This window comes from Eucalyptus grandis, chromosome 8, assembly GCF_016545825.1.
Source record: "Eucalyptus grandis isolate ANBG69807.140 chromosome 8, ASM1654582v1, whole genome shotgun sequence".
Classification (NCBI taxonomy): domain Eukaryota; kingdom Viridiplantae; phylum Streptophyta; class Magnoliopsida; order Myrtales; family Myrtaceae; genus Eucalyptus; species Eucalyptus grandis.
The window spans coordinates 45,120,340-45,192,428 of NC_052619.1; the positions used below are offsets into that span (position 1 = coordinate 45,120,340).

At 38.2% G+C, this 72,089-nt stretch overlaps 4 protein-coding genes across 6 annotated transcripts; all 4 read left to right on the forward strand.

Moving 5' to 3' along the window:
- Window positions 1-6,423: 6,423 nt before the first annotated feature.
- On the forward strand, window positions 6,424-17,197 carry LOC104414571. Of its 2 annotated transcripts, none has more exons than XM_039300597.1 (6): window positions 6,424-6,946; window positions 14,291-14,444; window positions 14,970-15,146; window positions 15,262-15,345; window positions 16,421-16,502; window positions 16,606-17,197. In XM_039300597.1, the coding sequence occupies exons 1-6, from the start codon at window positions 6,576-6,578 to the stop codon at window positions 17,037-17,039; spliced, it is 1,302 nt and encodes a 433-aa protein (XP_039156531.1). In that variant the 5' UTR covers window positions 6,424-6,575; the 3' UTR covers window positions 17,040-17,197. The 2 variants fall into 2 exon arrangements, with proteins under 2 accessions (XP_039156531.1, XP_018717218.2); XM_018861673.2 differs by having other exon boundaries at window positions 6,426-6,946; window positions 14,279-14,444.
- LOC120287613 (PE-PGRS family protein PE_PGRS30-like) lies at window positions 6,955-14,270 on the forward strand. The gene is made up of 2 exons (XM_039300596.1): window positions 6,955-10,345; window positions 10,454-14,270. The coding sequence occupies exons 1-2, from the start codon at window positions 9,976-9,978 to the stop codon at window positions 11,596-11,598; spliced, it is 1,515 nt and encodes a 504-aa protein (XP_039156530.1). The 5' UTR covers window positions 6,955-9,975; the 3' UTR covers window positions 11,599-14,270.
- Window positions 17,198-29,262: 12,065 nt separating the features above from the next.
- On the forward strand, window positions 29,263-33,433 carry LOC104414572. 2 transcript variants are annotated; one of them, XM_010025721.3, is made up of 4 exons: window positions 29,263-29,494; window positions 30,960-31,368; window positions 31,490-31,660; window positions 31,932-33,433. In XM_010025721.3, exons 2-4 carry the CDS (start codon window positions 31,098-31,100, stop codon window positions 33,395-33,397), a joined length of 1,908 nt encoding a protein of 635 aa, XP_010024023.2. In that variant the 5' UTR covers window positions 29,263-29,494; window positions 30,960-31,097; the 3' UTR covers window positions 33,398-33,433. The 2 variants fall into 2 exon arrangements, with proteins under 2 accessions (XP_010024023.2, XP_039156580.1); XM_039300646.1 differs by having other exon boundaries at window positions 29,264-29,494; window positions 31,204-31,368; window positions 31,495-31,660.
- On the forward strand, window positions 33,367-37,921 carry LOC120285972. The gene is made up of 4 exons (XM_039300647.1): window positions 33,367-34,175; window positions 34,988-35,103; window positions 36,018-36,124; window positions 37,423-37,921. The coding sequence occupies exons 1-4, from the start codon at window positions 33,517-33,519 to the stop codon at window positions 37,528-37,530; spliced, it is 990 nt and encodes a 329-aa protein (XP_039156581.1). The 5' UTR covers window positions 33,367-33,516; the 3' UTR covers window positions 37,531-37,921.
- Window positions 37,922-72,089: the final 34,168 nt, after the last annotated feature.

The window sequence follows — 72,089 nt, forward strand, 5'->3', positions numbered from 1 at the left end:
TGGTGATCTCGACGATGAGATTTATATGGAACAACCTGAAGGGTTCAAGGTCAAAGGACAAGAACACAAAGTGTGTAGACTTGTCAAATCATTGTATGGACTTAAACAAGCTCCTAAGCAATGGCATGAGAAATTTGACCGGGTAATGATTCAAAATGGGTATAGAATCAATGAGTGTGACAAATGTGTGTACACTAAATCCACTACGGTTGGATATGTACTTATTTGTCTATATGTTGATGACTTATTAATTCTTGGAGATAACATTGAGGTCATCAAAATCACCAAGAACATTCTCAAGAAGAACTTTGAGATGAAAGATTTAGGTGTCGCGGATGTTATACTCGGCATCAAAATTCTAAAGAATTCCGATGGCTTAGGTTTAACACAATCTCATTACATTGAAAAGGTATTTGACATATTTAAAGGATTCGGCATTAAAGATGCAAACAATCATTTTCTTCCACACTTAACTTTAAGAAAGAACACTGGAAATAGTGTTAGACAGCTAGAATACTCTCAAGTAATCGGCAGCATCATGTATATCATGAATTGCACTAGACCTAATATTGTGTACTCGTAAGCAAAGGCGAGTAGATATACCAATAACCAGTCACGAGCACTTTGGAATGCTTTGATGAGAGTATTAGGATATTTGAAAAGGACAAAAGACTATGTTCTACAATATGGCAAATATCCATTTGTTTTGGAAGGTTATTGTGATGCCAACTGGATTTCAAATTCGATGAATCGAAATCGACTAGTGGATATGTGTTCACACTAGGAGGTCTTTGCGAGTGTCATGGAAATCCTCTAAACAAACTCTAATAACACGCTCTACAATGGAATCGAGTTTGTTGCTTTGGATAAAGTCTTTGAAGAAGGAGAATGGCTTTGACATTTTTTTGAAGATGTTCCAATGTGGCCAAAACCTATGCCTGCAATTTGCATACACTGTGACAATCAAGAGGCAATTGCAAGGGAGCATAATGTGATTTATAACGGTAAGTGTAGATATATTCGTCGTAGACATAACACCATAAGGCAGTTGCTCTCAAATAGAATAATTTCTTTAGACTTTGTAAAGTCAAAGGAAAATATTGCGGATTCGCTGACAAAAGGTTTATCAAAAGAGCAGATAAACTGCGCATCGAGGGGAATGGGTTTAAGAGCCTTAACCCAATAAAGAGATTCCAGGGTGGAAACCTAACCTATGCGATTGGAGATCCCATGGTCTAGGTTCAATAGGACAACGCAAATTTTGGAAACTCTAGTGTAAGCACTGTCTCCCATTCCTATGATGCAACAGTGCTTTCCAACAACGTTATTAAGGGTACGCTATGCATTTAATGATTCCTATAACTTGAAATATAACATCCAAGTAAGATAAGGTAGGATATCTTTAATAGAAATGCACCTACAAGGTAGGGTACACCTGGAACGTCTCGGGATTCATGCGTGCTTTAGAAAATCTAGCCTTTAAAGATTTTCATAGAGTCGGCCAGCTCCACGCATATAGATACATTCCTATTAAAGATATCCTACCATATATTACTTGGATGTTATATTCCAAGTTATAGGAATCATTAAACACATAATGTATCCTTAATAATGATGTAGGAAAGCACTGTTGCATCATAGGAATGGGAGACAGTGCTTACACTAGAGTTTGATTATTAAGATGGCTGAAAATAATCAAGTGCCATTCAATGTCTCGAATGTTTCAGGAGATGATCCTATGGTTGATTTGACCATTCTACGGAAGATGTTCAACCCTTAGGATTTGAATTTGTAGTAGCCAATGCTACGAGTCCTTGGGCTAACACCAACTTTGGTGGTGTGGGTACAAGTCATACGACTGGTATGCCTGGGACTGTTTTTCAGAACAGTGTAGGGCAAATGGCTTTTGGCTTCGTTTCTGGAGGGATAGTTCAACGAACCTTGCCTACTGTGATGGCAACACCTCCAGTTACAGCTAATGAGAGATTGTCTGCTGTGGTGATGTCCGAAGCATCTCTAGTGTCGAACACTAGTGGCTGGTGGCTAGATGTAGGTGCCATGAATCACATCTGTGTAGATAAACACCTGTTCTCATCTTATGAGAAGGCTGAAGAAAATGAGAAGCTTTATATGGCTAACTCTGCATCGGCAAAGATTGTCGGAAGTAGAAAAGTGTATAAGAGCCTTTTTGGAATCGAGTCGGAAAAACCAAAAAACCATAATGAAGCTCTATGCTCCCATCTATTTATAGAGATTTTTTGGTTTATGTACTACAAAGATACATGAATTAAATAGACTCGTGTATCCACGAGATTCATGAATAAAGAGATACATGAATCCAAGAGATTCATGTATCCAAAGATACATGAATTCAAGAGATTCATGAACTCAATAAATACATGAACTAAAAGATACATGAATCTAGGAAATTTATGAATTCAATAGATACATGAATAGAAAAATTTAGGAATTCATGAATCCAAAAGAGATATGTGAATAGAAAAAACGTATCTTAATTTATTGGCTTTCGTTGATCCATTAATCATAATTATAACCATAATTACAACAATCTCCCACATTAATGGATCAACAAAACATTAATTGTGCTGGTTCAATTGAACGGTTCGACTGAGTCCTGTTTGCATAGTGCTAATCCAAACAGGTTCGAGGTGTTGTATCTTGGGAGGCATAGTTCGTGAATCTGCGGAGCACAATTAGCAGGAACTAATTGTTTTAAGGAGATTCAGATATCCGTACCTTACCTCTAATTTCATGTTCTGATTGCAACAAACAGTTTGTGTTTTCTTTTTTGATTATTTTCCAACAGTGCAAGCACGAGTTTGATACAACACGAACATGTTGAATCTTGATATTTAAATTATTGTGATATGGTTCTTGAAGATAAAGCACACGACAAAAAATTGTAAGGATTGTTAATTGTACTTAATAAATAGGAGGCTTACGATAGTTACCGACAGCTTTTGACTGCTCTTGAGAAGCTCTTCTCTCGCTTCTCCATCTGTAAGTTATTTTAATGCAATAATCGAGAAGTAAATTGATATAATTTAATTACTGTATATATACATGAGTTCTTATGGGGTTCTTGGGAAACTGTTGCAAGCAAATGGTGTTAAATATCTGCCTGCTTATGAGGCAAAGATGGTGAGACTGGATGCTGGCTGAAGATGTGCCTGGAAAGTGAGTTTCCAGTCATTTTCTGGGTTTTTTTTTTTTTTACTTCTCATATTTTAGATATTTTATGTTGAGTAGTCATTTTCGTTTTTCCTCTATATCAGAATATTTGTCGATTCTTGCAAGCGACTGCGGTTCATGAAGAGCTCCGAGCCGCCGGTTTAGGTAATCCATGCTTCTTCATTTTTGACCTAACCGACCGCTAAACAAAAATACTGAGAAAAAAAATATGCATGGAGTTATCTTACTCATATATCTTAAAATCAATTGTGCTTTGTGTTAATTGCAGGTCCAAGGACACAATCTGTACGCGCGAGTTCAAGTTGAAAACGCAAGCTTCTCAAGAGAGAGCATCTTGGGATTATATGATGTACAAAGCGTTTTAGATCTGAGCTCCAAGGTTAAGGATTATGCCACAATTTTTGCATTTCAAGAGTTTTGATAACACGAAAATGTATATAAAATAAGAAAGTTTTGATCTCTCTATCAATTCTCATATATGTTTAGTTACTTTTTCACTACTGGCAGACATATAGCCTCTTTCATTTAATAGTTTAGGATTTTGAGTTAGAGTTTTTAACATGTGAATATATCATGCTATCATGTCGCCTTTAACATATATTTAGAGATATGATATAAGTGTAAATACTAAGTCTCTTTGATTTATATGGGCAAATTTGTCATTTCTCGCCTTTCTTGAGGAATCAAGCAATAATCTATGGCTTAGTGTTTATTGACATGTACGTAACAGTGATTAGCATGAGAACATTGACCTTGGAGTAATGCTGGAGTATCCTCATTTAAACTCGAAGCAAAAGTCACGTGCAGCACGGTCTTCAATGTCTTTCATACTTCACCATTCCTTCAATCACAAGACAGTCTACATATTGTAAAGCCCCCATGAGATGACTTGGGGGTAGGCACCTTTATTTTAGCTGTACAATAATTCACAACGAGAGGTGCGAAAGATCATTATAAGATGACAATGACAGAACATCTTTAGGATGGTTCTCATCAAAGTACCTCCAAATCAAAGTACATCCAGTATTTGCATCATTTAAGATCTAAAGCAAGTTATGATGTCTCCATGATTGCGAAATCCTAGACATGCTCTTTGATTACTAACGTTAGTGTTAAATTCCTCTTGACGAGGAATTGTCACTGGCAATTAGCTGCTTGGACCATTTGATGTGGCATTTAAGGACCCATCTTTGGCTAGAACAAGCTTTGCCAGATTGGGGTGTCAGCACTAAGTTAAGAGAGACTCAATTTTGGGGCTTTGCTCTATCACCAGTGACAACCCTAATCAAGCCAACAGAGATCCATGTTTATCCAGTATCATCTTGGTTCGATTTAAGGGAACTTGCGTCTGTCTACGATTCCAATTATTCCATGGGAGCAACTCGGGTCGTCTAGCTGTCAATGGCAAGTTTTTATAAGTAGAATTGGTAGAGGTGGAAGTGACTTTTAAAAAGAAGATGGCTCTCACTTCTTTTAAGTGTTAAGTCCTGTTCAAAAAAAAAAAAAGTGTTAAGTCATACTTCAATGCTTAGCACTATTCATCGTACATGTAAAAAATCTCCAAATCGGCCCAATTTGGAGAGATGACCAAACATCGGGAAAAGCAGGAGAGATGGTTCCCATCCACCGCTGTCCTTCTCGCGCGAGACAAGGATTGCTACATGAGCGCGCGTCCTTTTTTCGTCACTAAAGGATTTTGATAATTAGTTAGGTCTGACAACCTGTGCTGTCCATTTGACAAATGCGAATCTTCCACTCCTTACAACGTTATCCAATCATAGATGTCTCAACATATTTTAATCGTAAATGTTTTGTCCCAAGGTGAATAGATTCCATAATTGAAACCTAAAATTTTCTTATTAGACCGATTCTCAGTTTTTGAACCTAGAACTTATATTGGAACTTATCCTATATGTTCGGTCTGAATGTAGAGTCTATCCGGAAGCTGGTGTCCTTTTTCTTTCTTTGTTTACGAAAAAAAAAGTCAAGACATAACAATTGCAGCAAAATAGTAAGAACAATAAAATGGCTTAAAATAAAATATTGGTATAGAACAAATAGAAATATAAAGTAATAGAAGTGAAGCTCATCTAATAACAATAAATCATCTCCTTCCAACTTCATAAAATAGGTTTTATTTGCTTTTTGGGTGGATTGGTATGGTCAACATCCAAAGAACCCGAAAACCCACCTACATAATATCGGTTGCAAAAATTTGAAACTAAGAATCTAACCAATTCTATTGAAATTGGGAATCGGACTTTTTTCCATGGATGGTTCAATCTAATTCTTGGTAGAACTAGACTGGTTACATGGCCTAACTTCATTTACATCCATTAATGGTTGAAAAGTGTATGGGATACTACGATGAGAAGTATTGTGCAAAGTAGGAAATTTCATCCCATATGAGGGTATTAGACTTTAAGGAAAAAATGACTATGAGAAAGATGACAAGTGAGACTAAAAGCGACCAATCAAATTGGTTTAACCTAAGAATTAGATCAAATTGATCTTACTAGTCATTTCCAAGCCAATTTTGGAAAGAACCGGTCTAGTTATCGTTTTTGAAATCCTAAAACTGGCCTTTAACCCGTTTAATTCCCATTACTTACGTCTCTCGATTGACTATTTTGATTCTTAGTTCTTATGTTCCTAATCAAATCTTTTTAACATCGGCATTGTATACCGAAGAAAAAAGGAACCCATGATCTCCATCCAAAATAGATGCACAAGACCACTCGACTAACAAGACTTTACTAATCACAAGTTATAAAATAGATATACTTTATCGATTATTTGATTTGGGAACCGAGAATGGAACCGTCCTATTCGATTTCAGTTCAACTTTAGGAATGTTTCAAATATAATCGGTTAGATTCTGAATCTTCGAAATCAGCACACATGAATTAGCTCGAGATCACGATCTCGAAATCCGACCAATCCCGAAACCAATTAGTCTAGGCAGGACCACGTTTTTCCACCTACCGAACTACCATGTGCCCAAACCGGTCCGATCTTTTCTCCCTGTCTCACCTGACGAGAATATCTCAATGGAACAAGAATCTCTCTCTCTAGACTTATCCAGTCAAACCGTCACATGCCCCGTACCATCCGATCGCATTTCTTAAACGTGCTCGCGACCGGGATCCGACGGCCCCGATCGCTTCCACGTCATCCCGACCGTCCCTAATCTCTCTCTCTCCTTGCCATTTCCATTTTCTCTCCATCACCGTGATTTCCATCTCTTTCTCTCTCTATCTCTGTCTCTCCCGATCGTCTACGTGGGAGACCGCATCGATCGCCGCCGGCAGCATCGCCGCCGCCGCCGCCGCCGCCGCCTCGTCGCCCGCGACGACGGGACCATGGAGGACGCCTCCTTCTTCGATCTCGCCGATTTCCTGAGGAAGCCGTCGGTGACCGAGACGCTCGTCGACGTCCTGCTGTGCGCGGTCCCGATTTGGCTCGCCGTCATGATCGGCCTCCTCATCGGCTGGTCCTGGCGCCCCCGCTGGACCGGCCTCGTCTACCTCGGCCTCCGCAGCAAGTTCCGGTTCCTCTGGACCGCTCCGCCCGGCTTCGGCGCCCGGCGGCTCTGGCTCGCGTTCACCGCCCTCTCCGCGTTCTCGGCCCTCCGCGCCATCTGGTTCAACTTCCGGAACAAGGGGAAATCCGCCGGGGAGGCGGCCTCGCCGAAGGGGCCCGGCTCCGTGGAGAGGAGCGGCGACCCTGTCAGGTGAGTTCCGAAATCCGATTCCTCCAATGATTGTGTTTTTTTTTCCCTGCCGGTATTAATTTCTAAATGGCTGTCGAGGACTCGAGGTCGATCTTTTGCTTGCTTTTCCTTGCTGGTTGATGACTTGATTTTGGTGCTTTACTGCTGGGCCGATGTATGTTTGTGTAGAAGAGTTGGATTTCATGCCTGCATTTGAGTGCTTGGACTAGTTATGGCGACAAGAAGGCTATAGCCATTCTAGTCGAGCTGCGACTTGTCTTTTAATGGTGTCTATATTAGTTTTGGGGGAGTCGAGATGGATCTGTTATTCCCGGCGAACCGAATCAGAGTGGTGCTTGTTCGAAAGCGAACCCTCTTATGCCAGGAATGAGTAAATATCACCAAAATTGCGTCTCAAATAGTCTCTAAAAAGAAAGTTTTTGGAGTTGAGTTATCCGCTTGTAGAGACTAGAGTTTGGATGTTTGATTGTTTTGTTTATCGATAAGGCAGTACCTGAGGAGGTGGTTGTTTGTCCATTGTTCTTGGTTGATTATTTTGAATAATTACATCAGCAAAACAAGTCTGCACATGTACGGATTGATAATGCGTATGAAAAGTCAACTAGATTGAAGGCATAATTGGGGTTGACCGAATGCATTCTTTGTGTCTCATTCCTTCAGCCCTGTTGTTTTGGTAAATTATAGTCTCGCCACTCTTAATAGTTTTACATGGCTAATTTTTCTTCAACAAAATGAGGTTTATGTTAGATGTTAATTATCCTTTTGGAGTTATTTGATACTAGTCAAATTGCCCTTTGTGAATTGCACTTTCTTTCCTGATCATTAGAAGATTATGAGCTAGTAATGTATCAGTTCTGCCCTAAGTTTCTTTGAACACATGTTTTGAATACAGAGAAATAGGTGTGAGATCAATTTTGGTTTCATTGTTAGTTCCCCCCTTTTCAATCTTTGAAACTGACCAGAGGACCAGACCTGAATCTAGTAGTTGATTAAATTTGCTTCTCTGTATCTCAGGAGCCCAATAACTTAGATTTATTGATATGTCTACTTTGACTTACTGAGTTGGTTAATTGGTGGAGAAAGGAGCAAATTTGTGGATAACTTTTAACCTGATCAGCACACCATGTATCTTTTTTTTTTGAAGGACAAACAAGATTCTATTAGAAAAGGTAGCAAGGTGTACCGCCCCTATGAAAAAAGACTTAAGAGGAGGAGCCATCCATATACCAAATTAAGAACAAAAAACTGTTTCTATCATTTTTGACAAGCTCACAGTATGAGATTTTGCTTTCTGAATGTACCAAATTTGAAGAGTGTATCGCCCATTTCTTTTTGAAAGAATCCCAAGAGTATTTATTTCCTTAGAATGTATTTTTTTTCCCTTTCAAAATCTATGTTTAACAACTTGCATCTATTATCTCTATTTCTTAACGTTTTTTGCATGAAAACATTGTCTCTTTTGTGTTGAAAAAAATAATGGATTATCTGACTTTCTGGTCATTAAATTGTCTGAAGCTGAAAAGTTGCTATCCTTTTCTGTTGGCTTGTACATCTAGATATGTGAATTCTATATTGTGGGTCATTGTGAGTTGCTTATAATTGAAAAAAAAAAAAATGCACCAAATTGATATCTCTCATTCAGTAGTGGACAAATTATGAAGCATGAATTATTATGCATGGTGATTATGCCTATCTTTTGTATCTTCTCCCCTTGCGTAATTCGGGAAATCAAGTTTATACATGGTGCGTTCTTTTTTGTTTCTATTTCACACATATGAAATGCTGTATTGTTCAATATTAATGAAACAAATTGAATTCTTATAATGCACAATTAGTTATGATCATTTGTATGACTAGAAAAGAATATATTTAAGGCCATAAAACATCTTAAGACATAAGGAGTAAAAATACACACCGTGAAAACTGAAATAATTTTGTTCGATACAATAAAGTTCAACAGAAATAATTTTCTTTAACAAAAAAAAGGGAAGAGATTTGCCTCTATGTATTCATTTGACTTTTCTGTCCGCATAACTTTAAGCTCTTTTATAGATTCGATTTGTTTTGAGACGGTTTTAAATAATTGAATGAGTTAATTTGACAGTGGGGAGAAGCTATCATCATTAGATAAAGACTAGAATTTGGTTATAAATCTGCATGGAGGATTTTCCATATTGCTTTTGATTAGGGTTTACCTAAGGTATAGCATTGGTTTGGGCATAAAAGCCAAGCAATGCTCATGGCAGAGACTTCTAGAAGTATTTTGAAATATTTTTCAATAAGAATAATTTAGTGCGCTTGGGATTCTTCTTTTAATTTGATTGTGTATGCATATCATTGGATAGCAATTCTTTAAAGCTTATTATGGCATTGCATCAATTTATGCTGTCATGAATGAGCTATTGATTGTGCCCTTTCTTTTTTAACATAGTGGTCAATTTTTATACAATATTAGCTGTAATTCTTATCTCTGGTCAAAATAGGGTTTGAGGAGGCTAAATTTGATGATAGCATTGCCTTCGCTGTTAAAAGGAAATAATCTAGTCAATGGAAACCAACTTACATAAGGCATAAATATTTAATGGTGATCATATCTATTCAAAAATCTAGTCCCTAATCATTCATCAATTAAAGTATAACTATCTGTACTCCTTGTCATGTAGATGAATCTTAGGTCGTCGTCCTCCCTCCCTAGATAAGTGCGCTAAGTAAAGCTCTTTCAAACATTAATACCTTACTATTCCTTTTACCACCGACCCCCCAAATGGAAAATGCTTTGCAATACTCTAGATATGGCCTTAAATCCTGGCATTTCGTAGCAATGAAATTCTTTCCTTTAAAGTGCAAAAAATGTAGATCTCATGGTCAAATATCGAAAGAATTTGAATTACCATGAGAAGGGAAATTAATTAAGTTGCTTGAAATTGGAGAATCTCACTTGAACTTTTGCGCCCCCCACTCTATAATTGTACTTGTGCACCTTGGATTTCAAAGCACGAGAATAAAGAGAATTCAACAAACCACTGACCATGGCAAGAAGGAAGGTTAAGCTTGCTTTCATAGAAAATGATACTTCTAGGAAAGCTAGCCTCAAGAAAAGGAGGCAAGGGCTGATGAAAAAAGTGAGCGAGTTGAGCACTTTGTGTGGTGTGAGCACATGTGCCATTGTCTATTCTCCAGACAGCAATGAGCCTGTCTTTTGGCCATCTAGACCAGAGGTGGAGCAACTCCTTGAGCGGTACCAAGGCTTCTCCGAACTGGTGAGAAGCCGAAAGATGCTGAACCATGAAAGCTACCTCAAGGAGCAGATCAACAAGTTAATCGGGCAGAAGAACAAGCTTGTGGTGAAAAACAAGGGGTTAGAAAACACCTACCTCATGCAACAACTTTGTTTGTATGGTAAAACCACCAGTGAATTTGCTAATGATGAGATGTGCAGTTTATTCTACTATGTACATGAAAAGAATAAAGAAATTGAAAAAAGAATAGAACTTCTTGAACGAACAGATGATGCACCGCGATCTGGAAGTGCTCCATCAGCAATCGATGGTCCAGTTGTTGAGGAGGAAATCATCCTAGAGGCTAAAGGAGGAGGCATTGGCAACGCCAATGAAGACAATACAGGTGATGCATCTTCTTCATTGGATCAATGGTTCATAGATGTGATGAAGACTGGAAACACAGGTAGTGGCAGTGGTAGCAAAAAGGACAAATTATATCCTTTGGCATGTTTGACAGGTAGTGCCAGTACATATAATCAAGCCATTGCCTTAAATTTTATAAAAGAGAATGATGGCGTCGGAAGTGGCAATTGGGCCAATAGGATAGGTCCTGTTAATGGAGATGCTGGAGGCAGTAGGGGGAATAATATTGTGTTGTCTCAAGGGCCTAGTGGAGTCATTCTGGGGAGAGGTGATTTGGTGACTTATGGGCATGTTGGAGGTAGTGCGAGCAATAATGCTGCAACACCATATCAAGGGTATGCAGGAGACATGAGCAATGGATCTGGAATAATATGCCCTAATGGAGATGCTGGAGGCTGTGGCAGCGATGGTGCAACTGGATATGGAGTGAGGCTGTTTAACCAGTGGGACGCTGGAGGTAGCAGTGGTGGAAATAGTGAGGTGTTTCCTCCAGGAGGTATGTATGGAGTCCATAACAACACTGGTTATGGCATGAGGCAAGACACAGAGAATCCTGGAGCCATGACTAATGGTCATGGGGTGGTGCTTCCTCTTATCAATAATGATCATGGTGGTGGTAATGGTGGTTGGGGGATAGGAGTGAATCACAGGAATGCTGGAGTCATCGCCAATGGACATGAAATGTCGTTGACTTACGGAGATCTTATTGTTAGCAACGGATATGGTATTGTTGTTCCTCCTTTGGTAGTGCCCACTATTGCAAATGCTGGCAGTGGCAATGTCGAATGGGAGAAGGGCTTGTATCAAGGAAATTTTGCTGCCATCGACAATGGAAACAACAAAGCAATTGATAATGGGCCTTTTGAAGGAGGCAATGGTGGATATAGGGCAATGGTGCCCCTGGGAAATTTGGTAGGCAATATCGGTGGAAATGAGGTGTGGATGTTGCATGACAATGCTGTAGTCAATGCTAATGGGAGTGGTGGAAACAATGCCAACATGAAGTAACATCCTGAGAGCAAGTGGCCCAACTTTTAGTGAATTATCGCATTTTTTTTGTTTCAATAATTGAGGGGAATCCTGAATTGGACTCACGCAGCGTGAATTTTACGCATCTTAGTTGATGTTTATCCATATCACTGCACAACTTTGATGAATTCAATTCTTGTGAACGTTGTGTCTAGGTTAGAATATTACCTACCCTAAGGTTTCGAGTATTTTCCCTCAATTTCCTTTATTGGTATATTGTTTCTGCTTTCTTAATATTAGCGTGGCTGGTATATGATAATAGAATCATTTTCTATATTTATTATTGTACCATGAACCTTGCCAGTGTCATTTAGCATAATCTGTTCATCTTTGGGATATCCGGTAATGTGAAAAATCGTCACGAACAGTCCTGAAATCATCGAACATATATTCATCGATCCATCCAAAATTAGTGAAGTGCAATAATCCATGTAGCTGCGTATTATTTGATCTATTGCTCTTATTGATAGGTTGAGAAACAAAATTCATAGCAATTCATTACCTTACCTTTATGTGAATTTGTAATATACCGAGAAAGAATAAATCTGCCTCCCATTGGCCTAAAAAGAAGAAGAAGAAGAAGAAGAAGAAGAAGAAGAAGAAACGAAATAAAGAGTAAATGCACCTTCCATTTATAATATATCATATTGCATGAATAAGATGCGAAGATAATTTGAAGCAAAAGCATGATAAAATGGGATGAAGGTGCGTGAATTGGGACTTTGCGGTAGTTCTCAAATTTAGATTCATTTATTTAATGAGTATTGCTTTGAAGCACTGACTAGCACCCGTGTTTTCTGACCATTTGGTTTATAGGCCTGCAATTCTTTTTCTGGATATAGTGTTATATGGATGAAATGCTAATGAAGTGGGTCTACAAGTTGATTGTCTCTAAGAACATGAAGATTCTATGGAATCTAGAATGGAAAATCTCATAAACCACTTCCCCCTTTATTAACAAGCGATCATGCCTGGGGCATCCTACATGCTGTGGAACTTTGTTCCTTTGGAATTGGACATCTTGGGGAAACACGTTGGAAGGTCAAATTGTTATATAGCTCTCGTGGCTTTGTTTTTAGACATTTCCTCTTTTGATGCAGAGTTAGACAGACATCACTGCCCTTTCCCTCTGTTTTTTCCACCAAAACACCGACACATGCAAGTGAGGAGACTGTTGTATGTTCAGATCATGCAGAAATGAAATGTTATGGACCATGATGCAGAATGAGAATGCTTGGTATTTTGTAGTGTGCTAGGGACAATAGTTATTTGTGGCAAGTATAGGATCTGTTTACTTTTCAGCTATAGATCTGGTGCGTCTTTGAAATGCTGCAAATTTGGTACTGTTCCAATTGTAAGTAGAGGCTATAGCTGGTAATATCAAGGAGAGTATGGAGCTTCCGTGGAAAAATTGCTAGGATGTCTAGGGGTTCATTGGCTGATCAATCTCAATTCTCACATTTGATCACTGGGGGATAATGTGAGTGTTAAGATGCATTTTGCTTCTTTTGGTTGGCTTGAGCTAAAATCCAGCGATTGGCCAAGCATATGGATCATTTTATCGATGAATTTAGTAGAAATATCTTTTTAGGAGGACCCAATGACCATAGATCAAACCTATCCAGTTTTTTACAGTGTGATGGTTAGCTGTTCATGGACTTGCTATACCTAACGTTTTCTTTTTAGGGTCAATGTCAGCATTGCAGTTCATCCAGCAATAAACCTATGCTGTATTTCCTATATTGGATTTCATATTTAAATAACCCTTTTACTCATAAGAGTAGGTAAGAGTAGGTTTTTAAGCTCCGGGCCTAGCAAAAGAAAAATTGGGATAGGATCCTATGGGATCTCCCCCCTTCAAAATCAGATGTGAAAGTTTCCTTTCATCCAGCTCAAGTGGTTACACCAAATAAAAAAGGGGTTTTCACTTTCAAATTCTCAGAAAACCTCATGAACCTAGACATTGCTCTCGAGAGGCAATCCTGGTATTGCGTTGAACAGGCTCCAATCTTCCACTTTTTCTTCCTATATATATGTTTCAACTTTGATGTAGTTGTTGCTCTTTGCTATTAGGAAGTAGTCAACAGATCTTTGCTTAGAAAAGTTTAAGGTATCCCTTTCTGATCTTTGGGAAACTTTGAAAAATTTTGGATACAAAGTTGTTGATTTGTAGGTATTGCCCACCAATAGTTTGGATAGGGAAATGGCAAGTATTTACTTAGAGATTCATGAAGTTGAAGCTTTTAAGAGTCTCTCTGTTCAGTAGCTTGATAGGAATATGTGATTCAATATGATGAAGGTGTTCACTTGATGAGCTTTGAGTGGTAATGTTAGTTCTTTGTGAGTTATAGCAGCATGGACACTGGACTATAACTAATGGTCATTGATGAACCTCGGAAAGTGATCTAGCTTTGAAATAAGTGTGTATTGGCCATAAACATGCCAATGAAGGAACAAGAAAATGTATTCTCTTAGCTCATCAGTCAGAAATTCTTGTCTTGTTGGTATGAATCAGTCTTCTCATTCTCCTAGGGTCCATGGTTAACCACATACTCCTCGATTCATTGCTTTCCTTGTAGAAATTGGTCACTCCATTAATTTTTGGTGGTATTTGATCAGTTTCTTGATTGACTCAGCTAACGACAATATTCTTCGACAGTCTTGAAACTAGGTTTGCTGGAGGACAGTCAGATATTGTGACAGAAAATGACTTGGAGCATCTGTTACATCTTCTGGAAGGGAGGGAAGGAGATATGGAGTGGCAAAGTATGATGGAGCGCAAGACGCCTAACATGGCATACCAAGCTTGGCGGCATGAACCCAAAGTACTTTTTGCTTCAATCCCTTATTCTTTATTTGTTTAGGGCAATGCAATTTTGACCATGTAGATACTTATAAATCTTTTTCATAATATTCTTTTCCTTAATTTGAAAATAAAAAAGGCAAGATTTGCTTTTTCTGAAGAAATCCTAACATGTTATGCATTTTGTTTCTTGCCATCTGGCATTCACACATGATGTTTTTCTGATCACTTATGAATGTATAGCATGTGGTTGGAATCAACCACTGGTCATGTGTATGCATTTAGAGTTGTGCTAGCTACTAGGATTTTAATCTGATGCTTTTTCCCATGTACAAACTGTGCTTTGGCACTTATGCTGCATGGCTATCAAGAGTGATGGCGCTGTATAGCAGGAAATGCAGATGCATTTTAGAAATATGGTCATGCAATAGATGCTTTTCTTTTCAATGCTCTTAACATTGATAGAACCCTGGTTTCCATATCTGATTCGGCATTTTGTATATCAGTAACCCTTGCTCTGTTATCTGTTTTGCATTTTGTCTATCAGACAGGCCCTATTATTTATCGTAGCAGAACTGTATTTGAGGATGCAACTGCGGAAGTGGTTAGAGATTTCTTTTGGGACGATGAGTTCCGACCAAAATGGGATCCTATGCTTGCATACTTCAAGACCTTGGAGGAATGCCCTCATACAGGGATAATGATTCTTCACTGGATAAAAAAGGTTTTTCAAGTTTGTAAATGGAAGCCAAGTGCACACATACACACAGTTGGGCTTTTTTTTTTCTTCTACCAGATACCATACAATAGAATGACAAAATTGCACCTTTCTATTTCAGTTTCCTTTCTTCTGCAGTGATCGTGAGTACATCATTGGCCGGCGGATATGGGAGGCTGGCAAGACGTATTATTGTGTGACAAAGGTATGTAGGATCAAATACGTTCATGTTGTGGAATTTATGTAACATCCCGGGTCCCACTTGTGTGATATTGTCCGCTTTGGACACTGAGTCCTCACGGTTTTAAAACGCGTCTCACAAGTTTAAGAGGGACCAAGCCTTATAAAGGCTTCCAGGAGCTCCTCCCTAAGCGATGTGGGACAAGAGGAGAGGAATCCTTCCCCTTCCCTTGCGCACGTCCGAGGACCGGAGGCGCGGACGCACCGCCATCCTCCTCCCCGCGCACCGCCGCTCGGGTCGTCACACTCTCCCCCCCTTGGGAGCACAGCGTCCTCGCTGTGGCCCCACACGCTGTCGGGAGTCGGCTCTGATACCATTTGTAACATCCCGGGTCCCACTTGTGTGATATTGTCCGCTTTGGACACTGAGTCCTCACGGTTTTAAAACGCGTCTCACAAGTTTAAGAGGGACCAAGCCTTATAAAGGCTTCCAGGAGCTCCTCCCTAAGCGATGTGGGACAAGAGGGAGAGGAATCCCTTCCCCTTCCCTTGCGCACGTCCGAGGACCGGAGGCGCGGACGCACCGCCATCCCTCCTCCCCGCGCACCGCCGCTCGGGTCGTCACAATTTAACTGTCAATGACTGGTTATTAAACATTTTCATGGAACAATCTGCACAATATGTGATGAAATTCCTTCCTCTGTCGTTTCCCATGGTTTGCTGAATTTACCCAAGTTATCTCTGTTCTGAAAGGTTTTCTGACTTTCAGTTTGGCCCCCACTGAAATGATTCTTTCACTGGAGTTTTGTCTTGTTGGAGTAGTTGCCTAAACTTTATTTGATTGTGATTTCTCACATGGGCAAGTTATATAGCTTTAGCATCTGCTGCTTGTCTGGTACCATTGCTATAGCTTTGCGAATGGCAGTAAGTCTTGGATCTTTGTGAGTGAATGATGAAGACTCTAGTCCTATTTTTGTATTCCAGCTGTGGATGAACAATGAATCAAAATCAACTAACAGTTGGTGAAAGGAGTGGGATAGCATGTCTTATCTTTCCCAATTTGGCCATGGCACTGACTGATGTTTGACAAAATCCTACAGGGAGTGCCATACCCGGGCCTGCCGAAACGTGACAAGCCAAGGCGTGTTGAGCTCTACTTTTCTAGTTGGGTTATCAAGGCTGGTATGCACTACTAGAGAACCATGTACCTGTACCCCACTAAATTTTGTGGATAAAGGACAATAATACTGTCTACTAATTTGTTTTTGGTTTCATAATTTGTCAGTGGAATCTCGTAAAGGTGATGGACAGTTGTCTGCATGCGAGGTTACTCTTGTGCATTATGAGGATATGGGGATTCCCAAAGATGTGGCTAAGTTGGGAGTCCGGCATGGGATGTGGGGGACAGTGAAGAAACTACACTCTGGCATGAGAGCATACCAAAACGCTCGGAAAACCGAGGCTTCCTTGTCGAGGAGTGCATTGATGGTAAAAATCACAACGAAGATTTCTTTCGATGGAAACTCTGATTCCATGGAACCGGTTTCTGGTGAAGAGGACAGAGACCACGGCATGGAAATCGAGAGGCGCCAAGATAATGGGCTCGATTGGAAGTGGGTTGCCGTAGCAGGAACTGTGGCTGTTCTATTTGGACTGCATACCGGTGTCATAGGTAAAGCATTGTTTATTGGAGCGGGGAATAGGATTGTGCGGAGGTGAGAGGAGATGGTAAAGAAATATGCTTTTACTTATTTGTTCTTATAGTTCACTATATCCTGTCATACCTAACAATGCATCGATCCTTATCGATTTAGCTAACCCCATAACCCATATTATTCTATCCCGTTGATTCATTCATCGTAAATACATTTCACCAACTGATGCTCGACTCTGGAGAACCAATTTTTTTCTCACTTTCACGGTGCACCTGGATCTCACCTGTTGCGCCTGCAGACAGGTCTTATGCTATTACTTCGAGCTTGTTTAAGTTAGAAAGAATGCCCAGACATTTTGCGGCATGGTGGCCAGATTTCATCACCCTCTAGAAATTAGTGACGTCCATGTCCTTTCAAGTGAGATTCTACTGTTTCTTGAACTGCGATGACCCATGTCGATTATCTTTTGGTGATCTAGGTTGTGTTTGTTTGCGAAAAACAATTTCCGGAAAAACGTTTTCCTCATTTTTCAACGGTTGCTTTATTTAGGAAAATGAGTCAATGGAAAATGTTTTCCTAGTCAACAGAAAATGTTTTCCTTCCAAAACTTAAATTCAGGAAAACGATTTTCCCTTTTAAAGAATCGGAAAACGATACTATGAAAAATTTATTATTAAAAAGAATTTCTAATTAAAAATTTGAATTTATTATTATTATATTTTTTTCTTTTCTTGTTTACTCTTTTCTTTCTTTGCCTATGAACGTAAACCGTAACTCCTTCTCCCCTCTCTCCTTCTCCTTTGCCCCCTCTCTTTCGTCACTGTTGCCTCCTCCAACCCTAGTCCCTTTTGCGCTCCCGTTGGCTTCGCTCCCTCCTCTTCCTCTTCGTCAACGTCTTTTACACCTTCAATTATTTTTCAAATACAATCCAAACACTAGAAAATATTTTCAGTCACGTATCACAAAACAAAAGAAAACTAACCATTTTTTTCGAGAAAATGATTTCTTCGAAAATATTTTTCAAAAACATTATGTTTTTTATGAAACAAACACATCCCTAGATTCAATCAGTTGCGTCAATCTCTGCAGCAACGACTCGAAGAATTGATGGGTTGAATGGAGCGATGTCAGTAAATGTAGTAAATGTATTTGTTCAATGTGGATCTAGAGGATGATTGAGTCATATAAAGTGAGTAAACCCAAAATAGGAAAGTAAGGTTCGGCCCAAGACCTAAAAAATATTCATAACATTGCTAATAATCTGATTAGTATGGTTATTGCTGGGTTAGGTTATCGAACCTGTCCTTTAACGTCTCTCATCAATAATCTTTTTTTGAGTAATTCTTATATAAGTTGATATCCAAAGTACATTTGTGTCAATTGTAGAAATTTAAACATATGGCAAGTCCACAAAGAGGTAAAAACAGTCGTGAAGTCGCTCTAAGATGTAGATGTAGACCCATCTGAGGGAAACCACAGCACCATTTTGGTCATCGAGCCGGCCCTACTCATAATACCACATTCCCGAAACCAGCATCCACTCAATAATTCCCTATTCGATTTGTTGGGGCCAAGGTCGAGAACGTGCATTAAATTTCCTACCCAATTCCGCGGGTTAGATGGTCATCATGTCGGCTATTAATGCCCAAAAAGAAAGGACAATAGAGAAGGAGTTTCATCGGCGCACGCATGTACCCGATCAGCACGAGAGATCCAGTGTTTTCCTTGAGCAATGGTCTACAAGTTTGTCCTGCGCAAGCTGGGTCTGTACAACCGATCGATTGAATGTTTCGTAAGGTGATGGGAATTATCTATCTATCTGAAGGTGGATTATTACAGATTTCTCGACGTCTTTGATTTTGCTTCCAACTCGAGGACTGAATTCAACTTTTAAAGTTAGGTCTAGTGGGTTACTTCGGAATCCTATGATCTTAGCCTATTGAGGTCGATTTTACACTCTTAAATTATTTTTGTTGGCTTTCCAGTATAGTACGAAAAGCATTTAGCTTATCCCACCATCTTCTGTGGAGCAACCCTCTCCATTTCTTGATGCAATCCGAAATCAATCCCCCAGCTGAATCATGAAGAAGCCCGCAAGCAAACAAACACCAATCAATCACCAATCTTGTCAAGCCTTTATGGCGAAAGGCACATTTTCTTTTTCTAGCAAAAAAATAAGAAAGAGAAAAAGAGGAAATTCACATGGTTTCTAGTTCGAACTTCATGCGTCGCCAAAATGGATAAGATGAGCGTGAAAAGGACAATTACAGCAACTGTGATGGACAACAAGTGGTGTTGGATTGTTTGGGAATCATCCTTGGATGGATTGAGATTGGACCATTGGACGCCATTCCAACCCAACAACATCACATCTAACGTCCTTGAAGCTAGGGGAGCCCCCCCAATTTTTCAGAGTATTATCTGAGGGCTTTTTCTAAAATCTCATTTTCGTCAGTCAAATGTCCCACCACCACCACCACCACCACCACCGTCACATCATCTCATGCCAACTTGTCCAAATTTTAGATTATTAAAAATAATTTTTTCTTTCTCATGAGCTGTCATGAGATTGAAATTATCAAGTATATTAATCTTTCTGCCGTCACAAAAAGAGATTTTGCACATTTTTGTTGTGAATTTATTTTTTTAATTGAAAGTAATAAGTCTGGCAAATGAAATAAAGTCCATGCACCAGCTGTCTTTTCTTGACTTGGGTTACGTTTGTTTTACAAAAAATAAATAATTTAAAAATATTTTTCTAAAATTAATTATAAGTATCATTTGAAATAATTTATTAATGAAAAATATTTTCATTATTGATAACAATTTATAATTACACATATTCATGGGCGATAAAAATATGTTTCATTTATTCATTTTTGCAAATGATCGTTTTTAGAAAAAAAATTCCAAATCATTTATTTTTCGTAAAATAAACGGAGCATTTGTTTCCCACGTTTTTTAGGCATGAAGTTAATGTGTATTATTGCATTAACCAGTTTTAGGTATACAAAATAGGTTAAACAAATTGATGTGTTAATAATATGAGTGATTATGAGTGGGTAATGGATAGGAATTCTCAACTTATTTTCTAAAAAATTTACCTCATAAACTAACTTTTTATATATATACACGCACGCATCAAGCATTACTTTTTCAGTATATAAAGTAGTCTCTCGACCTTAGTTTTTAAAGCAAATTATCTGACAATAACCTATTTTACTTACGAAAGTCTTTTCCTACTCACTCTAGCATCTCCGGGGCTGGCATGCTTTGCCATCAGTTTTTCATAAAGCAATATATTCTATCACCAAACACTCACTATAATATATATGACATGTTTTCACCCGCTTGTGCAAAACATGGAAATGATTGCACTAGAGGAAAGAAAAAGAAAATGTGTTTCAGTAATTTTAGGAAATAGATTTACTTTTGGGATAAGAAAGCTATTTCAATTTTAAATCCACATAGAAGAGATTTATTGGAAGGTAAAAGGTATTTGCGATCACATTTCAAATTATTATTTTTTTCCGTTGTTTAATAATACACTGTAATAATACATGTGCACGTACTTATGCATCTGCAAAATATGGAAAAAAATTGCAACAGGGAACAGCAAAAAAAAAAAATTGAAAGATAAGAAAGAAGTGTGATTTAAGTTAGTTTAGGAAATAGATTTAATTGTACGATATGAAAGTAATTTAATTTTAAAATCCACAGAAGAGATTAATTGTAAGGTTACTTAAAAAAGTAATTATGTCCACAATTTAGATTACTATTTTGTCCGTCGTTTAGTAATCCACTATAATATGACCGTAGACATTTACACGTGTGCAAAATGTGGGAAAAATCGCAAGAGAGGAAAATGCAGAATAAAAAAAAATGTAAATTTATTTTAGGAAATAGATTAATTGTAGGATAAATAAGTGATTTAAATATTAAATTCACATAGAAGAGATTTATTGGAAGGTTAGTTAAAGGTGATTATGTTCACATTTTAGATTACTATTTTGTCCGTTGTTTACTAGTACACTATAATGTGACGTGCACGTACTTATGTGCGTGCAAAATATGGTAAAAATTGCCATAGAGATAAGGGGAAAGAATGTAGGATAAGTAATAAAATGTGATCCAAGCTATGATGAATCGGGTGTATAGAACATGGCCAGTTGGTTTAGTGACTATAAGGCATGCCATGTTTGTAGTGGGCCTTTCACCCACCATCATTTACTCCAAGCGTGGGAGGCTACTATGGGAGGCTACTATACTTGTTTACCCGACGATAGTTAGGACTGAGGTCCTGACGTAGTGTCTACCTTCACCACCGTAAAGCCTCATAATTTCCTATCTATCTTTATCTTCCCAACAGAGAGGGAATATCAGAGACCCTAAGGCGGTTCTCCCGCCTGTTTTTTCTTCTTGAGCCTTTTAAGGACTTGCCTAGGTCCATAGGAAATAGATTTAATTGTAGGATAAAAAGTTATTTAAATTTGAAAAAGAGATTTAGTGGAAGGTTTCTGAAAAGTTGATTATGTTCACATTTTAGATTATTATTTTTTGTTGTTTAGTTGTGACATGTGCACATACTTACGCAAGTGCAAATTATGGCAAAATATCGTGACAAAGGAAAGAAAAATATGATTTGACATATATATGTTCGATTGTAGGATAAGAAATGTTACTTAAAAATTAAAATATAGAAGACATTTATTTGGGAGGTTACTTAAATGACAATTATGGTCACATATTAAATCGCTATTTTATCCATTATTTAATAAAATCCAATCAATAATTATAATGGGTATTTTGTGGAAATTTCAAACGAAAGTTAAATATTGAGGGTTCTTTAGAGTTTGATTTATTACAATATAAAGAGATATAGAGTTTACTAAATCTTTTAATTTAAGAAGTTGGGAAAAGCCATTAAAAATTTTAAGCTATGCCAATCATTTAACTTAAACTTCTTTTTTTTTGTGACACCAAAATTTTCAAACTTGTACTTGAATAACACATTTACCCTTTGTCAATGAGTATCGTTGAAAGTAAATTGTGTTGATGTAACTTAACTGAAATAAAAATGGTATCATTTTGAATGGAAAATCATCCGATAGGATTTTGATGGAGGATAATTATGTTACATGGTTACAAGCTTAGAGATTTTTGTCACAATAAAAAGTTTAAGATAAATGTGTTATGATGGACATAATTTGGATTTTTTATGTTACCAAAAAAGTTCAAGGTAAATTGACCAATAAATATAGTTTGAGATTTTTTATAGGCTTTTTCTCTAAGAAGTTAATCAAGAGCATCTCCTAATTTAATCCTTCTTCTCATTTTAGCACCCTAACAAATTTTGATCATTGCATCAGATCCATGATAGTCATAAAAAGTTCACTTAATAGCATAATAGTTAGGGTTAATACTACAAAAATTCCAAATAGTTACACATGTGATAAATATACCTCAAACTAATTTTTGGATCACAAAAAATTTCAAATTAGTATTCTCATGACAAATTTACCATAAACTAATTTTAATGTAAAAAATCATAAATTGATAAACCTCCAAAGCGATGTAGTTTTCTATGTGAACTTACCACGCCAATTGAGTTATTGTCATATATTATCAAACTCAACAATTTCATGATAAAATTTGATGGAAACTAACAAAGGGTAAATATCACGAGTGTACTAGTTTTGGGTTTTAGATAACCTTAAAATTAGTTTGGAGTAAAATTGTCACAAATATATTTATTTGAGATTTTTGGTGACAAAAAAAATTAGTTTGGATAAATTCGTTATATGTATACCAGTTCAGGATTTTTGTAATGTCTATATGTGGTCACGACGTTCCGCATATGACACTTTTTTATTTTTATTTTATAATTTAAGCTTTCGGTGAAAAGACTTTAACACAATATTGAAGCCTGTTCAAACAACCCAAATTTTCACCTAACATCTCGTGTATATTCATGCCAAGCATGCGCCAGACATTCATTCTTGTTCCGTCGCTATTGTGGACCTAATTAATCATTAGATGGAGCATTAAAGTCCATAATCACAAGGCATGAAATTAGGTTTAGCTAAGTACACAATGAAATTCGTTTTGCCTTTGTAAAATACTTTCTAGACCCTCCTTTCTCTTTACAAAAGAAAAAAGAAAAATAAGGCGCATTACCACGGAAAAAAAATTAGGAGAAACGCCAGCTCAAAGATATTTTTAAGCATTGACTTATCAAGTTGACTTGTCTAAAGAAAAAGTATGAGAGAAACTTAGGAAAATGATGTCACATTTCCATTCTGCTTTACCTTACAACGAAATGTAATGATTGGAAGAATGAGATCCTTGTTGAAGAATGCAAAAATATTTTTATAATCAATAGCAAATCGACACATCATTAAAAGATTTTTTCTTCTTTTTAAGATGGGTGCAAATCGAACCACCACAGCCCTTCGTCATAAGGAGCTGCATGATCCTCGCCTCGATTGGCTGGGTTGGTAGTCAAATAGACCCTTACCCAGTAAAGGCGAGGGCAGGGCGACCCTTACTACGCTCGGCCTCGCCGGGGGCCGGCAACCCTCTGGCGAGGTCGGTTGGCCAAAAAAAAAGAAGAAAAGAAGAAGAAAAAAAACTTTTATTTTTTCTATTCTTCAAAAGTGTTTCTAGAACAAAAAAACAACTTTTTTTTTTGTTTCTTATTTCTGTTCTAATTTTGTTACTTGAACAAAGATTTTGAACAAAAACACAAACAAATGCATTCCTGTTCTTTTTTTAATCTTGGGAACAAAAAAATAGAAAATCTGTTCATGAACAACAAAATGAAACACAAACATGCAGACCCTAACAGATCTTTTTTTCTTTTCAAGATGGGTGCAAATCGAACCACCACAGCCCTTCGTCATAAGGAACTACATGATCCTCGCCTCGATTGGTTAGGTTGGTAGTCATATAGACCTTTGCCCTAGTAGAGGTGAGGGCAAGGCGACCCTTACTATGGTTTCGACTATGAAGCACGGACACTCTCCGAGACCCTTGTGTCGTGTCCGACACTCCGACACGTGTCCGACACGCTCCTACACGCGGTCAATTATTTCTGACACGCTCCGACATGCGAGTTGAAAATTCGACACGTGACTCGACACGCACGGGGTTATTTTTATAAATTTTCAAAACTTTTGGGCTTTAAATATAAATATATGAAAAAAAAAAAAAAAAATAAAAAAAATAAAAAAATAAAAAAATAAAAAAATAAAAGTTAAAACGTTAGTCACACTCGCACGCACGGGTTCTTCACTTCAGTCTTCTCTTTAGTCTTCTCTTTGTCTTCTTCAGTTGTAGCAAACGAGCCTGAGCAGTGAGTAGACCACTTTGGTTCTCTTCTTTCATCATGAGTGTCACCGGTGTTGCTTTGCCGGTCACACGGCCCACCCCACCAGTCACCGACTCGTCGTAGCCCCCGCGCCTCAGGTTAGCATCTTGCGATTTGGGATTTTTTGGCAAACCCTAGTTCGGAGAAAGGGGATTTTCGAACCCTCTTTCCGTCTCTCTATCTCCGGGGCTCTTGTGTCGTTCTTTTGCCGGTTTCGCTCCCTGGGTTGTTGTTGTTTTTGTTCGGTGGACTGCTCGCTGACTGATGCTTCGTGTTCTCTTTCTTATTTCAGATTTTGGTGCTCCGTCCGTTCCATTTTTTGTGAATTGTCTATTCTATCGATTGCTGCTTGGAAACTCTCTCTCTACCATCACAACCGTCACCGTAAATCTAAGCTGCCTTTCAAATGCAAAGTATTGATTCCAAGGTGGGTACTTGTCTTTTGCGCTTGTGTTTCAGTTTTGGGGTTGCATTTGGAGTCAGAATCTCTCTCTCTCTCTCTCTCTCTCTCTCTCTCTCTCTCTCTCTCGATGCAACGCAAAGAATACTTCGCAGGACTCAAAACTTCTGTGATTGATTGGCCTGCTTTTGCCGCTAATGCATGAGGGGATAGTTTCGAATTTCATTCTTTTGTTTCTGTAGCGTTCGAATGTGTTTCTCCCCTTTACAGAGTTCTTTTATTTTTTGGGCGATTTATTGATTTGTAATTGATATTAAAGCATTATCATTCATACAATTAGTGCAATCTATGATCTGGGTTCTGAATGTTGGTTTAGGAAAGGGGGCTACACAAGGTAGACAGTGAGAAACTACGGGTTTAGTGGTTTTTATCCTTGTCTGATTTGTATGATTGGTTGAGCTTCAAAGTACTTTGAACTCGTCCTGTTAAGAAACTATATGGATTGAGTCAATCTTGGGTATGTTGATTCCAGCCGAGCTCAAGCGCAGAGTGGGCTTAGGGTTAGAGGTCTTGTCAAACTCCCAAGTCTCGAGTTCATGAGTCTTGTCCTATTGAGATTTCAACCATATTAGCTATATTTTTAAGGCGATATGGATTGTGCTTTGTTCTGATTTCTTTCTTCTTGAGTGTTTGACTGGCGTTGATGTTGGTTCACTTGCTTCCGACTTGAACCTTATAGCAATTGATAATAACATGTTTATTTATTTATTTATTTTTGTAGAATGTCTTCAAGTTCAAACATGGTTAGTAGTACTTCAAGCACACAAGCTACCTCTAGCAATGAAGTTGTAAAACAACCATTATGAAGGTATGTTATTAAGTTAGTTAATCATACTGATGCGGGGGGGAATTTGTCTTGGAGATGCAACTTTTGTGAAAAAGATTTTAAGAGTTCATATATGAGAGTGAAGTGCCATTTGATGATGATAAGTGGAAAATGAATTGGAAAGTGTACAAAAGTAGAAAAAAAAAGATCTTTTGGAGATGGAAATATTAGAGGAAGATGTCAATACTAAATTAATGAGTATTGTACCTAGAAATGTACCTTTATCTCCTGCTAGTTATTCACTTAGTGGTGGTGGTGGTGACGGAATGGATTTATCATTGAACTCCAAAAAAAGGAAAGGTGAAAGTGGGAGTGGAATATCACTTGAAAATGCATTTAATATGACTTAACGAGAACGTCTAGATTGTGAGATTGCTAGGATGTTTTATTCAGCGGGCTTGCCATTTAACCTAGTAAGGAATCCTTATTTTCAATCCGCTTTCACTTATGCTGCTAATCATAATATTGCGGGTTATGTACCATCGAAATATAATTTGTTAATGATCACTTTGTTGCAAAAGGAGAAGGCAAATATTGATAGGTTGTGTACACCTATCAAAATAATGTGGAAGGAGAAGGGTGTAAGTATTGTGAGTGATGGATGGAGCGACTCACATAGAAGACCGCTTATTAATTTCATGGCGGTATGGATGGAGAACCAATGTTTATAAAATCGGTTAATTGCTAAGGATAAACAAAAGATATGCATTTCATTTTTAACTTGCTGAAAGGAGTTATCAATGAAATTGTGCATGAGAATGTGGTCCAAGTAATTACGGATAATACTTCAAATTGTAAGGGTGCGGGACAACTCATTGAGCAAGAATTTCCATCCATTATATGGATGCATTGTATGGTGCACACTCTTAATCTAGCTTTAAAGAACATTTGTGTTACAAAAAATATGGAGAGCAATCAAATGGTTTATGAGGAATGTAGTTGGATTTCAGATATTGTTAAGGAAGTTATGCAAATTAAATATTTCATCATGAACCATTCTATGAGATTAGCAATATACAATGAGTTTGTTAGCTTGAAGTTACTTTCTATAGCGGATGCACGTTTTGCTTTGATAATTGTAATGCTTAAGATATTCAAGTTGATAAAAAGTGGTTTTCAAAACATGGTGATTTGTGACAAATGGAATATCTATCGGGATGTTAATCAAAAGAAAGCTAAGCTTGTCAAGGAGAATGTGTTGGATGATTTTTTGTGGGATTTGATTGATTATATACTTTTCTTCACGGCTCCTATTTATGATATGCTTAGAGTTTGTGACACCGATAAGTCTTGTCTTCACTTAGTTTATGATATGCGGGGTTCAATGATCAAAAAAGTGAAGAAAGTTATATATACACATGAAGTGAAGATGCTAGATGAGAAATCCACATTTTATGAGATGATTCACACAATTTTTGTAGATCGTTGAACAAAGAACAACACTTCACTTCATTGCTTGGCACATGCCTTAAATCCTAGGTAAGTTCTAAAATTGTATGGGATTATTACTTTAGTAGTTATTCTATCTTTAACATGATAATATAATACTCCTCTTATTTATTATTGTTTTCTAATTTTATTTCATTTTATTAAATAAAGGTACTATAGTGATCAATGGCTTGATGAAGATCCTACTCGAATTTCTCCGTACAAGAATAAGGAGATCAACCAAGAAAGACTGAAATGCTTCAAGAAATATTTTCTTAACTTGGATGAGCGCAACAAGGAGAATTTGGAGTATGTAGATTTTGCAAGTAAAAATGGGGATTTTAGAGAATTTGATTCCATTCAAAATCAATATTCAATGGATCCTAAGGCTTGGTGAGTCAATCATGGTGCATGTGCATTGATGCTTCAAAGCATAGCCTTAAAGCTTCTTGCACAGCCTTTTTCTTCATCACGTGCTGAGAGAAATTGGAGTATTTACTCATTTGTGCACCCGGCGAGAAGAAATAAGATGACCCAAAACGTGCAGAAGATTTGGTTTTTATTCATAGCCCACAATATACAGAAGGAGAGACTAAGATGTAGGATATTGGCGGAGATGCATTTGATTCGTTTGAAGATATTGGGGTGCTTGAAGTTGCAAATCTTTCACTTGATGAGTCGGAGATGGAGTATGTTTTTTTTTACAAAAGAGGTGGATAATGTGGATGGATGACTTTTGTTATATTACTTGATGGAATGTTGATTGTTTTTTTTTTTTTTTGCTTATTGTTAAATTTTAAATTTAATAGTGGAATGTGGATTACTTTTTTTTTTCCTTCAAGTTTTATGGTTTATACAATGAAATGTAATTGAATTTGTCAAATTAAAAGAATGAATGATATTAACAAATGTATGATTAATGTTTTTAGTATAGACTAATTCTATACTCTTTTTTATTATTATTATTTACTTATTTATGCATTTATATATAAAAATATTTATTTAATATTTAACGTGTCGGAACGTGTCGAAATTCTCTACTTTTTTAGAAATGACGTGTCATGTGTCGTGTCGTGTGTCGGTGTTATATAGGTTTCTGATAGCTTGTGGAACGGTCGTCAAACATTCACGTGGATTTCATAATTAAAGTTCATGTACTTTTCAGTTTTCCACGTGTTCTTAATTTAATACTACTTAATCTCATTGTGAAAAAAAGAAAAATCACAATAGACCATAAAGATTCATCCCAATCTTTGACTTCATCTCCTAATAGAATTAGTGGGCTGTGCTACAAACTACAAGGTACCATCAACTGCAAAGTATGTTAGAACATTTTAAATACTTAATTTAAAGAAAATTAAGGAGTGATTTAAGCTTGTGAGATAATATCGAACTTTTTTGATTTACTGAAAGTGATTATTAGACTTTTGTTATATGCTTAATATAATTCCTGAATTATATAAAAATATTCGGCATTGTCCTTTTACTAATTTAAAATCAAAGATAATATCGACCGTTTTTATATAATTTAATGATTAAATTAAATATATACTAAAATTTTAATAATCATATTAAATAAATCAAAAATTCATGTATTATACCGCACGCTAGACAAAGCTCAAGATAATTTCCCTCGCTGTCTCCGACATGAAGTGAAGTAATAATATAGATGGGACTTTCCAAATTCTCATAGGTTTAAAAAGTCAAAGCAAGTGCTTTCCCAAATAATAGAGATCAAAAAAGAAGAGAAGGAAAGGTGGAGAGGATCTTTGACTAACGTGGGATGTAAGTTAATCATATCCCCAAGATGATACGCGCACGTGCCGAGCCGCATGGATTAACGGGCCATAATAATGAAGATGCGAAAGTTAAAAAAGGCGGGATGGCATGGCAGCACGTGCCGCTTAATTAACCACCCCGTGTCTTAATCGTCATTAATTATCCACGTAATCACTGTCCTTTCCATTTTTTTATTCTTACCCGCCAGCCCCCCAACTTGCTTTTCGTCCCTTCTTCGGCCCCGGGTGACGTCACGCCGCGAATTTTTCCCTTTTTTTGTTTTTTGCGCCGGTGAAAGAATTTGGGGAGTTAAAAAAAGGGCGCCCCCGCCTGGAGTAATGGCGTCAGCCGCGTCCACGTGGCGCTCCCTGTACCTCACACTCCGGAATCTCTGGAACTGCTCTAGAGAGAGAGAGAGAGAGAGAGAGAGGGGGAGCTCCTTCGTGGCTACTACTGTGCAGTGTGCACGCTAGACGCATGGCATAACCTCCCCAAGGCGTCCTCCATTTTTCTCTCTTCACCTTCTCTCTCTCTCTCTCTCTCTCTCTTTCTCTCTCTTCACTGCGGTGTCTTCTCGGCTGCTTCAGCTCCGGCGACCGGCGCGGCTCGTTGACCGGAGCCGCGAGGAGCGTCGGCGGAAATGGAGGCTCCGACGAGGTAAGGGATTCTTCCCGTCGGGATCTTGCGTCCGGCGGCCGGAGTCGCCCCCGCCGAATCTCTCGTTTCTCGCCTTACGAGTGTTCTTTCTTTCTTTTTTTGTGTTTTGTTTTTGTTTTTTCTTTCCTTTTTTGGTATCGCTTTCGCGTGGCGTGAGTTTCGAGACATTCCAATGCTGCGCGGCGGGGTTCGATTTTCTACGTTGCTACCGACGTGGTCCGGGGGCCGGGCGGATGCGCGTCGGAATCATGCGGTGATTCCGATTGCTGTTGCGGTTGGTGTGTGAATTAGGGTGGAGAGCGCAGGTCTAGGTGTAGTGGCGATGTCGGAGTTCCGATTCGAGTGTTCCATTTAAGGAATTCCGTTGTTTAAACTACGGAGCTCGGCAGAATACATGCAGTATGAGATGGGTCGAAGCCGCGGCGACGAGAATTTTTTCGTTGAATTGAGTTGATGATTGATTGCATGTTTTGAGTGCGATTCGGTTAGCCTAATACAGCTGGACTTACGGGTTCCTTGCGAATGATTAGTCTAGGTAAAGGCTGTTGAGTACTTACTTGGTGTTCTACATAGGATGATTACTGTGGGAACGAAAGCAGCAGCTTGAGAAGAGTCGCCGTGTCTGGTGAAAGAGTTGCAGTGGATTATGGGCGAGTGAGCACGATGGGGTCGACCTTCAAGATGACTGAGGTGTTGTCTGGTGTATGGGATGTAACCGATCGATGAAAACCATGTGCTTCGTGTTGCCATGCTCCGAACCGAGTTGTCTGGTGGCCATCTTGAGGAATACTATTAGCTGACTTTTGGTTGTGGTGCAGAAAGTAAAATATGCAGTCTTAGAGGTCTTTTGCTCCGTGGCCAAATGCAGTATGCAGTCTTGAGGTCCTTCATGCCACTGCTTGGGGTCTTTATTGAGGCATCTGTCAGATGAATGAAGTGCAACATATTGGCACTAACAGATAGTTTGAATTTATAATATAGTAGGCCAAGACTTTGAGAGTTGTGATGAATTTAATGCTCCGTTTCTGGGCCATGAGATTGAACAGTTTAGCTCTTACCTTCAGCTGAATAAAATCGAGAATCTTAATAACTGTGTCCGAATCCTTGTGATAAATATCATGTCAGACAGCTACACCACATAAGAACACAGAACTGAAGCTTCCATGTCCGACACGTGTTGTAACTAAGGAAACCAGCTGGTAGTGCACTATCAAAATGAGAGGATTGAATTTGCAATATATAACAGTAAAAAGAACCTAAACTTTGCTTGTTTTAGCAGTGTCAAAATGAATGAGTCCTTTCGTACAGTTGCCAATACCCAGGGCTCTGAAAGATTTAGATGTTCCGTATTGATGTGATATGTCATTATGAATTGAGTATCTCCTTTATTTTACATGGATTCGCGTCCGAACTACTTGTTGTGTGAGTAAAATAACATCACTCCTGCCTTTGTATACTTTCCCAGGTAACTTCATGTGTCTAAAGTGGCTACTGATTGAACAACAGAGTCTTGGGATATGAAATAGAAACATGTAACATGAAGAAAGAGAAGGATCTCCGTTGTATGGTTTTATTGTAAATTTAGAGGATTATCGAGCAAAAGATGAATTTGGAAAATCAAAAGATAGAACCTGTGACTGAGTTAGCACTTGCTTTGGACTATTCTAGTCAGTGCAATCAGAGAACATCAAACAATGATCCAAGTGCAGGTGCAAATGCAGGATCAAGTGAGAGCTTGAAATTTGTGGCTGCCAATCCCTTATCTGAGCTGGTTTGGTCTCCACATAGAGGGTTAAGTCTTAAATGTGCTGACTGCAGTTTCATAGAAAGGAAACCCTCTCCTATATGTGGTGCAAGGTCGAAATATGCATCAGGTAATGTGTCAACTTATAGAAGAATAATCTCATTTACAGTTAGACAGACCAATTAAAATTTAAGTTCCCTCAAGTTGATGCTTCATTTCGTGGATTTAGTTGAAACAATGTTTGCTTTCAGAAAAGGTTGATCTCATGGATGATGTGAATGCTGAGGCTGATGCGCCTGTCTCTCATATAAATCTTGAAATTGAAGGCTCAAGATATGGGGAGCCAGAGGATTGTTGTGGCTTCGTAGGGCAAAGGGCTGAAATAACAACGAGCAAGGAAAATGCCTTTCCAAATGTCCTGGGTATGTGATCCCATAGTCAACTAAGGACCTCACATGCGGATATTCTATGAAATTTAAGCAATTTACGTAATTCTGAATTATTTAAGTACAAATTTTTTTCTCTTTCGCATGTTCTTTCACCTTATGAAGCAATAATGACATTATTCTCTAACACAAGCAACTGTGGGTTACGTAATTTACCCTTTGGATCAGTGAGAATCTTTCTTCCAACAGAAGCTTGCATTTGATTTTTCATCTCCACATCTCATGTCTACTGAATCTACCTTGGCAGGTCAGGTTAGTGAAAAAAATGGAAATCCTCCACAGAATGAAGTTTCTCCTGGAGATCCTGCCTTTAGAGGACTAGATGTCACTATGAATTATGAGCGATTGGCAGCGGGAGTTACAATGGTGTCAGAAGCTCTCCCACTGAATGAACAGAGAGCTTCTGGTACTCTGGCTTTCTCTCCACGGGGAGAGGATGACAAACTAGCTTCCTTTTTAATAGAGGAAAGCAAGAAAACCAGTATCCCAGGTCTTCCTTTATTGGAGAAACTAGAATCAACATCTGAGAATGACGTAAGGACTCTTAACAGTGAGAACATCTGCCATGCAGCAGCTGATGCTGTGGCCTCAGAATCTGAAGTCAAAAGCATCTCTATGCAGGATGCTGATATCCAACACAAAGGCAAACTTGTTTGTAGTAATAGAAGAATCTGTGGAAGTCATAAGGAAGGTAAAGAAAAGGCATTATCCGATGGAGATACTAGTGAACGATTGATAAAAGAGGATGACAACAGCCATGAGAGTGTTGAAAGCTGTAACAGTGCGAGCTTATATTCAGTTGGAAGGAAGAGAGGGAGTGTTGAATCGCATCTGATTGGTGGAAATAAACAAGCTAGGTATGTTCAAAACCAAACTGCTTCAAGCTCTTTTGCTGGACAAGATAGCTCCTTCATGAATTGGATATCAAACATGGTGAAGGGCCTCTCCAAAACAAATCAAGATGTGGCAGGCTCTCCCTCACTTGCTCTCACTGGTCCTGGTTCTGGAAATGAGCATCTGGATGGTTCATTTGTAGGTGGCTTTCAAAACCTGGATGCTAATAGTGGGAATATGGGTTTTAAATCCCTTTTTCAATCTATCTATTGTCTGAATAAAACTGCTCAAGAATCGAGGGTACTTCTGCTTCCTGGTCAAGCGGGAGAGGGATCTACAAAAACTGAGCTGGCTAACAAGATATGTGCTAAAGATGTGCACCCATTGACATGTCTAGCAGAGAACAACAACCCAAGCAAGAAGCTGCTGCTGCATTGCAGAATGTTGGATGAATCTGCTACTGAAATTGGAACAGGTGGTCCAAATATTACTCAGATTTTGGATGCAAGATTTGCTGTCTCTCAGGAGAATTGTGAAAATCACTCTACAAAGAATAAGAATCTCGACAACTTGGATAACAGAAGTAATAAGAACTCAAAAGATTCATCCAACTCTTCTTTGGGGGAACATAACTCATTAAAAGCTGGTAAGGATCATTCTTATTCTTCAGAAGAGAAGATTAGTAATCTTGGCTGCAGAAATGATTCTCAAAGAAGCTTGTGGATAACTCGTTTTTCATCAAGGACCTCTTGCTCTATACAAAAGCAGGATATCTGTGTCCAGAGTATGGGTGGAACAATCGAGGATTCGGGGAATTTCATGAGAATTACAGCTCATTCAAGCAATCTTTTGGTTGTCACCCAGATCCAACGAAGCTAGAGGTCAAGGATTGTAACAGTGAAGAACCATCTGGTGTTGGAAAAGAACCACAAGATTGTGCTGCTGGTGGTGAAGCTTCCTTTGGTTTCAGAAAGCTCCAGAATAGTCATGATCACCATATGATACAGAAAGTGAACTGTATTTCATCTTCTCAGAGACTAAAAAGTTCCGAGGAAATGGCATCATTGTTTGCTCGAAGATTGGATGCCCTGAAGCACATTATCCCAACAAATTCACTAGATGGGGGTGCTGGATGTAGTGCAACTTGTCTCTTTTGTGGAATTAAAGGTCATGGTCTCCACAAATGCTCAGAGATAGCAGAAGCTGAGCTAGAAGACCTCCTGAGGACTGCCAAATCATATCAAGCAGTGGAGGAAATGACTCCTTTATGCATTAGATGTTATCAGCTCAATCATTGGGCTATTACATGTCCAAATGTTGTTTCAAAATCGATGCCGCCAGAGGATTGTAGTTATGTTGTTAATCACCGCTGTTCTGATATATCACAGCTTCAGAATAAACAAATGTACCAAAAGAGTAACCTTATAGATAGTTCTAATGGAAACTTGAAATTGAAGGAAGTATCAAGCTCTGACAAAGATATTCCTAACCCAAGCTGGATTAGGAAATGGAGTGCTTTGAGCCCCCTTCAAAATCGGCTGAAAGAGAATGTGATCACACCGCCAGGAAATTTCAGTGAATGGCATATATCAGATGTGCCTAAAGTGATCTTTGACTTGATAAAGATGCTTCGACTGTCTCGGACCAGTATCCTCAAGTAAGTAAAACCTTTTTCTTCATAATTTCTTTGAATGATGCAGTTGGCAAAATACTAGTTTGTGTTCAATCATCAGGCATGGTGGTTACTGTTGGTTACAGAGTCTTGGTTTTGGTGAAACCTCTTATGCAGGTAGATCACATTTTCAAAGACAATGCCTAGAATGTCTGGGAGAGTTGAGGGTTACAGCAAAACTATTTTTTAGTGAAAACTGCATGATAGATCAAGTACTCTGTATGCCATGTGAACATTTATGTAAACATAAGGGAGCCTGACAAGAAAATGACCTCTTAGAGTGTGAAATTTGCTAACAAAACAACCAACTGCTTGGATGGTTTGCCAGATCGTGTTATGTTATTATCGTCAAATATTATTGAAACTTGAGCAGAATTATGATCAAACTATTTTCTATTGTCATTCCTTGTAATTTGCAGCATATAAAGTTGCAGTTATAGTAGAGAGAAACATGTATGAGTTCTTAGTGTCTGACATCATCCCTTTCTATTTGGGATGTCTATTTTAATTCTCTGAAGTGGAACGATGAAGATGACCATAGTCACAGCTTCAAGATGAAGACTGCGAGCTTTTGGGGTGTTATTTTTCTTTTTTTTTTTTTTTTGGAGGGGGGTTAGGGAGGGAGGGAGGCAACCCAAGGAAAATGAAAGAGTAGGACAAATTTTTTAGTTAGAGAATGGATTTAGGGTTTTCTGTGGGAGTTTTTCCAGTGCTTTGTGAAGGGACCTCTGTGTGGGATTTTCATCGAGACTTCGTTGGTCTTAGATGGAACTCTTTCTCTGTCCTTTGCATTTTAGGTGGATGAGTGCCCAGACATCCCCGGTGCACCTCGATGGATTCTTTCTGCGCTTACGTCTTGGAAAGTGGGAAGAAGGACTTGGACGAACTGGTTATTATGTAGCTTGCATAACTGGTACAACTCAAAATCACTCTTTTCATCTGTTATATTTCATATATGCTGGCCAAGTTATGTTCTGAATGCACATTTTCCGCATCTGGATGCTGATTAGCTGTCGGCTGTTGTGAATCCATCTGCTGTCTCCATTTTGAGATTGTGACATGCGTCCGCTCAATTCCTGACCTCACCACATCCAATCTAAATCCTACAAAACCCTTAGTTTTCTCTCTCCCCTCTGCCTGCTGTCACCACAGCTGAAGTTGCCAATGCTACACTCAGGACCAGCTACTGCCACATATCAGGACATGTAGCCGCTGTGCAACTGCTGTCAAACCCCGCAGCCATGGTCAAGTTGCTGCCGCTGCAAGATCTAGAGGCATGCCTCGAGATCTGGGGGCTTGGCATCCAGGGCCAAGGCATAGCTCACACCGACCTCAAACAGAAAAAACAGAGGCAACCTAGCTCGATGCTGGTGTCCATGGCTGAGGCTTAGCTCGAGGCTTAGGCTCTGTTCATTGCCAAAGCTTAGCTCTGTGTCCATGGCTTGGCATTGGTGGATGAGGCTTAACTCGACGCCGTGTCGAGTGCTGCCATTGGCAATGAGCTCGAGGGTGGCATCGAGCTCAAATGGAGAGCTTATAAGAAATAAGGATGGGGGCATGTAGAGGGACAAGGACTGTGGGGACAAAGATTTTAAGAAATAGGGATGGGGGCCTGCAGAGGGACAGAGAGAGAGAGAGAGAGAGAGAGAGAGAGATTTTTGATCTACCATGGGTGAGACTAAAGTGTGGTGGTGTGGTGCCGTGTGTTTTTTCGTGCTTGGAGACAGCAGATGGGACTATATTAGGGGACAGCATGCATCCAATCCATCAATACCCTAATCTGGGATCCTTACCTGGAGGTTTTGGTATCTGGAACTTAATGTGCAGGAATGCAAGGAGATAAGTCATCCGGTAGAAATCCTATTTCTGTGAACATTGGTGGAGCCAAATGCCTCGTTGAGAGTCAATACATCTCCAACCATGATTTTCTTGAGGTAATAACTTAACTCATTCCTCCTTCACTAATTTCCCTGGGGTGCTTTCTTTTCTTCCTCTTTTTCTTTTCGTTTTGCATAAATCGTCAGAGGAACTTCCTCAGAATTTTACGAGTTTTGAAGGCATCCATCATAACAATGTTGAATCCACTCTGGAACTTTGCTCCACTTCTGTTGTTTCGCATCTTGTTTTATCCATTCTGTGGCAGCAGTAGTATTACCCGACAATTGATTTTCCAGTTGCACTTTAGTGTGGTAAATTGTTTTGCTACGTGGGCATCTATAACACAAATGAATCTAGTTATAGATGGTTATATTGATGATTTATAATTGAGTGAGACGGACATTCCCCAAGATTAATTTAATTTGTTGAAGGTGAACCATGAAGGTGTTTGTTTGTTTGTTTTTTTTTTTTTTTTTTTTTTTATTATTTATATATCTAGCAACAGGAGGTATAGAACGAGAAATGTTTGCATGTGATATCATGGCAACAGGAGATCACTTTAGACATAGAAGAAACAAAAAATGAATAAATAAAAGGGACCCCATTTAGACTAGGAGTGATTCATGGACTAATAACAGTGTCGCAATGTGGTAAAGACTCAACTTCTTCGAGGACAAGGTCGGTCTACATAAAAGAACATAAATGGCTGGAACAGACAAAATATGTTATCATCATTTGATTGGGACATCATAATTAAGGAGAAGAGTCTGTGAACCTTCAGAATTTTCATTTTACGGAAGTGGCTTGTATCAACAAAGTATAAAGCCTATGAAAGACATGGATGAATTCTTTAAATGATGAAAACTCAAGAAGATGTTGCTGTTTCTTGGGAGCTTTAGAAGAGGACCCATTTTTGGGGCAAGTGATGTTACAAACCAGACGACACAATCATCCAGCCTTTTTCTATTTGAAGCAAAATGGTTTACTCTTGATATTGTCATGGTTATTGACTCATCAATCTAAATATATCGAGGCTTTATGCTTAATATTTCACTATTGGTTTTGTTGGTGGTCTCGCGGGTCGTGTAGTAGCTAAATCATCCAGTGTGTCCAACAACTAAATGATGGTTTTGCATGCTAAGCTTTTTCTACTGGGTGACATCGTGTTCTTTATGTATTTATAAGAGTGGCAGAGCTTGTGACGATCTCGTCTACCGTTTTTTAGCCCATTAAATTGCAAATGAGATGCTTGACAGGAGAAAGAGCTGGGAATAAAAAGAGGATTATTGTTGGACAGGACTCTTCTTTTTCCTCTTTTTTCTAATGCCTTTCCTTTGCCTATTACTCTTCGTAGGATGAGTTAGTAGCCTGGTTGCGTATGACGTCCCGAGCCGGCGGCAAGATTCCATCCGAGGAAGATCTGAGGATGAAAGTGGAGGAGAAGAAGAGGCTAGGGTTTTGAAGCGCTCGTGCCATCTCTGGAGCCATCTGAATTTCACCATGTGAGAATTGAAGACGAGAGGAAGTCCAAATCCGACTTGTATATAGAATTTTGACGTTTGCTTAGTTGCTCAAAGAGTTTTATGCATTCATCGGAAAAAAAGAATTGTTTTTCATATGTTAATGGAGTCTCACAATCCTTTGGAAGCTATGTAATTTTTGTTTTGTAGTATAGAAAAGGGATTGGATGGGGTTAGAACCTTACCTCACCGTTAGAATGATCTGTTTAAGGTGTCAATGAAGTATCAACTGTTCGCTAAGGGAGTCCGTCCTAGCTCCATCGGATCGGGACCTACTCCAAGTGCTGTTTATTGAAATACTATAAAATGGGAAGGATGAAATTAGACGGCTAACATTTTCTTTTGTTGACTCAAATAGAAACCTCTCCATAGAATGACACATTATTACACACTAAAAAGAAGATGAGCGCTGAATCGATAATCAATACACGTAAACTTAAGAAAGGACTTCTATTTAGTATACGTTCGACGCTCTTCCTGAGTACTAGAGAGAGTACAGAGCTCTAACGCCCTAATTGGCCTCTCTCACATGGTAAATTATTGGCTGCATCGACGGAACATAGAGGCTGACTGCACGCGATCCGTTGGATCACATGGGTTTGGGGCCTCACTACATGATCCATCCAATTGGGTCCGTAAAGCCTAATGCTGAGTGCAGTCAATTTGGGATCGGAGTCACTACAGATCTTCCTAATTGTGTGTTGTGGTTGTTGGGGAAATTTGATTGCTGATGAAGATACAAAGTAGTAATGGATTATTAATGCTTTGATGCGTGATAACAATCATTGTGCTTAAGGTATTATTTGCCTTATTATTATTGCTATCAAGTTTAGAATAAATATACCTTCAAGACATACACCAAAGCCGCAAAGAAACGAGTTCAGCAACACATAATTTTCTCTCTTGAAATTTCATCTTGAATGTGTTAAAGTTGTGTGTATGAAAAGAAAAGAATAGAGAATTTTGAAAAAGAACCATTTATGAGCAATAGTAATTATTATAAAAATATGTGAATTTGTCTCTATTCATAGATAACCAATAAACACATTTCTTTAAAATAAGTATCTTATCCCTAACCATCACCACTCTTCATGTTAAGAATAACTTCATTTTTAACCATTTATATCCTCCTTTTAGGAGCAAGAATCACCTCTTTCATAATTAAGATTTACGCATTCTCTTAACAAGAATTCACATCTTCTCTTAATCAGGAAACAAGTCTTTTATGATAACAAATTATTATAACATGAAAAGTCTTGTTTTGTATATCTCAAGATTGTAAATGATAACAACAAATCTTAATAAGATCATGAAAACTTTTATTTGTAGCATAGTGTTTGCATAGAGTACATCGAGTTCTACACATTACACACACAACCCTGTTACAGATGATAAAAAACTTTTATTCATTGCACACATTGTCCGCAAGCGCAGTAAATCGAGGCGTGCGCACCACACGCACAGCCTTGTTACATAATCCAACCACACGTAATGGAAAGCCACATCAAACTGGAAAGGAAAGAAACGACGTGAAAACGCGACTGAGCTGAGCAGTCCGTGTTTATTCTGGAGAGCCAAACGAAGGCGTTGGGCTCGATGGCCTTATTGGCTGGTCAATGCTTTTCGTGGCAGCACTTGAAGGTGACTATGATCTCCATGTCTCTACCGCAATCGCCTTTGGGGCACTTGATGCTCTCCGGTATGTCGCCATCCATGATAGGGATGGAGAATTGGGAGCATTTTGGCATGACAATGACCTTCTTGTAGTACTCATGGAAGTGGGTGTCAAAATTGAATCTGTTAGTCTCCTTAGTGATCCAGCGTGTGTGTTCCGACAGAACTTTGCAGAGATCCGAGAGACTAGTGTTGACGAGCACGCTCGACCCCCTCGTGACGATGGCGAACCCGCTTTGCTGCTTGTACCTGTTGTAGAGCTCGAGTAGCTGCAGCGTCTGGGAATTGGTCATCCCCTTTTTTTACCTGCATCTTCCAGGATATGCAGTTCTCGAAGCAGGATAGGAATTGCCTTCTCTTGGTTTTGACATTTGGGTACGTGAATTTGAAGGTGTCATATTTACTTTTCATGACGTCATCAATCTGTTCGACAGCCTTGGAGTATACAGCCGAGCCGTACAAGAATATGAGCTGCTTCGTTTCCCAGTGGCCAACAATCAATATGTTATAACATATGCGGAAACTAAAATGAAATTGAAACTTAGAAGAATAAAATAACACCAGATTTACATGGAAATCCTTGTGGGAAAAACCACGGGAAAAGGAGAAGTAAAATCCATTAGAGAACTTCAAGGATTACAAAAGGTGATTCTAAAAAACTTAAAACTCTTTCTATCTCAACTTCTTAACCTAATAACTTGAGAAAAACAATATTTGTATTGCCCTCAACCCTAATGTTGGCCCAAGCCCATAAAAAAAAAAATAAAAATTCAAGACATACTCAATATAATACACAGGACATGTTGAAAGAACAAGAATACAATGGATGAAGTCAGGAAATTCTTAATCTATCTTGCGTATGATTCTTGTTTGAATTCGGTACATGTGACATTAGATGTATCTAAAATTTTAAATTGGATAAATTCTACATGAAGTCTGAAATAATAGAAGCTCGATCTACTTGATTTTGTCCATCTTGTGCAAGTATGTGCTTGGCCAAGCGGGTCAAAGACTTGGCCCTCATATAATCTTGTTAGACAGAAATTAGAACAAAGGCCGTGTCTTCCTTCATCCCTATTCGGAGGAGATCTCCAACTAGACTTTGATTGTTATAACTAAGGCCGTGTTTGACAGTCGAGAATAAAATTTAGGATATGATAAAATTTATTTTATCTAGCATTTGGTCATTGTCAAGATAGGATAAAATCAAATATATAGGACGAATAAAATTATCCCATGAGGAAGGTGGGATAAAGTTGGATTAGATTTCTAATGTTCATAATAAAAAAGTTATTTTTCTTGAATAACAAACTTCTTAAAATTAACAAAATATTTTCAATATAAATAATAATTAACTTGAAATGTAAGAAATTCAAAATAACAAAAAAATAACAATTTAGTTTTTTTAATTTGATTTTTATTTATATATTCAAATTTAATTTTATCTTATATCATAAATTCTATATATTTACATACTATTTAAAAATATTTTATTAGAGAATGATAGAAGGGCAAGAAAGAAATGAAAAAGAAATTTTAAAATAGAGGAAAAATAAAATAAAGTAAATAAAAATAAAGTAGGCAATATTGTTGTGAGAGATTTTTATTATCTTCGTTTGTAAAATTTTTGTCTCATTTAATTGATATAACCATTTATACCAAATAATGTACATGATATGATGTAAATATATCCGATTTTATTACAATCACCAAATAATGCATATGATATAGCCGAATTCCTGAATTTTATATCACATTTTATCAAGTTCTATCTTGATTAAAAATCCAGACAACTAAGCATAACACCCAACTAGATATAAATTTGAGTGATATATCTAGATTTGTAAAGTACTATTCAGAAGCCTGGTAGGAAGAAGGTCCTTCCAACGAGGGATGGTTGATGAAAATATAACCTAGATAATCGAAACCATGCTGCATTTGTAACTTACGCTTTGTGCCATAGATTGGGAGACTGTGGTTTCCACCAAAAGCTTGAGCTAGTTGTTCCTGTGCTTGTCCTAGTGCTCGCGTGAGCCCTCTGTCAAAAAGCGCCATCTAAACTCTAGACTCTACGGTCATGGGCTTCGGGTCCTCCATGACACCATTAGGGGTGTTGAGATCCATAGGATGCCTACTTCCCACTCCCCGGTCTCAACGAGAGGCTCGTCAAAACCCTAAAGGGGACCCTCCCAACCCCTTTGAGGAAAGTTGATAAACCACGCTATGAATTGGTGAGGTACCAACTGAGGTTAGCCTTCATCGATCCAGACTGTGGACTCAACCAACTCGTGAGTAAAGTTGGTCTTGGGAATTGGGAAATAGTAGTGCTGAAAATCCATCACCTGCGGGACCCCATATTGTACATGATGTACCTCAATCTAAGGACCTAAAAATTGTAAATCACGATGGGATGAGATAAAGTCTCAGCGAGTTTATACCCTAAACCCCGATTAGGAAGAAAATTCACCTAGAGGCAGCCTAAACGTACACCATATAAAACTTACCTTGCCTTAACACCTTCCTACACATTAGTACAACTCATATAACATATGCATACAGTAAATGCAGTCAATAATTGGAACACTTCACTCATATACCAATCAATCATAGGGGTCATGATTATAAGGTCAAATCATTATGATGCATCCCATTTCGTGCCACACAATTTTGTTCCATAATTAGATGCAATTATCTCACTCATTCAAGTGTTCCGATTAATTACGACCTAATGGCCACGGCCAACTCAATAGTTGGTAGTCATCGGCATAGCCGGGCATCATTCTGCTTCGTCGAGTACGGCAACGTCTACATTTAGACGGCATTCCCGAAGGAGCATCGGCCTAGTCTCCATTGCGATCGGCATCCGTTGACTTTGAGGCATTTCTGAAGGAGCATTGTTTGACATAAACACATCGTGATAGATTCCAACAGCGATCACACGCATGTCCAATCTTGACCAAGGATATCGTGTTTTGCACTCAAATTCCTCAATTTCAAATATTGTACTTGGCTTATTTTCTTCGTATTAAAAACACTCGGTAAAATAGTTGTGCATGAACACACGGTCAAATCGGACCATAAAATGTGATATTCTCTCTTTTTAAAATTCCACGATTTTATATAGTACATAAAACATTTTCGGCGTCAAAACCGACATCCGGTATTTTTGTAATTAAAAAAAAATCTCATATTTTTGAAATAATAATTCAAAATCATCACCAAGTACTCAATTGCATAAATTAACAATCAATTACACAAACTAACACTACCATGACGATCAACACAAAATTCTAACAACCGGTTATCCCGGTATAATTTTCACGTTAATTAATAAATAATTAAATAAATTGCACTTAATTAAATAAATTGCAAAATAATTAAATTAAAATATTAATTAATCTACCTAGGTTAATCTAACCACCTAGTTGAACTAATTAAATTAATCTAACCAATCTAACCACATATAAACCTACTAAGCTAACTAATTAAATTAACTAACCACCTAATTGCTAACTAACCTAACTACATAATCTAATTAACTAACTAAGCTAACTAAATCACCCTAATCTCACTTAAGACTAACTAATCCACTAATTAGCCCACTAATCCACCCTTAAGTGTATAGCCTCTTAATTAGAGATTAGGACGTAAACTCATTGGTTTAGCGTGAAAACCGGTTTACAGTGACGACGATGTGATGGCGGCACGACGGCGACCAAGACTTGGTATTATGGCGATATCCAAGGAGACAGGGAAAGGGCTGAAAAAGGCTTGGTAAGCTCACAATTTGCTGTTGGGCTTCGGTTATGTGGGGTTGAACCGAAGGCTGGTTGAGGGGTTCGGTGAGAGGAGGGATGACAATTGACGGTCAGGCGGGGTTAGGCGGTGACGGGGATGACTTGGAGTGGAGCTGGGATAGGGGGAGGCGTGCTAGCGAAGGAGTTGGCTGACGGTTGAGTAGGGGATGGCGTTGGGTTGGAGCAGGACACATGGACGTGTGGGCAACTTGGTTGGGTGACGAGAGGGCTGGCGGTGGTTGGTGGCTTTAGTGCAAGGGCTAGTTGTTTTGGCTGGTGGAGGTTATGTGTAGCAGCAACAATGGAAAAGGAAAAAGAAAGAAGAAGTAGAAGTTGGACAGCAAAGGGGAGGATGTTTAGTTGAGTTTGAGGGAGAAGGAGGGGGAACCAAGAGGGAGAGAGGGGGAACAAGGAGGGGACAAGGCCAAGCAAGTCAAGGCATGCACCAATGGGATTCAAGGTGAAATATCTAGGCCATGATCACTTGGACACCAAAGTCTTAAGCCTTTATCTTCAGCCAACCTTGCCAATGGGTCACCTAAGGGCCAATTTCTTCCCAAATCCACACCATAGGACTTCAAGTTGGTGCCCAAAACAGCACAGCAGCTGCCCCTACGAATTTCACTCACTTTCACCTCAATTATCCCCAATTAACTCCAATTTGATGACAAAAATCACACCCACTCAGCCCATATGAATTCCATGCATTTCCTTCACCAAACAATTCAACTTGAAGGACAAAAATCCACACAAAAGTGGCCCTCCGAATTTCCTTGATTTTAATTGGCCAATTTTGATTTTTTGCCAAAATTCTGGGCTCACCAAAAATTCTTCAAAGGATGAGTGAGGTGATGTCCTAAAAATAAATCGTGACATGCTCGAACTTTCAATTCTTGAAACCAAGTTCAATTTTGTGGTTAATTTCGATTGAATGCGATTTTAGCGTAACCTAACTTACCGGTAGCTTTTTAGGGATTTTATCACATTCAACCCGTGGTTAATAATTCTCAATCCACGTTTGTGCATCTTTGACTCATCAACGACTCTCGTTTGTCGTAAAATAGTCAAGGTTTCAATTATGGACACTGGGTATAGAATTGACAGAAAAATTGATTTAGTGCCGTTTGACGTGAATTTTGCAATCAGGTGGAATCACCCACCATCTAATTATGTGCTTCTGTCGAATCGACCTATCTCTGGTTCTAATCGATTATAATGGTGCCGTATTGACCCTTGTCGATTAATACAGTTGAATAGTCGATTTTTGATCGAATTCTCAAGTCTGTCGAGTTTATATCCCTTAACAGCTTAATTTGATAGATTAGTTATTTTGTGAGTGATTAGCTCAGAGAAAAGAACCACAGCCGCGTTGATGAAAAGCTCATTTCATTTAATCGATATGAGGTCAAAAATTCAGGATGTCACAAAATTAAAATAAAGTAAGGTTTGAAATACTCCCCTCGATATATGAAGATGCCAATTGTCCATGTTGAATCAAGTCCAGTAAGGTGATGATATGCTTAGGTCTGTGATTAAAAGCTACTTGAAGAAAATTTCTTGGTTGCAAAGTCACACAATCGTGTGTTTCTAACCCCTCTTCTTCCTTTATAGTGCATGGCAATGTGATAGAATATGCATTCTGCCTCATGACCATGCACACTGCTATCCTTGCAAAACATAAATTTGTTACCACAAAATTCTTTTTAATTTTTTTCTAACGATGACACATAAACCAAACAAACATAAGAAATAGAAGACTAGGAACTTGGGTTGCCTCCCAAGAAATGCTTGCTTTATAGTTTGCAGCCAAACTCTTCCCTTGCTTTTAAGTAGGTGGAGCTAAGGTAATGAAAGATGTTTGGGCATCGAAACCTCTTCCAAAGTAGTGCTTGAGCCTATGATTGTTCATCTTAAAAGTCTCCTCCTTCTCATTGACAATTTCAATGGCTCCAAAAGGTAATACTTTTGTGATGGTGTCGGGATTGGTCCATTTAGACTTCAATTTACCTGGAAACAAACCAAAATGAGAGTTATACAATAAAATTTTTTCACCCACATGAAAGTCCCTCCTTAAAATGTGTCGATCATGCCATCTCTTCGTTTTTTTCCTTATAAATTCTCACGTTTTCATATGCATCATTGCGCATCTCTTCCAACTTATCTAATTGAAGCAATCTTTTCTTACCTACTGCCTGCATATTAAAGTTAAGTTTCTATTTCAAATGCCTGCAAATACTTAAAGTTAAAATTAAACTTAGCATCTTTTTCAAGCAATTTTGTGAGTGGTCTTGCAATCTTGGAGAAATCCCTTATGAATCGCCTATAAAACCTTGCATGTCATAAAAATCTTCAAAGTAATTTCACAGAAGTAGGGGGTGGCAGTTGGAGATAACTTCAATTTTGGCTTGGTCCACCTCAATACCTCTAGAAGAGATTTTATAGCCTAATACCATCCATTCTTGCACCATAAAATGACATTTCTCCCAATTTAGTACAAGGTTAGTCTCTTCGCATCTTTTAATACTAAAGCTAATTATGCAAACATGAATAAAAAGATTTACCAAAAACAAAGAAATGATCCATGAAAATTTCAATGTATTTCTCTATCATGTTGGAAAAATAGCAATCATGCATCTCTGAAAAGTAGTAGGTGCATTACAAAGATCAAAATGCATCATTCTATATGCAAATATACCATAAAGACAAGTGAATGTAGTATTTTCTTGATCATCGGGTGTAATAGAGATTTGGTTTTACCCTAAATATCCATAAAAAATAATAATAATATTCATGCTTTGCAAGTTTCTCTAAAATTTAATCAATAAAAGGTAAAGAAAAGTTACAAGTGGCATCATTCAATTTTCTATAATCTATGCAAACTTGCCAACTTGTAACCATTCTAGTTTGAATTAATTCATTATTTTCATTGGTTATAATAGTCATACCTCTCTTTTTCGGCACTACTTGCAAGGGACTCACTCAATCATTGTAAAAAAAAATTGGATAGATAATACTTGTATTGAGTAGCTTAATCACTTTACTTTTCACAACTTCTTGTATTTTCGGATTGAGCCTCCTTTGTGATTGGATGATCGGTTTGTATTGCTTCTTCATCAAAATTTTGTGCATGCAAATTGAAGGGCTTATTCCCTTTATGTCCGTAATGGTCCATCCAATGGCACTCTTGTGCTCTCTAAGCACTCTAAGTAACTTTTCCTCCATCACCCCTATTGAAATAATTACTGGATAAGAAGCACCATCAAGGAAAGCATATTTTAAATGGGAAGGTAATGGTTTAAGCTCAAGAGTTGGTGGTTCTACAATGAAGGGTCTTCTTTGCATTTGATTTCAACTTTTCAAATTTTGGTGTTTTCCATCTCGGATATGGTGGATTTGCTTCTAAAAATTCCACGGTCTCTCCGATTTCTTCTTTCTTAACCTCTTCCTCCTTTGGCCAAACCAAACATGCCTCTATAGAGTATTGAATTGTGGTCAATTTAAATATGGTCTCCACTTCCCTATCTATGGTGTCCATCTACAAGCATTCACTCGGTCCCTTCAAGTTTTCATGGCCTTGAATACATTGAAGGTGATCCTATCTTCTTCTACTCTAAGGATCAATTTTCTTTGTTTTACATCAATGAGAGCTCTTCTTGTGGCTAGGAATGATTGGCCCAAAACAATTGGAACTTCATAATCCTCCTCTATTTCTAGAACAATGAAATTTGCTGGGAAGATAAATTTATCCACTTTTACTAAAACATCCTCCACCATGCCTCTTGAGTATTTGATAGATTTATCTGCCAATTGTAGAGACACGATGGTCGCTTTTTCTTCCCCCACACCTAAATACCGAATAAGGCATTAGGTTATACTACTACCAAGAAGGCAACAAGGCTCTCGATGTTGTTCTCTGCCTCGAATCGTTAGTGCTTGTGCAACCCTTATACCAGATCGTTATCTCACAACTTTATCTATCACTCCTTGGAGAATAGAGCAGACTTTACCTCTTCTAAGATAATTATAGTACACTCCTACAATAGCGAATCGGTAGAGTGCCCCCATGACTTGGTAAAGAAGTTAACAACATATTCTTCATCATCAAGTATCTTACTGGCGTTCTTTAATCCATCATGAATTTATTGAATTTATCTAGGTGACTTCTGATAAATGCACCTTTAGTATATTTAAATTGAAACATCATTTTCAACATGTACACATGATTGTTTAAACCCTTCTTTACATAGAGTGCCTCAAGTTTTTTTATTTATTTATAATACTATGGCATCCTTCTTCTCAGCTACCTCTATTAAAATCTCATTCAACAAGTTCAACAAGATTGTGCTCTTTGTTTTTTCCATTACTCTACTCTCTTAGAGGCTTTCATTATAATCGACAACTCATCTGCATCATCCAGTGCCTTGGCCAAACCTTGGGCTGTCAACAATGCCTGCATTTTGATACTCCATAACCCAAAGTTGTTCTTCCTGTTAAACTTCTTAATTTCAAATTTCGCCTCAGACATAATTTGTCACACCCCGATCCTCGAGCGTGTAACCATCCCTCGGTGATCGATGAAATTTGTGACGTCACAGAACGCGTCGCCGATCCATTCATTTTATTGCATATGCGGAAGCGAATTAAAATCCCTTGACAACAAATGGCATGAGATAGGAAAGTAGGATAATCACAACAAACCAAACACTTTTATAAACAAACTGAGTTTATAAACAAGGGTCTACAAAATATTAGCTTTAAATAAGGAACTATCTTACGATTTACTAGTTGGACACGTTCACTGATCCTTCGGACTCCACCGGCTTCGGGGGCATCGGGTCCTCCACAGCTCCATCAGGAGGGTTAACTTCTCCCTCGCCAAAAGTGGCATCGACAACCATCGTGGGGATCTCAAAATCCTGAAGGGGACCCACTTTGTACCAATTGAGTCCATGACGGAACCACGCCCTGAATCGATGAGGTATCCTCTTAGGTAGGCTCTCATCGACCCAGACGGTGGTCACAATCAACTCATAAACCTAATGACTACCAGGGATCCAAACATCTATCCCACATTCAGCAATAGCCCGTGGTTGTCCAAAACGTTTCGGAGGAACTGCCATATAAGGACTTGAAAATATTGAGCCCATGACGGGGTGAGACAATGTCTTAGTAAGTTCACCCCCTAAACTTCGACTAGGAAGGAAATACGCCTAAGGGATCCTAACCACACAGCCACACAATCATAGAGACCTACCTCATCTCAAATCCTTATTGCACGCCAGTACAGTTTATATCACAGACATAAGCAATATTCACACATAGTCAATTGGAACGCCACAATTCATCTTCTCAAACAGCCACAGGGGTCCCCATTATAAGGTTAAATCGTTATGACACATCTCATTCCATGCCACAATTTTGTCCTATAATCCAGTGCATCAATTTCACTCAACATGCGTTCCAATTGTTAATCACCACCATACATAGGCATGGCTTACTTGAAGTTTGGCGGTCTTCTAGCATAGTAGTATTAAGCGATAATTGATTTTCTAGTTTCACTAATCGTGGTAAAAATTGTTTTGCTGTATCCAATGGTGTCTATGTTACAACCAAGCGAGACTAACTGTGACATCTTGATGTTCAACCATTTTTCCATTAAATGAAATTGGTTTTTCATCAACGTGCCTATAGTCTTTTTCTCTGAGCTAATTACTCATGAGATAACTAATCTATCAGGTGAAGCTGCTAAGGGATATAAACGCGACAGACTTGAAAATTCGATTAAAAATCGACTGCTTGACCGTGCTAATTGGCAATGGTTAATACAGCACTGTTAAAATCGATTAGAGATCTGAAATAAGTCGATTCGACAAGAAGCACATAATTAAATTGTGGGTGATTCCACCTGATTGCAAAATTCGCGTCGAACGACACTAAACCGATTTTTCTGTTGATTATGTACCTGCTACCTGTAATTGAAATTTTGAGATTTTTACGACAATCGAGAGTCGCCTATGAGTCGGAGATGCACAACATGGATCGAAAATAATCAATCATGGGTTAAACGCGCTAAAATTTCTTAAAAGCTACCCAGTAAGTTAGGTCACACTAAAATCGCGTCTAATTGAAATTCATTATGAAATTGAACCCGATTTTAGGAATCGAAAGTTCGGGTGTGTCACGATTTATTTTTGGGACGTCGACTCATCCTTTCAAGAATTTTCAGCGAGCCCATAGTTTTGGCTGAAAATAAAAATTCGGCAAATTAAATTCAAGAAATTCGGAGGGGCATTTTCAAGTAAATTTTTGGCCTTCAAGATGGATCAAATGATGAAGGAAATTGTGGAATTGGTATGGGCTTCCTCCTCAGCAAATTTGGCCATTAAATAGAAGTTATTTGGTGTGAAATTAAAGATGGAAATCAGCAAATTCGTAGGGTTGTTGCAAGGGGTTTGTTTGGTCTTTAATTTGGCTTCAATTGGTGAAGATTGGTGAGGAAATTGGCCTTGGGTGACCAGATTGATCAAGGTTGGCTGAAGATAAGAGTGAAAATCACTCAAGTGCCTTAGATATTTTGGGTTGACTTGCTTGCTTCTTGTCCCTCTTGGTTCCCCCTCCTTCTCCCTTGATACCAGACTGAAACCCTCCTCTGTCCAGCAGCTTCTTCTTCTTGTTCTTCATTGTTGATTCTACAACAACCTAGAACAAACCAGCTCAACCAGCTTGTTGAAACCATAGCTCCCCGACGCTATTTTCAGTTGTGCTCGAGCTCGACCACTCGCTTGTTCTACTTAACCCATCCCCGTGCCCGTCCACGCTGTCCCTTATGTTCCATCGAGCGGCCAGTCGAGCCGCCTTGCTCATCCTTATCACTACTTGCTTTGCCCGGCTTAGCCAGCTGCCTCCACTTTCCCTCCTCGCACCGAGCCCCTGTCTAGCTCTTCGGTTCAACCCCATAAATTCAAAGGCTAGCTCAAGTTGTGAGCCTTGTGGCTATTTTCAGCCCTTTCCCGGCCTCCTTTGATGTCGCCGTAGACCCGAGTTGTGGTCGTCGTCGCACCGCTGTCGCCGTGAACCGGTTTTCGCACTAAACCGGTGAGTTAACCTCCTAAGCTCTAATTAGGGGTTAATTGCACTTAGTAGAAGGTTAGCTTAGGCTAAGTATGGATTAGGGGGATTGGTTAGCTTAAGTTAAGATTAGAGTAATTTAGTTAGGCCAACTATTTAGTTAGTTTAGTTTAGTTAGGCCAACTAGTTAGTTAGGTGGATTAGTTAGGTTATTTAGTTAGCCTATTAGATTAAATTAGTTAGGTTGGTTAGATTAATTAGTTAGTTCAATTAGATTAGTCCGGTTAGGTTATTTAATTTAATTAAGGGTTTTAATTTAAATATTTTTCAATTTATTTAATTAAATGCAATTTATTTAATTGTTTATTAATTAACGTATATTATATCGAGATAACCGGTTGTCAGAATTTTGTGTTGATCGTCATGGTTTTATTGGTTTGTGTAATTGATAGCAAATTTGTGCAATTGGATGCTTGGTGATAATTTTTAATTATAATTTCAAAAATATAGATTTTTGGTATTTAATTAGAAAAATACCGGGTATTGGTTTTTTACGCCAAATTTTTTTTTAAGTACTATATAAAATTGTGGAATTTTTAAAAGAGAGTATAACACGTTTTATGGTTCAATCTGATTGTGTGTCCACATACAATTATTTTACCGGAGTATTTTTAATATGAAGAAAATATGCCAAGTGCATTATTTGAAATTGAGGCATTTGAGTGCAAAGCGCAATGTTCTTGGCTGAGATTGGATGTGCGTGTGATTGCTATGAGAACCCGTCACCCGATGAAATTTGGGTGGGTGATGCTCCTATATGGAATGCCCCACTTCAACGGATGCCAGATCGCGGTAGAGGCTGGACCGATACTCCTTCAGGAATGCCATCTAGATGTAGACATTGCCGTGCTTGATGGGGCGAGACAATGCCCGGTTATGCTAGATGACTGCAGACTATTGAGTTGGACATGACCAATGTGTCATAATAACAGGACACATGTGAATGATTGGAATAACCACGCCTGATTATGAGACAAAATTGTGTGGTACGGAATGTGACGTGTTATAACGATTTGGCTTTATAATCGAGACCCCGTGATTGATTGATATATGTTATATGAGCTGTACTATGCATGGAGGTACTGAGGTGAGGTAAGTCTTATATGATGTGTGTTTAGACTGCCTTTAGGTGAATTTTCATCTTAAACGGGGTTTAGGGTGTGGACTCGCTGAGATTTTTATCTCACCCTGTCATGGTTTAAATATTTTCAAGTTCTTAGATGGAGAATTCGGAGCCCAAGGTTGGAGGGTCCGGTGTGTAGGTGGCCTAGGGTTTTCTTTTGGACAGAGACTTATTAATACGAACCCTTAGGTTAACTTGGCATGTATATGAAGTGTGTTTTGTGAAAATTGGTTGTCCTACTTTTCTATCCCATGTTTGATTGTTGTCTGGAGTTTGTTCAGTTCGCTTCCGCATGTGCATAAAAAGAAAAGGGTCGACGCATCCTGGGAACGTCGCAAAAATTTTTGGTCGGCTGCTGAGTGATGTGTGCGTGCCTAGGGTTTGGGGTGTGACACTAACATTTCCTAAGATTGATGTAATTTGTTGTAGGTCGACCATGAAGTTGATTTGTTTATCATGGCAACGGAAGATACAGACCGAGAAACGTTTGCACATGATATATCTATATTTTGGTAAAGGGTAAGACAATTTGATAATGATCGAGTGACATTGCTTCTTCAGCCCAAACCAAGGAATCCCTTAGATATGATGCAAAATGGATCTTGTTCTATTGTTGGTAAGAGATTTCTCTATGAAAAATACGAATCGGAGTTTGAAGAAGGGGAAGGAGAAGGAGTCCTCGACCAGCAACATATAGAGGAGGACTTACTCGATCACATAGTTTGGGCTCCTAGAATATGGCGCCATTGGGGCTTTCTATTTGATTGTATCGAAAGGCCAAATTCATTGGGATTTCCTTACTAGGCAACGCCATTTTGGGGCAAGCGGATCATTTATGATGAAAATGAGGAGCTTCAAGAGAATGATTCGGAGTTCTTGCAAAGTGGAACCATGCAGTATCAGGCACGAGATAGATCTTCCAAAGAACAAGGCTTTTTTCGAACAAGCCAATTCATTTGGGACCCTGTAGATCCACTCTTTTTCCTATACAAAGATCAGCCCTTTCTCTTTGTGTTTTCACATTGAGAATTCTTTGCAATTGAAAAGATGTCAAAGGGGCTTCTTACTTCCCAAATAGATTCCCCTACATCTATATATAAACGATGGTTTATCAAGAATACGCAAGAAAAACACTTCGAATTGTTGATTCATTGCCAGAGATGGCTTAGAACCAATAGTTCATTATCTAATGGATAAGAATATATAGTTTTAACCAATAATTATAAAAGATCCAGCGTCACAAAACTTACACTCAACAAGACAACAAGTTAGAGAGAGTGGAAGGGAGCTGAATGCAAAAGAGGACCACAAGAGTGGGCTTGAGGAAGCAGAAATAGCCAAAACAATGGCGAAAGGAAAAGGAAAGCAGCGTGAGGCCACATAAGACTAGATGAATCACAATCTACGCCTGCATCCGCTAACAAGAAAAGTGAAGAGCCATCAAGGAAGCACCCACGCGGAGGAAGAGCATCCAAACATCAAACACCAGGCTAGGGCCCTGCCGAAGTAGAAGACTCCCCAACTGAAAAAATGATTGAATCAATACCCCAGCTACGCTACAATCTCCGGTTTCTATAAGTATCATCCACACTCCAGAATGTGGTGGCCATGTCTCTGATGACTTTGATGAGTCCACACTCATGATATTTGTGAATCTTGAGACCACTATTGGACACAGAAGAAATAAGAAAATAAAATGCATGGACTAAATAACAGTGTTGTACTGTAGTAAGGACTCAACTTCTTTGAGGAAAAGGTGGGTGTTCGTAAAGGAAGGTAAATGGACGAAACAGGCAAAATATGTTGACACCATTTGATCAGAACATCATATATAAGCAGATGAACATGTGAACCTTCAGCATTTTCATTTTATGGAAAGATATGGATGGATTCTTTAAATGATGCAAACTCAAGAGGATAGCTGTGCCTTGGGAGGAGCTTTAAAAGAGGACCCCTTTTTTAAAGCAAAGTAACGTGAGAAACCAGGCGACACATTGTCCAGCCTTTATCTATTCGAAGCAAAAGGTTTACTCTTGATGGTTTGGCATGCTAAGCCTTTTGTACTAGGTGACTTCACGTTCTTTTAGAAGCTATAAGGCTGGGAAGGTTTGTGATGATCTCGTCTACCGTTTTTTAGTCTATTGGATTGCAAATGAGATGCTTGACAGAAGAAAGAGCAGGAAAGAAAGAGGATTATTTATTCGACTGGACTCTTGATTTCCCTCTTTTTTTCTAATGCCTTTCCTTTGCCCATTACTGCTCATAGGATGAGTTAGTGGCCTGGTTGTGTATGACGTCTGGAGCCAGCGGCTAGATTCCGTCTGAGGAAAATCTGAGGATGAAAGTGAAGGAGAAGAAGAGACTAGGGTTTTGAAGCACGCTCGTGCCATCACAGGAACCATCTGAGTTCCACCAAATGAGATTTGAAGATGGGACGAAGTCCAAATCTGACTTGTATATAGAATTTTGACTGTATATGCTCAAAATGTTTTAAGCATTAATCCGGAAAAAGAAGTATTTTTCGTATGTTATTGAAGTCTTATAATCTTTTGGAAGCTTTGTAACTTTTGTTTTGTATTATAGAAAGGGGATTGGACAGGGTTGAAACCTACCTTGCTGTCAGAATGTTCAGTTTAAGGAGTCAACGAAGTATCAACTGTTCTTTAGGTAAGTCCGTCCTAGCTCCACCAGAATGAGACCGGCTCCAAAGTACGTTTATTGAAATATACTACGGTGTGAAGGATGAAATTAGAGAGCTCACAATTTCTTTTTGTGACTCAAATAGAAACATCTCAGTGCGCTGAATTTGGACTCCGATCTCTAAGATGAGGTAATAAAATGACACATTGTCTCACCTTGTGGAAATAACATGAAAACCTCTAGATGTTATCACTAGAAAGTCTGATCTTGTATGCCTCGAAAATGTAAGTTATGAACCATATTAAGATCGTAAAAGCTTTATATTCAGAGCACACGGTGTCTGCATGCAGAGTTCATCAAATGTGCACAGTACACATACGAGCATATTACATACTCCAACCACACAAAACCAAAAGCAACATCAAACCAGCAAGGAAAGAAATAACGGGAAAATGCAACCGAGCTAAACAGTCCGTGTTTATTCTGGAGCGCTGACCAAAGGTTTTGGGCTCGATGGCCTCGTTGGCTAGTCAATGCGCACCGTGGCAGCACTCGAAGGTGATGATGGTCTTCAGGTATCGATTGCAGTTGCGGCACTTGATTTTGTCCGGTATGTTGCCAACCATGCTGGGGATATAGAAATGATGGCAGAGGGACTTGTCGACAACCTTATCGTAGTATGCTTTGAAGTCGGTCTCGAAAGTCTCCGCATTGATATTTTTGAACCACTGCTGATGCTGCGACAGCACCATCTCAAAATCCGTGAGACCAACAATCAAGACACGGCATGTTAAAAGAACAAGAATATAAATTGATTATGTTAAGAAATTTTTAATCTATCATGCAGATAATTCTCGTGTGAATTCGTGGAAGTCTGCAATAGTTGAAGCTCGTTCTACTTGATATTGTCCATACTGTACAGGTTTGTGCTTGGCCAAGCGTGTTAAATATAAACCATTTGTTAATCTAGTCAAACAAAATTATAGTTGAGGTTGCGTCCTCCTTCGTCCCTATTTGGAGGAAGATTTCTGATTAGACATTGATTGTAGAGTGCGTGTATAGACATCACCTAAATATAAACTGAACTAAAACAAAAGTGAGCCATACTGCATTTGTAGGAAGGTCCAAACCAATCAGAAGTCTGGTTGGAGGAAGGTCCTTTTAACTAGGGAAAAATATGAAGATACGGTCCAAACCATACTGCATTTGTAACTTATGCTTAGTTCGACATCAGGGAAGACCGAGTTGTTCACCACAAGCTTGAACCAGTTGGTCACTTGGCTGCGCCAGAGCTCATTGCGCTTTCCCAACGTGAATGGGAAGGCATTGATACCCCAAATGTGTATCATCGACATCACATGAAAGTTCTCCACCTGCCCCCGTCGGTTCAGCACGACAACCTGAGTCTGCTCACTAAATTTCCACTTCTTCCTGATGAACTTTGCTGCTATCTTGCTGACCATGGATTTGCATGAGTACCATAGCATCCGAGATCTCTTGTCCTGGAACTGCTTCCGTGTCTCCTCATTATGTACCTCAACCAAAGGAACCCACATGATTTCGTAATTACTAGATTTGAAGATGCTTGCATTGTAGATGCCGGTAATGGTTCCTAGTTCATCGTCGGACAAGCTCAGGTTTGATATAAGCAGCATCACGCTCTTGTTCTTCAACTCCTTCACCTCCACCTATAACAAAAAGTGATCAAACCATGCTGTTCTGTTTGCATTTTGAGGAAGTTAATGGCCTGTACGTTGATATGCATTCCCTTCTCGTGACATTAATGTACAATAATGGCCAGTAATCAAAGTAAATGAAGATCATTGGGACTGAGAAGCTAACCGTTTTCCTCTTGGAACATTGATAAACTGTCAAGTCGTTCTTGGTGCAAAACAAGTTGACCATGAGCTCCACAATGCTAGTACCAGATCGGGAAAGTTCCTTGATCTTCTTATATAAACTTTGCTCCTCTGCATAACGTAAAACACTGTAATTTTTAGTACAATATATGTATATCAAGCAAAAAGTTATCAGCGTACACCAAAAGGAATCTGGAGCGAATGACTTTTCGTTTGATAGCAACAATGATCTCACCATTCACACGCTTGATTTCTTCTTCCACTTCTTTCTTGAAGGATTCATATATCCCTGTGACTCGGTTCGAGAAGGTTAACAGATCTTGCCCTAGGAACCTGAAGTCATCAAGAAATAGATTAAGCATTGAAGTGAAACGGTTATAGAGAGAGAGAGAGAGAGAGAGAGAGAGAGAGCTTGGTATAGCATACTCATTGCTCGCGCTAATCATGCCACTGAATGGAACTGAGCAGCCAATTACACCGAAAATGACTCGATAAAACCCGGCTCTTAAGTTGATCGATGTTGGCAACCCTCGAATTTTTGGCAGTAGTTCGCAAACTCAACAGTGCACTTGGTGAACTCCGAAGTCACCCTGATCAGGTTCTTAAGCGCCACAAAATCCGACTTACCAGCCCTCCTCCCTCTCAACATGGCCGCGGAGCCTAATTTGTAGTTTGATTCTTCAATTTGCTCAAGATGCTCATTCTCGGCATAGTACACCGAGAAAGCTGACAGTGTCAGCACAGCCTTAGCATCCCATGGGAAGGATGACAACTTGACGAAAAGCGATTCCATCGTTTGGCGCGCATTGTTGGTGTGCAAGGCATCGCAAGTAATCTATCGGTTGCGGACATAGATTTGGACATTCAATGTGGAAATGACATGATTGAGGATGTGACGAAGAGTTTAACAAACACAGCGATTGTTTCTTTTTTATTTTCCTTTGATAGAATGAATTTAATACAACGTAAAAAGTTGCTTTTACTTTAGTATCGGTTGTTATCCACAACAAAAAATTGTAATCTCTATGTAATGTTAAAAAGGACTAAAATAGTCCGGGGCTCCTGCATGGTTATACTTCCACTTCGAGTAGAGGAATAAATATCTTAATATGAGATTACCTTACAGCACAATTCGTTGACAGTGGATGACAAAGGAACAGGCGATTGTGAGGTCGAGCTTCTGTTCTGACCTTGGTCACCCTGGAAAAATGAGTTCACTTATGAGTCCTCACAATGAAATATTATGAACATAAGAGTTTTAAAATTTGTGTATCTTTATAAAGTTTGGCAGGACGAAAGTGAAACATGGAATTAATTTGAGGAGCGAAGACATTTTCCCACGCGTTAAGAACCAACCAACCAACCAACCATGGAAACAAGTAAATGGGAAATATTGCATTATTTGCCACGAATTTCCTGGTTTTTGCGAGTAATATGTAGTAGTGACGCAGCTATTTATCCATGGGAAAGAATATATATTTTCCTCTCTATCTCTTTGTTTTATTTATTTTTTTATAACTCAGGGGCATGAATATCGAGTTGTAATTACCTGAAACCCTGCAGAACACCTTGCATGTCCCATAAACCAGTTAAGATTTTTGGCCTTTACAAAGAGATAAACTCATTCCTCTCCCTCTCCTCTTCACACGACTCTTTAATAAAAAAAAAAAAAACTCACTACTAAAAAGTAAATGAAAAAAAGATTATTGCAAGTCGTTTAATTTGCCGTCCACTAATTTACCTTTGGGTCGAGGATTTTCTCGACGAGGCTCAAGTAATCATTGACATCAACTTGTTCTGTCTCAGATTGGTTTGTCATGATATCGTTCATGAAGTTGTCGTCGTTGAGGAGGTTGAGTAAGCTGGTCAGGAAGCTCTTGTTTCCGGCCATTTTCGGACGGGGAAAGGAGTCAAAAGGAACGAGAGAAGCAGAAAAAGTTTAGGGTTTCAAGGGAGTGAGCGAAGTGAAGAAGGAAGGCTTGTGAGGAGCAAAACTGCAGGTCCCTTGTCACCTTTTTATAACACCCCAGGACCACAACGCCACAGCTTATGAGCCGGTAAGACGACCTAAAAAAGAACGATTAAGTGATGAGTCATCTCTCTCCCTCTCTCTCTCTTCCATTCGAGTGTTGCCGCCCCACGCCGAACAAAGTGGACTTTGCTGCCCCCTGTGCTGGAGGAGGCAAAAATCACCAAAACATTTTCCGTCTTTTGAGTTGGCCCAAGATTTTAGGACATGAGTCGGGTTGGGCTGGTCTTTTCTGATATGGTACGGTCCGGATAGAATTATATTATTCACCTTTTGCTTAATAGAAATGTTGTGATACACGCATTTTGACTTTTTATCTCAATTCTAAACACTTAAAATTTTCTTTATATAAATATTAACGTGGAAATTTATGTATATTTTTCTCACAATTTTTTAAAAAATTAAATAACATTTTCGAATACAATAATTTTCTTTTTGAGTTTCATTCAAAACAAGCAAGTCCTTACATATACTTCAACGGTTTAATCAAGAAGTGACGTGTGTGTGCATGCAACTAGACTGGCGGCACTTCTTGTGGGTTACATGCAAAGAGGCATAAATTCAAGAATATTTCGAAATTGTGACAACCTTATATTAAGATTATGAGCAATTCATTTGTGAAGAGATTATCTTGTTAAAAATTATGAATGACGAGTAAATTGCATTGCATGGTGGGGATATGATGATATGATAAGATGAAACCATATTCTTAGTTGGCATTGCTTGTCGAAATCATCACAATTTTATATGCACATATCTATTCTTCCTAATATAACGAGTTCTTAGAGGTTCCTAAAACCGTAGCAGCCAGCCTCCTCTTCTCCTCTCCCTCTCATCTTCACACGACTTCCTTCTTCAACCTCCATGGAGGAGAGGGTTTGAGCTAGATCTCTCCCTCCCCTCCTTTTTTCTTTGGCTAATTTGGTTATCTATTTTCTTTTCCTTTCTTTCCTCCCATTTAGGGAGCTTTTCTATTTCGATCTAGTTTAGATCTAGAAGCTCCTCCCTCCTTTTTTTGGGGAGGTTTCTATCTCAATCTAGCCTATATCTAGGGATTTTTGTGTGAATGTTTTCGGGGTTTCGTTTCTCTCAAGTTTTGTTGATGCACAAATCCAATTTCAAAGGAGATCGGAGGAGTTTTGTGAAAGTTTTGCTTTCACTGTCAAACCTGTGCTTACTTAGGCTCCGTTTGGGAACAGCTTTCCCAAGGATCCTTGAGGGTCTAAAGGCCTTTGGGCCAAATATTGAGCGTTTGGCAAATTTTTTTCACTTGCCTTTGCCAAAGGCAAAGCCTTGCCAAGGCTGAAAGCCCAAGGCAGGTTGGGGGCTGCCTTGGGCATTCTCGGCATGCTGGCTTTGAGAATAATAGATTTTTCTTCGAAATTATCCTTGTTAATTTTTCGTTTTCCGGCTTTACCCCGACTACTGTTCATCGTCTTCATCCTTCCCTTCTCTCTACCGAGAGAACACGGCCAACATCGGCGAGCAGGCGCCGGCGAAAGCGGTGGTCCGGCGAAGGGCGGGCGGTGCGGCGAAGGACGGGTGGTCCGGCTAGGGTCCCACGACCGTCCGACGAGGGTCACCGCGCGGAGGACGCCCGGCAACCCAGATCGTGCGCAGATCTGGTCGCGCGGATCTGGGTCGCGGAGACCAAATCGCGGCGTCGGCGACCTCCGCGGCGCGGTGGGTTGCACGACGCGGCTCGGCGGGGTCGCGGCGACCGAGATCTCGCGAGCTGGGTCGCCGCGGTCGATCGGCGGCACCGGCGACCTCCGCACGGAGGTCGCCGGTGCCGCCGACGACCGCGGCGACCCAGCTCGCGAGATCTCGGCCGCCGCGACCCTAGCCGAGCCGTGTCCTCCACACGATGATGCTAGTCGGACGCCGCCCTTCGCCGCGCCGCCTCCCCCTCGCCGGACAGCCTACCCTTCACCGCGCCGCCTCCCCCTCGCCGGACCGCCTACCCTTCGCCGGCGGTAACCGGCGAAGCCCTTGGCCGGCCAACTCTCATTTTTTCCATTTTTTTTAATAACAAAAGCATTTTACAAATTTAACTTATCCAAACACTATTTTGTTCAAACATACTTCACAATGGACTTTCACAAGCACCATTTACCAAACACAATTTGCATTTTCAAAAACTCATTTGACTCAAGTATCTTTACATTTTCTCAAGGACTTTCCCCAAAAGTCTTCCCAAACGCACCCTTAACCTTTGTACATTGGATAGCAATAATGTTGGGGACATTGAATCTAGGCACGCATCATCGAGAGGCAAAACTGTAGCAATAAATGGAGTTTTCAGTGTGTGCTCATTATTAGAGACAGATTCGGTGATCGGTCATTGATTTTGGTTTGAAGAAGTCATATATATGCTCTTTGAGTGTGTGACCCCTAACATTACTTTGATGATTAATTTTGTTATTAGCAACTTGTTTTACTTCAAATCTGTGTTGGATTTGTGTTGGTTTGCAATTGCACTGCATTATTTCTCTTTTATTTTTGTGAAAATGAATGAAATGTTACTTTGACGAAGAAAATATAATGAGTTCTTAAAATTGTATATCTTTTACAAGGTGCCGGAATTAACTTTTAATTTTCAATAACTGCATTTCACGTTTCGTCTCGTGTGGTGTGAATTTGAGTTCATTTAATCATCTTCCTCTGTGCAATTGTGTGAACTTTTGCTAGAAAATTTTAACATAGAAACAATCAAATTAATAAGGGAGAGTCAGGACGATTTAGACGATCGAACAAGACACTACAATGGCACCACCTGCCGCGTCTCTTAAAAGCCACCATTCTAGATCCCCAATGAAGATGCCTTTGTTTTAGGCTTTTTTTGCACTTCAGCTTTTTTCAAACATAAGGACATGTTTAGTAACTTTTTTATTCTTGAGAACAATTTTACTTAGAAATAATTTTTTTTATTCTGTTCCTTGGATGAGTTTCTGAGTATTCAAATACGTTTAGTAACTATATAAAATTTCTATTCTTAATATGAAGAGAACATGAATACGTTTGGTATGACCCTTGTATTTTTTTGCGAAGTAAAATTTCTTTTAATTTTTAAAATAATTTCTTGAGATTTTTATTTTTATTTTTTTTCCCTTCTCTTCTTCTTCATCCTTTCGTTGGCCCTTGGTGAGGTTGAGCCTCAGCCAGCCACCGATGAGGCTTTGGTGAGGTCACCGGACCTCATTTCCGGCCGATCACTGACCATCGCTGAGCTTGATGATTGTCTAGAGGAGGAAGGAGAAGAAAAGAAAAGGAAGAAAAGAAAAAAAAAAAGAAAAAAAGACTTGATTCTAGAATTATTCTTGGTACCAAAGAAGTAATTTTTTTTTGTTTTTTTTTTTTTTTTTTACATTTTGATTCTATTCCAAATCTATTCTCAGGAATAATCAAGTTTTGAGAGTAGAAAAATTAATTGATGTTACTAAATAGATTTTTATTATTTTTATTATGAGAAATAAAAGAATAAAATTAACCAAGAATTTCACATTTATCAAACAGCACTTAAATGCGAAAGATTGAAGAGCCAAATGGCAAGAAACATGATGTCCTGGACACCCCACGATTCATTGGCTAGATCGATGCCATCTCCGAACGTCTCAAACTTTACATGGAGATAATGATGTCATCTCCAACGTCTACGTCACAAACTCTGTGATAGGGCCCTTTTTAAAAAGAAATTTAGGGGTGTTGATGTCCTTGATATTGACATCGAAGTCAAGGTATAAGTCAATGACTTATTATTGATCTAGTCCGATATTATCAGTCGGAAATGCCGGTCCTAATCGAACATCTAGAAAAGCAACATCAGACCAAATTTGCTACTTATATATATGGATAATTATAAAGTGCAGTTGAAAAATAAAACAAATGCGATGATGTGGGTCTCGACGATGTTTAAACTTGAATACATGACAATATAGTGATGACACACTCAGAATTGAAGACGAACATGATTTCCCTAAGTGTTCTTACTTCAAAGGAGGTTAATATACTTTAGAAAGTGAAGTTTTGAAGTTTGTTTAATGTGCTTTGTTAATAATGAGAAGGATCAATCATAGTTGCTTGTATTTGCTTCAAAGGAAGATGGTCAAGGATTTTTGTCGTTGAGACATCGGATTCATTTATTCAGAATTAGCATCGTGACATATGCAACTAGGGGCACCTTCTCGAGGAGATTCCTAACTGGGATGCTTAGCATGACAAGTTATCTGGTGAATAAATTCCTATTGAAAATGAGTGGATACTTAAGTCTTGAAGAAGTATGGTAAGCTAATGTTGCTAATTATTATTATTATTATTATTATTATTATTATTATTATTATTATTTTTTTTTTTTTTTGTGACCGAGGAACCGCCGGAGATCACCCTTTCATTATTTTGTTCTTATATTACTTAGTTTTCCATGTTGTACTTGAGAAAGTGATGGTAAACTTAATGGTAGGGTAAGAAAGTATGTATTCTTAGGTTATGCACAAATAATGATGCCTGGAATTACACTCAACTATTGCATGTAGAAATATTAAACTAGATACGTCTCTAGTATTTTGTGTGGGAGCGCTTGTGGCAATATTCAGGATAATTATCCATTATTAAACTTATTGTATGATAGTTAATTCAGTTATAAACTTTTCTATTTATATAATTTAGCTTGAACCTTTTAATGATTTACTAATATAGTTTTTTCAGTCAATTTTAATGGAAAATTGATAACATGGATGTTGGCCATTCTATTGACATATTCGGCGTTGATATAGACAAGTTTTATAATTTTTAATGAATATTTTGATTTTTTTGATTTTGTTTTCATTTCTCTTTTTTCCTTTATCTTTTTTTTTAATAATGTCTTTTTGCTTAATGGGCCAATGGGGTTGCTGGCCTCGATGATTAACCAGTGACCCTCATCGGTGGTGGACAAGGGCCTTTGCAACCCTTATTGACAATAAATCTAGAGAGGTGAGGGCTACAACACCCTGGCCTAGTGTCGACTGTGACAGCCCTCTTCCTTGCTGGCTAGGGCCTCGTAGCCCTTGCCTTGCTAGCCCTTTGGTGAAGAAGAATAATGAAAAATAAAAAGAAAAAGGAAAAATGCACTAGAAGCTATAAAACTTATTGTAAAAGTATAACCGAGTTCTAAAATTTTCAAAAAGTATCATTAACTCCTAAAACTTGTCATAAAAGTGTAATCAAGTCCTACTTTCAAAAAATACAATCGAGTTCTAAAATTTTCGAAAAGTGCAATTCATAAAAAGACTTGATTGGACAAATTTGATAAGTTTCAAAATTTATTTCTATTTTTCAAAAGTTTTAGGACTTAACTACACTTTTATGACAAGTTTTATTACTTAATTACATTTTTTAAAAAGTTTTAAGACTTAATTACACTTTTATGAAAGTTTCAAAACTTCAAATGCTTTTGTCCCAAAAAGAAAAAAAGAAAAGAAAGAAAATAAAAGAAAAGAAAAGAAAAGAAAAGAAAAGAAAAGAAAAGAAAAGGTAATGATAATTTTTTTAAAACAATTAAAAAATTTAAAAAAAATGCAAAAAATTCCTTGTGAGCAATGACTATACAACATATGACAACCCCAAAAATTCACAAACTTTGAATTTGAGCCTTAAACCAGAAAAATTACTCAAATTGAACGAATGAAAGGTGCAAGCACCTTAACAAGCATTGCAAACAAAAGTAATTATAGTTTGGCAAGATACCCATGACGTCAAATAAAGGATGTAAATATATATTTTTATGCAATAAATATGCTTTAATAACTCATAATATATCAATTTTGAAATATGAAGTCACAAACTTGAAGAAAAGATAGCACTACTCACCTCGAAATGCCCAAACTAGACAATGCAGCTCACTCAAATTGACAATCTTGTAATGTATCAATTAAATGAGAGTCAATTTGAAAAATGAGTAAAACATTACCTCAACTATGAAATGGCTAAATTACACCTAAATGCTAACAAAACAAATCTTTAACACGCTAACAAATTGCTCACTCAAAGAGATTATTCAAACCTAGCTGCAACGCGAAACTCGTAAGCAAAACCTTAAAATTTTGTTCCGACTAAACCATTACTTCAATTCAACTCCCATCAAACCTCACAGCTCCATGACGCCATTATTCACAATTTCTATGGAATCCCATAGTTCAACAACTCAAAAATCGAACTTCACAACTCAAATTTCACAAAACTTTGAATTTGAGCCTTCACCACAAAAATTACTCCGATTAAATGGATGAATGGTGTGAACACCTTATCGGGCATTGCGAATCAAAGTAATTTCATTTTGGCGTAGTGTGTACATGAAACCTCTTTTCCTTTCTTCTTTCCTCCTTCTTTCTTTCTCCCTCTTTCTATCTTTTTCTCTTCTCGGTGTGTTCTTTGCTGATGGTCTCCTTTTCCTCTTTCATAACACTTCTTTTTCTTTTCCTTTTCCTTTTTTTTGGGTCCCACCAATATATGACTGGGTCAAAAGAATGCAATATTACAATTTACCCTATTCAAAAAAAATTTGTCCTCAAGATTTGAACTTACCATAACCATTAAACAAATGCAAATATTTGCGTTTACCTCCTCATCAAGCTCCCAAGTAGCCACTCTCTCCATAAAGAAAAGCATTCTACACATCCATCTACCAAAACTTTCATGACACCTTTAGCAACCTTATCTCTACCCTCACTTTCTACAACTTCCTTATGATCAAATTCCTACACAATAGCTTTTTTTTTGGGGGGCTTCCTCCATTCCCAACTTCAAGAGCCAATCCAAGTTCATCGGCCACTTTCGGTTTTAGCTCTCCTTCAACTTGCTTTATGAGACTAGCATCGATGTTGTTAATTTTGTTCTTAAACTTGGCACTTTTTGCCATGGTAACACCATCTATTGTCACCTTTGGCATACCAAAGCTTTACTCAATGACCACATTATGACCCTTCGAGTCCATAGTGACCTCCATAGCATTTGTAAGGTCTTCCACACCTTAAACATCATGCCGTGTACCTCAACCCCAAAAGAGACATACATCCTAGTACCTAACAAAAGACTAACACGCTATAAACTACTACACAACCTCACCATTTCTCATAAAATCTATACCTAAATATCAAAATCTAATCTCTGATACCAAAAGATGTCATACCTAAATCATATAGGGATGGGGGGTGATATGGCCATCCTTCTACCCGAAGAACGTAGCTTGAAACTACAACTCCCAATATACGTCATGATAACACTCTCACTCTATTGGCCACTAATCGAGGAACTTGAAAAGCATGAAAGATAAATGAAATGAGCAATCACAGTCTAGTGAATAGTGCATATCTCTTCTTAGCAAATCAAGCATCCACTTTTCTAAGTAGATTGAGTATCTACTATGCATATTTAAGACACAAAAATATAACTCATTGCACCAAATTTCAGGATATAACAAACTTATAAGAAGATAATGAGTTATATATGCTCCAACAATGCTATATTTATAGCAAAAATATCTATTTCACAATAATATGAAAACAAATTCCAATGGGACCATTGATCAATATCATCAAAATCATATGCCAATAGTCTATTCCATTAGCCAACCTCAAATCACATGACAATGGTCTATTCCATTGACCAATTTCAAACTCATATATTAATCATGATCAAGCACAACACCCCATGACATGGTGACCAAGATCCCCCCTTGGCTAAGATCTCCACCTATATTACTAGTGGCTTGGCCCACAAGTCCTAAACTAGTATGCATACCCACAAGCCCTCAATGGGCTTACAAAATAGTGAGCATCAATACCAATCCACAACAACATCTTTAACAATCCTTAAAACCAAATCCATAGTCGATCTCACAAATCGATTTACAAACAAAACATATAATTGTTCTCACCATTCATCAAACATAATATATTTCACAAGGTGTTTCTCAAACTATTTTAGAGTCCATTTTAGAAACTAGGTTCACAATTCAGTATGCATAATATTTTGCAGCACATTTCCTAGAACATTTTTCAAACCATTCCCAAATACCAAAAGTAGTAAATGCCTGATCTAGATTGTTAAGCAATAAACATGCTTTAATAACTCGTAATATTTCACTTTTGAAATATGAGGTCACAAACTCAAAGGAGAAATAGCACCACTCACTTGGGAATGCCAAAACCAAAAACGTTACTTACTTGAATTGACAATCTTGTAGCCTATCAATTAAACAAGAATCGATGTAAAAAATGAGTAAAATACTACCTCAACTATGAAATGGAAAAATTATACCTAAATACTAACAAAACAATTCCTAACATGCTAACAAATCGCTCACTCAAAGCGATTATTTAAGCCTAATTGCAATGTAGAACTTGCAAGCGAAACCCTGAAATTTCGCTTCCAACTAAACCGTACTTTAATTCAATTTCCATCAAACCTTGCAACTCCATAACTCCATAAACCACAATTTTCATGAACTCCCATAGCTCAACAACTCAAAAAATTGGATTTCATTGCTTAAATTTTACAAAACTTTGAATTTGAGTCTTAACCTAAAAAATTACTCTAGTTAAACTAACGAATGGTGAGAGCACCTTACCAGGCATTGCAAATCAAAATAATTCTAGTTTGGCAAGATCCCTATGACGTGTACATGAAATCCCTTTTTCCCTTTCTTCTTCCTAATTCTTCCTTCTTTCCCTCCCCCCTCCTTTTTCTCTTCTTGGCATGCTCTCGAGGGTCTTTTTTCCTATTTTATAACATTTCTTTTTTTTTCCTTTTCCTTTTTTAGGATACCACCAATATATGACTTGGTCAAAAGGACAAAACTTTCTGCTTAATTAGATCTTGCGACATTAGCGCTCTCACTTTTTTATTTTTATTTAAATGAACACTTGAACTTTAACAATATTCAATAGCTTATTTATATTTCATTATATTTTTAAAATTTGGATTGCAATTTAGATTTTGATGAGAAACAAAACTTTGATGAGAAAAGAAAATTATATATTTTTTATTTAGTCTTTGAAGCATTTACAATTAATGGAATTAGGAAAAGAAACAAAAAGACAAAGTTGGAGCATGTTACACATGAACGTTTTCTTGCATCTACAAAGCTGTATGATGGTCCAAGGCATCATTGGCAATGCAATAAGTCATATCCGTTGGATAAGTCCAATTTTCGGACAGGATAACGACTTTATTGAAGTCGTCTGCTTTCAGAGGTGTGCGTTGCCCAATGGGACTGTTGTGTCGAGAGTCTCTCTCTTTACCTATATAGCCGTCAACGAAATTTCATATGCTTTTTAATTTCTTGCAAATATATTCTCTTTTCTCTTCTTCTTTTTCTTTTTTTTTTTTTAGGCCATTGTAGGCATGGCAAATACGATGGCCCGGCCCATTTAATGATTTCCCGATTAATGTTTGTTACCTGAAAAAAAAAAAAGTCTTGTAAGCTTTCGTTCTGACTTGAGCAATTTCTTGCTAACGTCAAATACTCAGAGAAGATTGGCCCTTTCGAACATAAATGTTTGCTTCATCTAATCACATGTTTGGAAGTCATTTTCCAAAGTTACTGTTTTAATTAATAAAAATTAAAAACTGAGAGATAGGTCCGGTCATTCATTACTTAACAACACGTATACTCAACAGCATGTAATGTGGAAAGTGATGTTGTGAATATGTATTTTCATACAATAAACATGCTTTAATAACTCCTGATATTTCACTTTTGAAATATGTATTCACAAACTCGTAAAAAGATAGCACCACTCACTTGGGAATGCCGAAACCAAATAACGTGACTCACTTGAACCTACGATCTTGTAATTTATCAATTAAACAAGAATCAACATAAAAAATGAGTAAAACACTACCTCAATTACAAAAAGGCTAAATTACACGTAAATTCTAACATAACAACTCTAAACGTACTAATAAATTGTTCGCTCAAAGTGATTATTCAAGCCTAACTGCAATGAGGAGCTCACAAGCAAAAACCAGATATTTGCTTCAACTAAACCATTACTTCAATTAACTCCCATCAAACATGAGCTTCACAATGCCATAATCCACAATTTTCATGAAGTCCCATAACTCAACAACTTAAAAATTGAATTTCGCAGCTCATATTTCACAAAAACTTTGAATTTGAGCCTTAACTTGAAATATTACTTCGGTTAAATGAACGAATGGCATGAGCACTTTACCGGACATTACAAATCAAAGTAATTCTAGTTTGGCGAGATTGTCGTGAGGTGTACACAAAATCCCTCTTTCCCTTTCTTCTTCCTTATTCTTCCTTTTTTTCTTTCTCCACCCTCCTCTTTTTTCTCTTCTTGGAAAGCTCTCGATGGTCTCCTTTTCCTATTTATAAGATTTCTTTTTCTTTTTCTTTTCCTTTTCCTTTTTTTTTGGTACCACCAATATATTTCTTGGTCAAAAGAAGGGAATATTACACTCAATCCTTTCCTTTTGTCGGAACCATCTCGATGAGATCAAGTTTACCTGTTCATTTGTATTCGTCGAATCATTCTATAATTATTAGAGCTATCTTGATCTTAAGCCCTCATTGGACCTAATAAACTAATCAATTAATTTCTTAACGAAAAGAGAAGGTTTGATTATCTATTATGAAGTCTAGATTTTTTAAATATAGTTATCTTGTAACTCAAAAAGTGTGTTAGTGCGAGTTCGAGAGTGAAGAACGTATTTTATGCATCAGACAAAGAGCGTGACAATAATATGCTAAGAAGCAAGCCTATCATAGATGAGGGATTTCAAAACTCATTCATAAAAGTTAATTTGGGATGCAGGTTAAGGCGGTAGTGTGATCGGTCGATTACATTACATGAGTTGTGTAATGGACACGGAATTTGATTAACTAAAACATTTTAAGTAACTTTTTTATTTTTTTGGTAAAGCATTTTAAGTAACTTTCATTTTCATTTAATGGAAGAATCTCCTTTAGTTTGATGTTTCATGTTCCAACGGCGCTTGTTGTGTTCTCTGATAATTTCTTTGGTAAATATATGTCTCGAGTTCGAGTCTGTGAAAGAAATCGACCCGATGTGTGGTGATCTAACCTGTATAAGAAAAGTCCAAAGTGAATGTTGCCTAAACCTAGAGGGGGCAAAAATTACAAAAACATATTACATGTTGAAGTTGTATTCCTGTTTTTAGTTGGCAAAGGATTTTACAATATGTTGCTGTCAAGACATACTTTTAATTTTTACTTTTTGCTTAATGTAAATCTTGCGACGTACCTGCTCTCACTTTTTATATGAACGCCCAAACTTCAACAATATTCAATATCTTACACATATATTTACTTTTATTTTTTCATTATATTTTTAAAATTTGGATCGCATTTTAGATTTTGATGGGAAATAAAATCATATATTTTTTATTCATAGTCTTTTAAGCATTTACAATTAATAGAATTACGAAAAGAAACAGAAAGACAAAGTCGGAGCATGTTACGGATGATTTTTTTTCTTGGATCTGCAAAGCTGTATGGTGGTGTAAGGCATCATTGGCGATGCATGCAATGAGTTGTATCCGTTGTATAACTTCAATTTTCGCACAGGATAGCGACTTTATGGGAGGCGTCGGCTTTCAGAGGGGTGGGTTGCCCAATGGGTTCGTTGTGTCGAGACTCTCTCTCTTAACCTATGTAACCGTCAACGAAATTTTTCCATAAGCTTTTAATTTCTTACAAATGTGTTATCTTTTCTTCTCTTCTTCTTTTTCTATGTTTTTGTTTTTGAGGCCACGGTGGGCATGGAAAATACGATGGCCCAGCCCATTGAATGATTTCCCGATTAACGTTTGTGACCTGAAAAAAAAAAAGTTTGTCTTGTAAGCTTTTGTTTTGACTTGTTGAGCAATTTCCTGCTAACGTCAATTATTCAGGGAAGAACGGCTATTTTCGAACATTAATACTTATTTCAATTAATCACATGTCTGGAAGTCATTTTCCAAAGTTACGGTTTTAATTAATAAAAATTAAAAACGGAGACACAGATCCGGCCATTCATATACTTAATAACACGGATACTCAACAGCATGTAATGTGCAAAGTGATGTTGTGAATATATATTTTTATGCAATAAACATGTTTTAATAACTCTCAATATATCACTTTCGAAATCTGAGGTCACAAACTTGAAGAAGAGATGTCACTTATCTGAGAATGCCCAAACCAAACAATGTGTCTCACTCGAACCGATGATCTTGTAATCTATTAATTAAACGAGAATTGATGTCAAAAATGAGTAAATCACTACCTTAACTACAAACGGCTAAATTACACCTAAATGATAACAAAACAACCCCTAATGCACCAACAAATTGCCCAATCAAAGTGATTATTCAAGCCTAATTGCAATGTGGAGGTCACAAGCGAAACCCGAAAATTTCTCTATGACGAAATTTTTAATTCAATTCAACTCCCATTACACTTGTAGCTCCATAATGTCATAATCCACAATTTTCATGAAATCCTATAGCTCAACTTAAAAATCAAACTTTGTGGCTTAAATTTCACAAAGTTTTGAATTTGAGCCTTAATCTAAAAAATTACTCCGATTAAACAAACGAATGGCGTGAGCACCTTACTAGGCATTACGAATCAAAGTAATTGCAGTTTGGCAAGATCCCCATGGCTGGTACACAAAATTTCTCTTTCCCTTTCTTCTTCCTTATTCTTTCTTCTTTCTTCCCCCCTCCTCTTTTTGTAAGAGTTTTCATAATGTAGACTACATTAATTAATATTGTAATTTACCATTTTAGGGTAATCATAAACGAGATTGGTCTAAGATGAGATAGAAGGTTTCTTAATTAGTCTAATATGAGGCTGACTAGTGTTGGCCGAGTTGAGCTTGGCCTGTAATGAGGGGACTTGGTTGGAAACTCTATAAATAGTGCTAAAGTGTTTCCTCTAAATTTAATTTTCACAAATATCCTCACATAAGAGACGTTTACCTAGCGCTAAAGGATGATGAGGCCATTTCATTAAGCCAGTGATATGGAGGGCAATAGAGGAGAATGGCTTGCGAGTGGAACATTGATTTCCACTTTCGCTTCAAGAACGATGGATCCTAAAATAGGTGCGTTAATCTTTCTGCTCAATTATGCATGTTCTTGTTCTAGTTATGGAGATCTTGAGATTAAATAATTTGCATCCAACATGTGGTATCAGAGCAACAATAACCCTAAAACTTGAACGCATAAAATTTTTGCCATAATTTCTGATTTTTGTGATTTTTTGTTCAATAAAAATAATATTAAATCACAAATTTGGATTGAGCTCGATGAGACGAGTAGATCCATGGGTGGCGTGTCGCTGAGGGAGGCCGCATGTGCCCCTACATGCGGCCACGTGCCGCTAGGGCGTTGGAGACGCTCCCCATGCGCGGGGTGCGGCTCGTGTGTGCGATGCACGTGCGGTGCTAATGTCAGCGACCCTGACCCGTTTGGTGGCTGACCCGACTTGACCCTGTTGACTCGACCCGAACTGGTCAACTGTTGACTGGACCTGTCAACCGGTCGGACCGAACAGCTGGACTGGACGGTCGAGCTGGGAACCGGTTGGACCGTTGCCGGTCGGACCGGTTTTTGACTAGCCTTTACGCCCGTGTGTGGGCCCCATGCGCCGTGCACTTAGGCGGCGCATTCGGGTGCGTGGAAGCTCTGATGGGTGCGTGGCTGGTGGTATTAGGTTTGTATGATTCTCCTCTATCTTGTGGTATATTTATTTTACATGTTTAATAATTTTATGGATGTGAAAATACATATGGAACCCAATATACGTGTATTTTTAGTATATTTTCAAGTATTTTTCTTGTATTTTTCTGTGATTTTGGAAATACAGGTGTTGAATTATAGGTATGTTATCACATAAATGTTATAAAAGTGTGATTCATTGATAATATATATAAATTTTAATTTTTTATTAATGAATAACGATATTATTAATAAATTAAGCAATGTAATTAGCATGATATGTGATTTTAGTGATTTACCACTCCTATCACTAAAGTTAAAATCACATGTATATGCTGTATGTGAGAAGTAAAGTTTATACCCCTAGTATGAGAGAGTTTCAATAATTCAATTGAGTTGTGACTGCTAAAGTGGCACGCTTAATTGGGCTTGAGAAATATTGATTTTGTATATTGATTGTGATGTTTCATGGTCTAATACGTAGTCATACTTCCAAAGGAGGTGATTGTGTATCAGTTCA

Excerpts from the sequence above, each read along its gene's own strand:
- LOC104414571 (XM_018861673.2), top strand. The coding sequence starts at position 6,576 with ATGGAGGACGCCTCCTTCTTCGATCTCGCCGATTTCCTGAGGAAGCCG. Across the intron at positions 6,947-14,278 it reads AGGAGCGGCGACCCTGTCAG|TCTTGAAACTAGGTTTGCTG; the intron begins GTGAGTTCCGAA and ends ATTCTTCGACAG. Across the intron at positions 15,147-15,261 it reads TTCTTCACTGGATAAAAAAG|TTTCCTTTCTTCTGCAGTGA; the intron begins GTTTTTCAAGTT and ends TTTCTATTTCAG.
- LOC120285972 (XM_039300647.1), top strand. The coding sequence starts at position 33,517 with ATGATACAGAAAGTGAACTGTATTTCATCTTCTCAGAGACTAAAAAGT. Across the intron at positions 35,104-36,017 it reads TTATGTAGCTTGCATAACTG|GAATGCAAGGAGATAAGTCA; the intron begins GTACAACTCAAA and ends CTTAATGTGCAG. Across the intron at positions 36,125-37,422 it reads CCAACCATGATTTTCTTGAG|GATGAGTTAGTAGCCTGGTT; the intron begins GTAATAACTTAA and ends TACTCTTCGTAG.
- LOC120287613 (XM_039300596.1), top strand. The coding sequence starts at position 9,976 with ATGGCAAGAAGGAAGGTTAAGCTTGCTTTCATAGAAAATGATACTTCT. Across the intron at positions 10,346-10,453 it reads GCAACAACTTTGTTTGTATG|ATGATGCACCGCGATCTGGA; the intron begins GTAAAACCACCA and ends TTGAACGAACAG.
- LOC104414572 (XM_010025721.3), top strand. The coding sequence starts at position 31,098 with ATGAATTTGGAAAATCAAAAGATAGAACCTGTGACTGAGTTAGCACTT. Across the intron at positions 31,369-31,489 it reads AAGGTCGAAATATGCATCAG|AAAAGGTTGATCTCATGGAT; the intron begins GTAATGTGTCAA and ends GTTTGCTTTCAG. Across the intron at positions 31,661-31,931 it reads TGCCTTTCCAAATGTCCTGG|GTCAGGTTAGTGAAAAAAAT; the intron begins GTATGTGATCCC and ends CTACCTTGGCAG.